The sequence below is a fragment of the Phyllobates terribilis genome, unplaced genomic scaffold (assembly GCF_046119375.1).
Source record: "Phyllobates terribilis strain yellow unplaced genomic scaffold, ASM4611937v1 Scaffold_9__5_contigs__length_417890890, whole genome shotgun sequence".
Taxonomy (NCBI): Eukaryota; Metazoa; Chordata; class Amphibia; order Anura; family Dendrobatidae; genus Phyllobates; species Phyllobates terribilis.
The window spans coordinates 387,640,254-387,700,025 of record NW_027362769.1 but is presented as its reverse complement, the minus strand read 5'-3'; the positions used below and the strand labels follow the sequence as shown (position 1 = coordinate 387,700,025).

At 44.2% G+C, this 59,772-nt stretch overlaps 1 protein-coding gene across 1 annotated transcript; it reads left to right on the top strand.

Annotated features, from left to right (window-relative positions):
* The first annotated feature begins 5,129 nt into the window (after positions 1-5,129).
* On the top strand, positions 5,130-57,090 carry LOC141162492 (uncharacterized). Its single transcript, XM_073648660.1, has 5 exons — positions 5,130-5,370; positions 5,947-6,306; positions 7,797-8,108; positions 18,592-18,896; positions 53,440-57,090. The coding sequence occupies exons 1-3, from the start codon at positions 5,364-5,366 to the stop codon at positions 8,084-8,086; spliced, it is 657 nt and encodes a 218-aa protein (XP_073504761.1). The 5' UTR covers positions 5,130-5,363; the 3' UTR covers positions 8,087-8,108; positions 18,592-18,896; positions 53,440-57,090.
* Positions 57,091-59,772: the final 2,682 nt, after the last annotated feature.

The window sequence follows — 59,772 nt, the reverse complement described above, 5'->3', positions numbered from 1 at the left end:
AAGGTGTAACCACAAAGTGTATTGTGCACTTCATGTGATTGTAACTATCAAACGTTGATAAAATAAGCAAAATCACCTGTTAACCGGTTACGTTCTATGTTCCAACTTTTACAAGAGAACCCACAATCACCCCTCACAAGCAGTACTTTGACAGGAGAGATGTTTGGTCACTGGATATAAATAGGGATGATCTCATTTACTAAAAGCAAAGAGAGATCCTCAACATGACGAGAAATTAAAACTATATAGATTATTAAACTTTATTTACATAACACTAGAAGTAAGTCTATAAAAGCAAGAATGTTAAATATACGAGGTGTGAGAGTAGCGACAATACAATTAGTATTGACCAAATCTTACAGTCCGGGCCTGATCCTATATATGAACACTCTCCGGTGTCTGTCATTCTTCGCAGCTGTCGTGTTCTATCAGTTCTAATTTTACAGATGCATCACGGTCTGATCATGAGGCCGAAGAGAAAACCAAAGTCTTTATCTTGGATCATTTGTACTTGGTGGATCAAAGACATTGGAAAAACCTGACTAACGAGGGATCAGAAAATATCAAAGTGTGACATCGAGTTCTGCAAGACGTTACAGACCCCCGAGAAGGGAACTAAAAGTATCTCCAATGCAAAATGCGTGCCGTAGAGGAATTCCTCTGCTTCCTTCTCCTCTATCACTCAGGTCAGTGATATTCCTTCTCTTTATAAAAGGCTACAAGAACAAAACATCATGATTTTCCCCCAGGTGGATCATATTTCTTTGCTGATGGTGGCATTTTTTTGTCTTACTCACCCAATACAATGAAGACACCAAGATTAGATAAGTGTAATCATTTGCATTTTTTCTGCCCCATCAGCTCTCAAAGATGCGCTAAATCTTCATGTTTTGGTTTTGATCTTACTTTGCGTTCTGATTCCATCCATATTTGTAGTTGTGATAAACTCAGGAGCGACTGATGACGAGACCTAAACCTCCGCCATGGAGAACAATTCTGGGTCATCATTTCTTATTTCTCCGTCTTGTGCCGTTCATCTCTTCTTTCTCATAGAGACTCATAAATGAACATCTGGGTGTTTCCAGTTGGGGGCGTGTTTCTGCACTCTCAAATATTGTCCAATCAGTGAAGACAGTATCAGACCGCCTCTTATATAAAAGAAACGGTAACACCCAGTTGTTCATTTCTTCATAATTTTTGAGGAAGAATAAGATCACTGTGGAGCTCTAAAAAAGCTGATGCCGCAGAGGAATTTATATTTTTTACGGCAAAACAAGTATTGACTAAAACTGAAATGTTAAGAAAGAAGAAAGGTTCCCTTTAACGACACCCTTGCTATAGACATGACTCCAAGGAGTTTGAAAAATGTAATGCATTTTGCATGGATAGAGTGTAGGTTCGAAGAGGAATCCAAACCATCTGCAGCAAGTGTGAGCTGTATATTACATTGCTGCAATCACCATGATTTGACAAATCAGATTTCGGACCTCATCCTACATCGGTGTTAGTCATGGTTATGCTCCACTGTTCCTGCCCTCCAGTGTGATGTGACCACTTACACTTATTCTAAACTATATCACACTATGAAAACACCACTGTCTTTGTTCTCGCTAAGTAAGGGAAGGCTTGCCGAAAGGTTGGTCCAACTATGGTGGATTCTGCTCACTTTTTAACATTCTGTGCATCATTACATATTATTAATACAGATGATTATATGATTGTACATGTGATTGTCCACAGTGTCGTCGGTAGAGCTGACCCGACCATCCACACACGCCGCCGGGCTGGGATCTGACGCTCGGGTTCCTTGCCCATTTACAGTGGACAAAGCTCCTGTAGATCCAAATGATCTCACAATACTTTGGTATTTTCAAGATAAGGAAATCCTGAGCTATGATAAAACTGTGAGGACAACTTCTCCTAGAATTTCTCTGAGCACAGCACTATTAGTAATGGGAATTGCTAATCTAACTATTTCTAATATACAAATACCCGATGGTGGGATGTACAAGTGCTCAGTGGTCTACAGATCGGAGAAGAAGGAGAAGAAGGTCAGGTTAGACATTGGAGGTGAGCATTGTATGGCCTTTAAGTCTCCTTACATTGGCATGGCAGACATGTCACTCTCCACTAGGTGAGATGTTACCCCTTGGACTACATTTCTACAGTTTCACTCCTGTCAGGCAACAGTGACTTCTTCTTGAGTCTGCATGGAGGTCACTGATATCAGAGCCTTATAAGCGCGTTCTCTCACTAGACATACAAACAGCTTGGAAGTCCTTATTTATGTGAGATTAGACATCACTATAGTTCTCTCTTTCACTAATAATATTTATGTTACATTTTTTTCTGTATCTCACATACGCCATTACATAGAGTGACCACGAGGTCTCCAGCGCTCTTTTCCCCAATATATACTATAGGTTACAAAGTTTCTTAATATTAGTTATGGTACACAGGTACAGATGAAATTACATACGTAGTTTAAAAGGGTTTTACCAAATTAATAAATTATCTGATTCCTGGGACCCCACTGATCCCGAGCCTGAGGCCCTGAAGAACTATTTCTCACAATGGAGAATGAATGGAGTGAAGGTGTGCATGCTCCAGTGCCCCATTCTGAAGAGCAGTGGTGGTCACAGTGGTCGAACCCTCAGCGATCAGTTATAGATTAAGAATAACTTCAAAATTGGTACAATGCAACCCCTTCAAAGTTCAAAGGTCTACTTGTAGGTTATTTTATATTTTCTTTTTTGTTGTTTTACACGTAAACTTTTAGCTCCTCCGCAGGTGACAGTCACAGATAAGATGGCTGTAGTGAATGTAGAGAGTGCCCTGCGCTGCTCCGTCACTGGATTCTACCCGGTGGACATTGATATTAAATGGTTCAAAGATGGGGAAAAACTGAACAATATTTCTACTGAGGATCCTCAGAGAAACTCCGACAGAACTTACAGTGTGAACAGCGCTGTGACCATCACACCCTCTGAGGAGGACAGAAAGCGGATCTTCTCATGTAGAGTCTATCATGATTTCCTACAGATTCCTCTCCAGAGAGACTTCCGTCTGGTGTTCAAAGGTAAATTTATTACTAATATTTCTTACACTGCTGTCCCCGTTGCTCACCAGTTAAATTATCAGGGCCTATTACTGGTCCCAGGTTGATACCAAAGCCAATGTTTTACATGGTACACATGTATATCACGGGAGCTGATATGACTTTGCACTTGATCTCTACATTGAGGTTTGTTCTGTTTCTGTACATTCAGTACCAGTCAAAAGTTCAGACACAACTCTTCATGTAATGGTTTTCCTTGTTCTTTTTAGACTGTGCACATTGCAGCTTCAGACTGAAGGCAGAAAAACCGCACAGATATGGAACACATATGGAAATACGGAGTATGTGTAAAATGAACCAGAATACATGTTAAACCTTGGATTCATCATAGTACCCCCCATCCCTTTTACTTGGGTGACTGATTTATTGGGTGACATTATCTCAAGCAGCTTCATTAGACAGTCACTTGGAATGGTTTCCAATAAAAAAGTATGCCTCGTCAAGAGTTCATCTGTGGAATCACTGGCCTTCAGAAAGTGTTTGCATACATCAAGTGTGTTTTGCATGGACAGTATTGATACACAGTTCCATACGTGATGAACTATGTTCCACAACTGTTCTAAACCAGAATAAGGCCAGAATCACTCAACTAAGTAAAGAGAAACAACAGTCCATCATTATTCTAAGACATGAAGGCCAGGTAATCTGCAAATTACTAGAACATTGAAGGTATCCTCAAATGCACAAATGAAAACCATCAGTTGCTATATTAAAATTGCCACTCCAGGATTGGAAGCCCAAGAATTACCTCTGCTGCAGAGGATTAGTTCATCAGAGTTACCAGCATTAGAAGCAGCAAATTGACAGGACCTCAGATAACAGCTCTGATAAATGATGCACAGACATCAGGTAGCAGACACATATCAACATCAGCTATCCACAGGAGACTGCGAAAAGCAGGCTTATGAGGTCAAGCTACTGAGGACCGCAAATAAGAGACTTGTTTGGGCCAAGCAAAGCAAGGACTGGACATGAGATCAATGGAAATCTGAACTTTGGTTTGAAGAGTCAAAATTGTAGAGTTTTGAAACCATCTGCCATGTCTTTTGTAGACACAGAAAAAAATGAGGGATGGTGCCCACTGTAAAGCATGGTGGGGGAGGTGTGATGAGGTGGGGATGCTTTGCTGATGACAGTGTTGGTGATTTATTCCAAAATCAAAGCACACTTAAACAGCATGGCTACCAGAGCATTCTGCAGTGACTGTCATCCATTCTAGTTGTGTTTAGTAGAACCATCATTTGGGTTATGGTTGCAAATGGACCATGACCCAAAACACACCTCCAGGCTATGTGTACGGGCTATGAGATCAAGAAGGAGAGGGATAGAGGCTGCGTCAGAAGACATGGCCTCCACAATCACCCAACCTCATTCCAATTGAGATGGTTTAGGATCAGAGTGAAGGCAAAGTAGTCAGGAAGTGCTCAACACCTCTGGGAACTCTTTCACCTTTGAGATTGTTGAAAGACATTCCAGGTGACCTCCTAATGAAGCTGCTTGAGAGAATGCCAAGGGGTGTAAATGGGATACTGTGAGGAATCTAAGCTTTGACGCATATTATGGTTTGTTTCACACATGTGTTTTTACTCCTTGTTTTCACATCTGTGCCTTCATGATTTTGCTGCCTTCAGCCTGAATCTACAATGTCACATTCCAATAATTAAAAGGAAAACCATGAACAGAGGGGTCCACACATTTGACTGTCAACTTATGGCTGTTTGATCAGAACGTGCAAAAAATTGGTAATGCCAGACAATTTCTCCACCTGACTAAGTTTGTTAAAACATTTCAAACCAACTGTACTGTGTTCACCTTCCCAAGTCTCCGTCACTGCTTCTGGTGTCCGAAATTGACAGCGGTGCTGACCTCACATCAACAGCGCTGCAGCCAATCAGTGAGCTCAGTGGCTCTGACAGGGGTGTTCCATCTACAATGGCAGAACTACTGAGCTCACTGATTAACTGCCACACTGTCAACGTGACATCAGCTCCACAGTCAATATCAAATATCGAGAGAGTGACCAGAGGACCAAGGGAAGGTGAGTACAGAGTAGTTCATTTATAATGTTAAACAAAGTTACGCTGGAAGAGAAATCCCTTCGATACTGACTCTGTAGAAGTCTCTGCTCTCTATAGATGTTTCTACAGACAGAAGCTCGGCCGGGATCATCGCTGCCTGTTCTGTCCTTGTGGTTGTACTGATAATTATCATCGCTGCTGTTCTGTGGTGGAAACTAAAAACAAAGATGAAAGGTAATGTAGTCAGGATATGATTACTTTTTATTGACTCTCTGGCCCAAATTCATCATTTGCATTATTTTAAGTCACTTTCCTTTTTTGTCTTCTGGTATTATTTGCCGTTTTTGGGACCAATTTCTCAAAATGGCGCATTCAATTCATGAATTTAGCACAAAGTAAAAATTGGTCTTTTCTCCTGTCTTGAACTATTTTTGCAACTTTTGGCTAAATTATGGCATATTCAAAACTACACCAGGGGTGGGGGACTGGAATGAGGTTGTACCAATTTTAGCAACATTTTAAAATGTCGCAATTGATGAATTTATCGAAAACATCTGAAATCGCTAAACTATGACCAAAAAGCAGAAGACAGAAAAAAAAAATAGGCGAGCACATATAAAGTAGACTTCAAGAAATGCGCAAACAGGATAATGGTTGCAAACAAAAAAAAGGGCAAAACTAGCAAACAACAGGTGCAAAGGAAATGATGAATAAGCCTTATGTGTCCATATTAAATACATGGATCCATGCTGCAATGTTATGTTATTTCCCTTTTTGATGTAGTTTTATCATTTTATACTGTTCATATAGTTATGGGACCATTCATAGTACGTGACATTGCGTGTCCTCCTAAGCTGATTGATGGAGAGGAGGCCGTCCTGTGCTGTTCAGTGGATAACGCCCCCGAGGATCTGTGTGTGACTTGGCTGATAAGAAGAGATGGACAGGACAAGGAGATCCAGACGTCTCAGACAAGAGGACATTCAGAAGAAGAGGAGAGTTTACTGGATAAATCCTGTATGATCAAATCACAAGTGGTGGGACGTCAGTATTCATCATCCCTGAGCTTCATACCCCATATGGAGAGACATAAAGATGTGACCTTCATCTGTAGAGGGGTCTCCGGTCAACATAAGGACGAGAAGATGCTTCATTGCTGGATGATTTATGGTGAGCATCACATACACACTTATGAGCATATGACGTGAGGTGACACTACAAGGGGTTAACTTATCACCTCTTACTCAATCTTGCACTCACCCTACATTATAAACTGCAAAATGAACATTTATCAATTCCCAACACAGTCCACACACCCCAGATACACAACACACTGCCGGCACTCATCAAGCAAGAGAGGTGATCAGTTGCCAAAATGCACACTGGTGTCCGACAGTTAGAAGGTCACACACTCCCCGAAAAGGTTATGGATTCTTTAATTTTAGTTTTAAGCTTTAATTTAAAAAATACAGTGCTTCCAAACAAATGAATAAAAAGAGAAAAATAAGACGACACACAGATGTCTATGTAAAACAAATATAAAAAAGAGAAATAACAGAAAAAAATACCTAAACGTTTCCATCTATAGTTATTCTTCTGTTTCTTTGAGAGTAGGGAAGATTTATGGTTCCCACTCTTCTCGGCCCCCCAGCACGTGAACACCTATTCATTGTTTAAACCATCTTTTTATAACCCTAGTCAGGGACTCAATTTTCCAAGACAGCCTATCATTTTAATAAGGAAATGGGAAATTATAACTATAATAAGGAAATTAATATATTAAAATATTATACATTTAATAAGGAAATTAATATGGTAAATGGGGGACGTCCAGCATGCCTACAAAGGACCAAGTTCCTTCAGAAGTAAATTAAAATGTTCACTAGTTTTCTTTCCATTATCTACATCAATTAGGAGTGTTGTCATTATTTATTATTATATCTACGGCATTTAATTTTTGGGATATTATTGATCCATTGATTTCTATGTCAATGGTTTTTATTTAATACAAAAATTTAGGAGGCTTTGGATTATTGGGCTCCCAAAGTCTCCGGTTATTTGTCAATCTCTAATTTAATCAGATTTTTTTCTTACATAAAATACCAGCGGAGATCTACCGAAAGAAAGTGAGACTGTGGTCAGTGCCGTGTAGTAATTGCCCATCCATTATGATAGGTGGTGTACAGAGAGGCTCAGGAGCAGAATATTGGGAGCTCCGTGACCTTTCCTATTATCACTATGAACTTCTCATGATGAACAAAATTCACCAAAACTACAGAATCTGACCTAGGATGGATTCATACATTTGTGAAACTTAGGGCTGTTTAGATTGGAATTTTTCGAGGACAATCCCAAGAGATGGACCTCAAAAGTGGAGACGTTTAGAAAGATTACACCCAAAAGTCATTATTTTAGAGCAATATCTGGGTGTTTTTGGATGTGAAGTTGAAATTTCCAGAATTTGCAGCTTGTTCTTAGATATGTTTATTGCACATAATTGATAAAGTGCTGTATGCTGCCAAACAATTTGCTATGAGAACATTTTATAAAATCAGATCATAATAAATCAGTATAAATATTGGAATATTATGTGGGAATGTGTCAGCTGTTTGGCGTAGTTGTTATAGAAGCTGAAGCTCATTCTATGGCTCATTTTACAGTAAAACCAAAACTGTCCAAGTCACTAACAAGAAGACGAGTGAGACCTGGAGAAATAAAGTATTCACTCAACTTGGAGAAATTTAATCCAAAAAGCATCAAGTTTGTCTGGACGTGTGGGGTGGAAATGACAGTAGAAGTCGTATCATCCACGGAATCCATATCAGAGAATCCTGACAGATCCTACAACATTTCCAGTGAGATCATTATTCCTGAGGATCGTCACAAGGATCCAGGATTCAGAGTACGAGTGTCCTGGGAACATGAATCTATGGAGAAACCAGAATCCTAGGAGCTGTCTATAAGAGACTCAGGTGAGAGGAGAGATATATGAGGTTATATAAGAATCCTGGAGCCGTCTATCAGAGACTCAGATGAGAGGAGAGATATATGGGGTTATATAAGAATCCCGGAGATGTCTATCAGAGACTCAGGTGAGAGGAGAGATATATGGGGTTATATAAGAATCCTGGAGCCATCTATCAGAGACTCAGGTGAGAGGAGAGATATATGGGTTATATAAGAATCCTGGAGCCGTCTATCAGAGACTCAGGTGAGAAGAGAGATATATGGGGTTATATAAGAATCCCGGAGCCATCTATCAGAGACTCAGGTGAGTGGGTTATATAAGAATCCTGGAGCTGTCTATCAGAGACTCAGGTGAGAGGAGAGATATATGGGGGTTATATAAGAATCCTGGAGCCATCTATCAGAGACTCAGGTGAGAGGAGAGATATATGGGAGTTATATAAGAATCCTGGAGCCATCTATCAGAGACTCAGGTGAGAGGAGAGATATATGGGGCTTATATAAGAATCCCAGAGCTGTCTATCAGAGACTCAGGTGAGAGGAGAGATTTATTGGGTTATACAAGAATCCCGGAGCCGTCTATCAGAGATCAGGAGAGACATTAACACCTCATTTGTTGGTAACATTAGAGGCACTTTGCGCTTACTATATGTAATATAATACAGTGGCATTCAAAAGTTTGGGCACCTCTGGTCAAAACTGCAGTTATTGTGAACAGTTAAGCAAGTTGAAGATGAAATTTATCTCTAAAAGGCCTAAAGTTAAAAATGACACATTTCCTTTGTATTTTAGGCAAAAAAAAGTATAAACATTGTAATTTTTTACATTTTAAAAATTCCAAAAAAGAAAATGGGCTGGTGCAAAAGATTGGGCACCCTTGGAGATTTGTGTGCTCGGATAAATTTGTCCAAGGTTTCAGACCTTAATTAGCCTGTTACGGTTATGGCTTGTTCACTAACATAGTTAAAAAAGGCCATGTGATGCAAATTTCACAGCTTAATAAAAACGCAGCCTCTTCTAACCTTATGCCAAAAACCAGCAGCCATGAGTTCTTCTAAGCAGCTGCCTGGCACTCTGAAAATGGTGGAGGCCCACAAAGCAGGAGAAGGTTATAGGAAGATAGCAAAGCGTTTTCAAGTTGCCTTTTCCTCAGTTCAAAATGTAATTAAGAAATGGCAGTTACCAGGAACAGTGGAGGTCAAGATAAGGTCTGGAAGACCAAGCAAAATTTTAATGAGAGCTGCTTGTAGGATTGCTAGAGAGGCAAATCAGAACCCCTGCTAGACTGCAAAAGACCTTCAGAAAGATTTAGCAGACTCTAGAGCTGTGGTACATTGTTCTACTGTTCAGAGACACCTGCATAAATATGGCCTTCATGGAAAAGTCATCAGAAGAAAACCTCTCCTGCATCCTCACCATAAATGTCAGCGTCACAAGTATGCAAAAGAACATCTAAACAAGCCTGATGCATTTTGAAAACAAGTCCTGTGGACCAATGAGGTTAAAATAGAAATCTTTGGCCACAATGATCAAACGTATGTGTGGAGAAAAAAAGAGCACAGAATTTCAGTAAAAGAACATCTCACCAACCATTAAGCATGGGGGTGGATCAATCATTCTTTGGGGTTGTGTTGCAGACAATGGCACGGGGAACATTTCATGGGTAGAGGGAAGAATAGATTCAATGAAATTTCAACAAGTTCTTGATGCAAACATAACACCACCTGTAAAAAAGCTGAAGATGAAAAGAGGATGGCTTTAACAAATGGATAATGATTAGTGATGGGCGAACGCGCTCGCCACTGCTCGATACTCGCCCGAGCATGACTGTGCTCGACGAGCTCGGAGCTCGGCAAGTATTTCCGGATTGCTCGGGCGGGAACTCGGGTCCCCTCCCTGCATGTTTGGCGCTCTTTAGAGAGCCAATGAACATGCAGGGATTGCCTGCCACGCACTGTAATGCTGTAGCCATGTTGGTTGTGGGCATTACAGTGATTGGCTGGCCGCACAGCGTCATCAGGTATAATAAGACCTGGCGCCGCTATGCTCGTCACAGTCTACCTCGGATCCAGGCAGAGTAGGGAGAGGTGCTGCTGTGTGAGGTAGAGATTTGCTTGTTTATAGTTAGATAATACATACAGTTCATGGAAGCAGCAGTAGTTTATATCCCATACGGGAGTCATCAATATTATGCTCAATAGGTATTTTCATATCCAGGACTACTAGGATGTGGACATATAATAGGCTAAATCGTAAGCAAAACATATGTTAGAAACAAGGAGAGAAATAAACGATCAAAAAGCCATAAATATATCAAAAGTTTATTTAACACATAATAGCATAAAGGGGTAAAATACAGATACCATGGACAAAAACCAAAAATCCACGTGTTGAGTATATCATTGTATAGTTGCAAAATTGCAAAATAAATAGTCACTACCGTAGCCCCATATTCAAAGGTACAATCAATAGATATCTATCAGAAAGTCATAATGTGCCCTTAGACATAACAATAGTATTCATGTAGCAATCACATATAAAGCCCTGCTCCACGTGTGTAGCTTGTCCTCTGCCCCTGTGCCCTGACTGCCTGCTTATAGATCTCCCTTCTTTATTTTCCATTGGTATGTATAGCGGGACCTCTATGGCTTTATATGTGATTGCTACATGAATACTATTGTTATGTCTAAGGGCACATTATGACTTTCTGATAGATATCTATTGATTGTACCTTTGAATATGGGGCTACGGTAGTGACTATTTATTTTGCAATTTTGCAACTATACAATGATATACTCAACACGTGGATTTTGGTTTCTGTCCATGGTATCTGTATTTTAGCTCTTTATGCTATTATGTGTTAAATAAACTTTTGATATATTTATGGCTTTTTGATTGTTTATAGTTAGTATAGGTATTCCACAAGATATATACAGCTCTGGCAAAAATTAAGAGACCACTGAACAGTTTTCTATTGGAAAGCATGGAAAGACGCATGAAAGCTGTGATTAAAAATCATGGTTAGTCCACCAAATATTGATTTCTGAACTGTTCCTGAGTTAAAACATGAGTAATTTGCAGTCTGAAAGCGCTGTTTCTTTTTTAGTATTTTGACGCTTTATCATTTGCTGCAATTAAATACAAAAATTTTAGCTTTGAATTTCGGAGACATGTTGTCAGTAGTTTATAGACTAAAACAACAATGTACACTTTTCTCAAAAATATACCTACAAAGAGAAAAATCAGAGAAACTGAAAATTTTGCAGTGGTCTCTTAATTTTTGCCAGAGCTGTATATATCCATCTGAACTAACAGTCCGTCTGAGGACTAATCCAGCTGCATATAATCAGTGCTAGGCAGGAGTTAGGCAGGCAGGCAGGATATGTGGCAGACTGCAGAGCATATAGCGCAAAGGGGTCCATTGAACGTTCTGTCTGCTGCTGTAATAATTTCAGATATTTGTAGACATAGCCCCAGATATCAAGGGCCAGGGCAATTTTTTTTTATCTTAATCCTGCTTATTTGCTTAAAAAGCAATCCAGTGTACACCATTTTTCTGCTCCACTTGCTTGTTAGCACTGCAGAAAACAGCCAGACCTGTTCAATATTTGAGGGATAAAAATCCAGAAATTTGAACTGAATGTGGAAAATATCGGCCTCCTTTTTCATTCTGTTGCAGTGTGTCGGTCAAGCTATTCACACTAGGTGTCTGTGTAGAATAATATTAGTAAATTACAGGCCTGCTATTTAAAACCGTGGTTCTCTGTCACACGTATCACATGTAATGCGTTCCAAAATCAGCCATTTCTTGTGAACCGTGGAAATGGGCAAGGTGCGTGGCAAGGGACGGGGGAGTGGACGTGATTGTGATGGTGTATGCAGAAGCAGAGGACGTGGCCGTGGACAAGCTGAAATTGTGCCACACCAAAGATCCACATCTTGTCGCTCGACCTTCCTGTCCCAATTACTAGGGAACCGCAGCACAACACTATTGAACCCAGAGCAATGTCAAAAGGTTATTGGCTGGATAGCAGATAATGCTTCCAGTCCCTTTGACACCACCACCAGCACCCTGTCTTTTGGCACTACCACCAACCTATCTTCCACACGGTCAAGTGTCAGTAGCCGTGAGTCCGGACCGCATATTCCTCACCCTGATCCTCCTTCCTCCCACCACGCCGAGTGCCCGGAGACAACTGATCCCACACTTGAACACTCAGAAGAGCTGTTCACTTTTCCATTTGTAGATTCGGGCCTCTTGCCTGGCCAGCTTCAAGCGAGACAAGAGGAGAACGCGTGCAGCAATGCCAAATGTTGGAGCAGCCAGGGTCACACGAAGGCAACGGTGGGAAAGTGCAATTGCTGTCGCAAGAGGTGGATGATGATGATGAGACACAATTGCCAAAAAGTCAGGAGGAGGACCAGGGTGTGGAAGTGGAAGACGAGGTGGTGGATGATATATTAACTGATCCAACCTGCCAGGGGGACATACAGAGTGAGGACAGCAGCACATAGGGGGAGGGAGGCAGAGCACCACAACAGGCAGAAAGAAGCAGTGTGGTGGCCACAGACACAAGGTGGGAAAACGTTCCTCGTAACGCCAACACAACGGAAGTTGCAAGGACTACTGTTAGGTCTTCCCGAGTCTGGTTATTTTTTAAAGACTCCGCAGATAACCCCAAAAAGGTCATTTGCACCACCTGCCAGGCCACCATCAGCAGGGGTAGCAAAACTAACAACCTGACCAACACCAGCATGATCAGGCACATGGCAGTAAAGAACCTGACTAAGTGGGCCAAACCCAAGGGTCTAGCAACAGTGTCTGCGGGTGACACCCCTGCTTCTTCTGCTCTTGTGCATGCACGCCAATCCCCTGTTCATGGCGCATGCCAAGATGCCTCCTGCCCTGCACCAGTCGTCGCACACTCTCAACTAGACCCATCAGCAAGCACATCCATGTCCTTGTCCCAGTGCAGCGTTCAGTTGTCCCTACCCCAGTCCTTGGAACGCAAGCGCAAATATACAGCCAACGCCCCAGAGTCCATACTACTAAATTCACACATTTCGCGAATGCTTGCACTCGAAATGTTGCCTTTTAGGCTCGAGGAGACAGAAGCTTTCCGCAACCTGATGGCGACGGCCGTCCCTCGGTACTCGGTCCCCAGCTGCCACTATTTCTCCCGTTGTGCCGTCCCTGCATTACATGAGCACGTGTCCTAGAACATTAGCCGTGCCCTCAACAAAGCAGTTACTGGGAAAGTCCACCTAACCACGGACACGTGGACAAGTGCTTGTGGGTAGGGACGGTACATATCGCTGATGGCACACTGGGTTAATATAGTGGAAGCTGGGACCCAGACGGACCTTGAGACGGAACACTTCCTCCCGACGCCAAGGATTGCGAGCCCTGGGTCAATCAGGGTTGTCCCCACATTCTACAGCTCCTGCACCTTCTCCTCCTCTTCAGCCTCCATCTCCGAAGTGACCACATCAGTTGCAAGCTGGAAGTACTGCAGCACTGCCTCGGCCAAACAGCAACAGGCTGTTCTGAAGCTAAAATGCTTAGGTGACAAACCGCACAATGCTGAAGAGTTGTGAACAGCTCTGAAAGAGCAGGCAGATCTGTGGCTGACACCGCTGACCCTACAGCCAAGCATGGTCATGTGTGACAATGACCAGAACCTGGTGGCGGCTCTGAGGTGAGGTGAGCTCACATGTACTGTGCCTGGCCCATGTGCTTAACCTCATGGTTCAGCGGTTACTCAAAACCTACCCGGATCTGCTAGATCAGCTTATGAAAGTACGCCGCCTGTGTGCCCATTTTGGAAAGTCAGCTTCCGCCGCCCTTGCTGTGCTTCAGCAGCGTTTGCAGCTTCCAACTCACCGACTGATCTGCGATGTCCCCACGTGTTGAAACTCTATATTGCAGATGTTTGGAAGTATTCCGTCCCCATGGCCTGTGGCTGTAAATATGGCTCTGTGAGACGGGGTCTCTTCTCCTGTACTTACAATGGCGATGGTCGCAGATAGCTTAACTCGGCTGCTAGCATGCACGTTGTGAAGAATTCAGAAGAGACTTTGTTTTCTTTAAGAACTCTTGTTAAATGCATGTAGAAGAAGCAGGTTAAAAACAACTTTTCACAGAACAGGCTGTGAGCACATGAGCTTCAGAAGGTTCAAAGATGATGAATGAAAGCAAGGCAGGGAAGAAGAAGGGAGGGGTTGGCTAAACAAGTCCCATGAGAGGAAGACAGGGCGAGAGAAAAGACAGGCTTCAAGAAAGTAAACACTACAGCAATGCAATAAAACAGCAGTGCATAGCAACTGTAGGAAGGTCCATTATAGTCCGGAAATGTCCCAATCATGGGACAGAACAGTAAGGATTTGTGAGCAGAAGAGGACAGTTGTTGACTACCAGCATCAACAAGGCTGTCCGTATTCAGGTCAGACTCCACACATAAAACCTCAGGAGTGGACATGGATGTCAGACATCTGTACTATCCTCCAAAACTTTAGGACTCCACCAAGACTGTGAGCGGCGATGACACCATAATTAGTGTCACCGTCCCGCTTCTCTGTCTTCTGAAACGCTCTCTGCTCACAATTAAAGAGGATGCATTGCAGGCGGAGTACGATGAGATGGAGCAAGGAACCATACAGGGTGATTCCACACAGCCCAGCCTCATCTCATCCCAACGTGGATTGGGTGACAATGAGAACAGGAGCTAGTTTCCTGCGCTATAGACGGTACTACTGTCATACCGTCTGTTCAGCGTGGATGGTCTGAGGACAGGGATGAGGAGGAGGAGGATGAGGAGGAGAGTATGGTAAGTCGTCCTCTTGGTGAGGACACGGAAGTCTTGCCTCTGAGTTTATGTTATGCTGCCTTTCCGGTGACCCTCGCGTTGTCCAAATTTTGGGTGACAGTCATTATTGGTTGGTGACACTTCTAGACCCACACTACAAGTAGAACTTTCTGTCTCTTATTCCCACGCTGGACAGGCCTAATAAAATGGGGCAGTACCAGAATGCCCTTGTTGTGGAATTATTAAAAAAAATTCCCATCTCAAAACGCTGGCTGCAGAGGTTACAGTTCGTTGGGCAACCAAGGAGTACAGGTGAGAGAGACACAGAGGCAGGGGAACACTGTCAAAGTTCTGGGACAGTTTTCTCAGACCCTCAAATCGCACAGGCCCTGAAGAGTGGCATACTCTCCCAAGGAGGGAAACATTTCGGAAGATGGTGAGGGAGTACCTTGCCGACCATACCAACGTCCTCCGTGATTCCTCTGTGCCTTGTAATTATTGGGTATCCAAGCTGGACATGTGGCATGAACTGGCTCTCTATGCCTTGGAGGTCCTGGCCTACCCTGCCGCTAGCTTTTTATCAGAGCGGGTTTTTAGTGCCGTCGGTGGAATTATAACCGATAGGCACATCTGGCTATCAACTGAAAATGCTGACAAGCTGACTCTTATAAAAGTGAACAAGGGCTGGATTAGGCCAGACTTCTCAACACCACCGAATTATAGTAGCCTAACATAAACTCAAATATAGTGTCTTTTTTTGGGAGGTCTAACTCTATTCCCATGCACCTCTGTCTTCACACCCAGACATGGGTATACACTTCCTGAATTTGTCTATTTGCTCTTGTCCTCCTCCTTCTCCTCATCCTCATCCTCCAACACCATATCTACCATATCACCATATCTACGTCTCTTGCAATGGGCATTGGAGTTCCTTAAAATTTGTGGCAGCCGTTGCATTCACTGCATAGGCAAATAGTATGGGAGACCCACTTCCTAATAATGGGAACATTGTTTTCAGGAGGCCCTCCAACCTCTATGTCTCTTGCAAGGGGCATTGGAGTTCCTCAAAATTTTTGGCAGCCGTTGTACTCACTGCATACCCTGTAACTGGATAGCAGACTTGCTCCTTCCTAATGGGAACATGCCGTTACTGTGGCCCAGCTCTATGTGTCTTTAAATTGTTAGTGGGGTTTTTGCCAAATTTTGTCAGCCGTTGGACTCACTGCATACCCTATAACTGTATAACAGACCCTCTCCTCTCTAATGGGAACATGCTGTAGGTGTCTTTAAATTGCTAGTGGGGTTTTTCTCAATTTTTGGAAGCCCTTGCAGTCACAGCATGGGCATTACCACTATAGGAGACCCGCTCCTTTATAATGGGAACATTTTTTGTTACTGAGACCCTCCTCTATGTCTCTTAAAAGGGGTATTGGGTTGCGTCCAAATTGTTGGCAGCCCTTGCAGTCACTACATACGCAATAACAGTATAGGAGACCCACTCGTTAATAATGGAAACAACAAAGCATAGCCGGCTGATGGCTCTCTAACAATAGCGAGGGCTGACTGCTGGCCCTTTAAGAATAGTAAGGGCTGCATGATGGCCCTATAAAAATAGGCTTTGTGACTTTCAGTGTCCCTCCATCATAAATGAAACAGGATGTGCCTGATGATGTGTCACACACCACATGGCCAGATAAGGTTGTAAAATGTTAAAATGGCATTTACCGGTAAATGCATTTGTCACTGTTGAAAGCAATGCAAAAGTGCAAAAACGCATCAAAAACGCTACATGTGAACATAGCCCAAGGTGTGGAGGAACATTTTTGTTTTTGGTTATTTATTTTGCCTTATATAAGGATGTTCCTTAACATATTTCCCGGGAAAATCCATTTTGGTTTCGTTTTGGTATGTTTTATTGTGAGTCTGTAAAAGTGGCGTAATACGTCTGACAAAATTGTTCTCAGCAGTGACCTGGGAGTCAGAAATGCTTCCAAGGGTCTTCCCCCATGCTGTTTCCATGTCATTTCAGCACTGTTCCCATCGATTTGGGCAATTTTTAGGCCCTCTGCAGACCTCCGGGGGGAGGGCCACCAGGAAAAAACTTGAGTTTCCCATAGACTTACATTGGGCTCGTTACTCGGGCCAAGCACTCGAGAATTCCAATTTGCTCGACTCGTACAACGAGTACCCGAGCATTTTAGTGCTCGCTCATCACTAATAATGATCCTAAACACATGTCAAAATCCACAATAGACGACCTCAAAAGGCGCAAGTTGAAGGTTTTACAATCGACCGCACAGTCCTGTGAGCTGAACATCATTGAAAATCTGTGGCTAGACCTTAAAATGGCAGTGCATGCAAGACGACCCAGGAATCTCACAGAACTGGAAGAATTTTCCAAGGAAGATTGGATGAAAATCCCTCAAACAAGAATTGAAAGACTCTTGTCAAGCTGTGATAATTGCAAAACGGGGTGCTACTAGATACTAATCATGCATGGTGCCCAAACTTTTGCATCGGCAAATTTCCATTTTTGTAATTTTTAAAATGTAAAAAATTACACTACATTTTTTCCTCTAAAATACAAAGGAAATGTGTCATCTGTAACTTTAGCCCTTTTACAGATCATTTCATCATCAACTTGCTAACTGTTCACAATAACAGTCATTTTGATTGTTTTTACATGCCACTGTAATTATCAAATAATAAATAACAATATATTAAAAGGCAAATTTTTTGAGAATAAATTGCTAAAAATGGAGATGGGTAAATCTATTACCAGCACCTCACAGCTTTGTGCCAGAATTGAATATCTTCTGATCTGTAGTTCATGGGTTATGGCCACTGGGGCTGGACCTGCTCTGTTTCTGCTATCGCTGCAGATTAAAAGAGTTGATTGAGGGGGTGCCCGGAGATGGACTCCCACTAATCTGATATTGATGAATTATTCTAGAATTAGACCATTAATTTCATAAACCTGGTCAACCCTATTATACAGTGTCAGAGGGCATCCTCGTAGGGAGAACTTGCAGTACGACGGACACACCATCATTGGGGACCACATAGAGACTTTCTGCAGGTTTTCTTGATCTACAACTGCAGTCAGTAGATCCTTTTTGCCGCCTGCTCTTCTGCGCTCTTCATTGTACGGCAGCCGTCACCTGAAATTAAACCTTACATTATGAGTCTCTACATAACTGCAGCCTGAGGGAAATATACAATCCTTTTAGGTTTCATCTCGGTATCGTCACACGCTTCCTACCATATCATATATGCTGCACAATCACTTGTTAAGAGGAATAAAAATCCCATGAACAATTTCACTCTACAAAACATGACGATATTTTCCTGCACGTATTTTGGCCGGTCATGTGACCCTATATCAAATGCTGAGCAACAGTGAAAGTGATTGACTGCAGCGGTCACACAAGCCAATAGGGATCTCCTGAGCAGCGGCAGTGGTGTGGCGGGGGATGTCATACACAAGTAATGCTGTTATTTTATAGTAAATTTATTGGCCTGTTTTTTCTTGATCCTGGACAACCCCTTTGAGACCTACCTATGAAAGAGTACACGAAGAAAGCTAAGAATCTAATTAAGAAATGTCCAATATTTATGTTTAGTTTTTAGGACTATTTTTACAACTTTTATACAATCTGATCATTTTTAATTCTATTTCCAGGTAAACCCCAGATGTCGGCCCCTATAGAGATCACTAAGGCAGATTCATCTCGTGTTCGGTTCTCTCTGAATCTACAGAAGTTTTACCCTAAAGATATAAACATCTCCTGGTATAGAGAAGATCAGTCTGGTAAATGGGGATTATCAGCTGTGGAAACAGTGCACAGGACGATGATATCACATATGAGGTCACCAGTGTCGTCCAGGTCCCTGGTTATCGATTCAGAGATCCAGAGATGAAAATCATTGTAGAATGGGAATACGAGAGTACGGAGACGTCAGAGACAACATCACTGAGTGTCAGCGGTAAAGATGATATCTGTCTATTATCTGCCTAGCAGTCTATCTATCATCTATCTATTATCTGTCTATTTATTATCCATCTATTGTCTATTATCTATTAGAGATGAGCGAACATTTCAATGTTCGATTTGGAAATGTTCACCTAATATTTAGATGTTTGCCGATTTTGTTCGTCGAACATTCGACGAACATTTTCAAAAACAATAGGATTCAATGGGGGGACAAAAAAAAAGCATATACAACACCTTCAAAAGCTGCCAAAACACATCAAATTAGTGGTAGACACCAGGAAAGTGCCATCAATTGACCCAGAGTATAAGTACTATAATTATTATTACTATTACAGCGACATTTTTTCCATGGCGCGTTACATGTGAAAAGGGGTCACCGACTGGTATAACAGGAGAGAGGACCCTGCTCGCGAGAGCTCACAAACAATGTACAAGGGATGGGTGAGGGTACAGTAGGTCAGTATACAGCTAGTCATGCAGCGGTATGCGGAAGCGATAGTTACCGCAGAGTGTCACAAAAAGTGGGTCTTCAGCTTCCTTTTCAAGGTTTCCATGGTAGACGACAGTCTGATGTGTTGGGGTACAGAGTTACACAGTAGGGGGGATGCACGGAACAAATCTTGTATGCAATTGTGACAAGAAGAGGGAAGTAGAGAAGGAGATCTTGGGAGGATGGGAGGTTGCGTGCAGGGAGACTAGGTCACACATGTATGGAGGAGACAGGTTTTCGATGGCTTGGTATGCCAAAGCTAGGCTTTTCAACTGGAGTCTCTGGGCAACAGGGAGCAAGCGCAGGGATTGACAGAAGGGAGAAGCCTGGGAATAGCGGCATAACAGGTTGAATATTCAGCCAGCAAAGTTTAGGATGGATTGGAGGAGTGCGAGAGTGGTAGAAGGGAGGCCACAGAGCAGAAACTTGTAGTAGTCGAGGCAGGAGATGATGAGGGCGTGCACTGGTGTTTTTCTAAATTCATGGTTGAGGAATGTGCGGATCCCCGAGATACTTTGGAGTTGGAGTCAGCAGCAAATGGAAAGGACTTGGATCTGACATTTGAAGGACAGATTAGAGTCAAGCTTGCGGGACTAGGGAGAGTGGGCAGCCATTCACTTTGATGGATAGGTGAGTTGTGGGGGGATGAATGAGATGGTAGAAAGCTGATGCATTCTGTTTTATCCATGTTAATTTTTAAAAATCTAGCAGAGAAGAAAGAAGAAATAGAGGACACACATTGTGGGATTCTGCTTAGTAAGGAGTTGATATCAGGTCCAGAGAGGTAGATCTGTGTGTCATCAGCATAGAGGTGATACCGAAAGCCATCCCAGGCCAAAAGTGTAGATGGAGAAGATCCTGGGTCCTAGAACTGAACCTTGGGGGATACCGACACATAGGGGGTGAGATGAGGAGGTGGTGTGTGAGTGGGAGACACTGAATGTCCTGTCAGTTAGGTATGAAAAGATCCAAGACAGGGCCAAGTCTGTGAAGCCCGAGAGATGAGAGTCTGTCGTAAGAGGGTATGGTCTATTGTGTTAAAGGCAGATGACAGGTCTAGAAGGAGGAGGACAGAGTAGTCTAGCTTGGATGTGGCAGTTAGTAGGTCATTGGTGACCTTAGTCAGGGCAGTTTCAGTGGAGTGATGCGGTCAGAAGCCAGATTGTAAGTGGTCAAAGAGGGAGCAGGAGGACATGTGGGAGGACAGTTCAAAATAGACTTGTCAATCCAGTAGTTTGGAGGCATAGGTGAGAAGTGAGATGGGGCAATAGCTAAACATAGGATGGGTCAAGAAAGGGCTTTTGGAGGATGGGTGTGATTGAGGTATGTTTGAATCATGAGGGGAAGACACCAGTTGTTAGTGAGAGGTTGAAGAGGAGGGTTAGGCTTGGGATGAAGACTGTGGCACGGTTTGAAATGATTTGGGACAGTATTGGGTCAAGTTCACAGGTGGCGAGATGTGATTTGAACAGTAAAGATAATCTTCCGAGATGGCGGAGAAGCTGGTTTTGGAGGAGGAGAGTTGAGTCTTTATGAGAAAGGGCTGTTGGGACTTTAAGCAAAAGCTTTGCCCTACGTTGTCAATCTTCTGCTTGAAGAATGAGGCTAAGTCTTCAGCTGAGAGGAAAGGAGAGGAGAGGGAGGGGGAGCTGGTGGACAGAGGAGGGACTTGAAAGTACTGAATAGCTGTTTAGGGTTGTGAGGCACGTATGATATGAGAGATGAGAAGTAGATTTGTTTTGCTGCAGTGAGCAACTGTGCAGCATTTTGAAAACTTCTGTTACTGGACTCCACTCCCTTTCTTTGGCAGTCGCACAGTGGTATGCCTTGTAGATGAGGGCCAGGAAGAACCTGTGCTCCAGTAGATGACAAGCGCTGCATCAAGTGGCCTCTGCTCCTCTTCTTCCAATTTAACATCACACACAGTACAGTCCTCAGAGGTGGCACCCCAATTACCCTTGTTTTCACCCACGTCACAACTATCCAATCGGCCAACTGACAGTGCGGAAGCACAGATGGGCGAGTTTGCAGAGCTGTTCACACATTCTATTCCGGGCATTAGAGGTCTGATCCAAAGCTTCACAGACTCAAGAGGGGGAAAGCATGTGTAGCGATGCCCAAAATTTTTTTCAGTTGATCTGGGCCCCGACCAAGTAGGGTCCGAGAAGTATCCAAACCCTCGTCACCAGACGTTAACCCCTGGGGGTGGGCATGGATGGGTTGGAGAAAGAAATAAATACACACCAGAACATGGAGAACTAAAGTAATATACAACAGGGGTTGGAAAACTAAACTACTAAACAGCTAAGGTTGGAAAAAGAAACAAATACACACCAGAACATGGAGAACTAAACTAATAGAAAAGAGGGGTTGGAGAACTAAACTAATAAGACAACCGGGGTTGGAAAACTAACCTACTAAACAGCTAGGGTTGGAGAACTAAACCACTACACATCAGGGGATGGAGAACTAAACCACTGGACACCAAGGTGTTACTAGACAGCAAGTGTTGGAATCCCCAAGGCTTGCGGGACAAACCTCTGTATCTAACACTTCCTCCAGTGCTTCTGCATCCTCCACCTCCTCTAAGGCCTCCATCTGCGCCCTCAACCTGTGCCTTAATTAGACACACGTTCCAACAGTGCAGAGAGAATCCCCCTATCTCCATACTGGGGAGCCAGGGCTCACCGCAATCAGGCAGTGTTAAAATTAATATGCCTTGGAGATTGCAATCATACAGCTGAAGAGTTGTGGACAGTTCTCCGGGCCGAGTTTGAGCAATGGCTGTCTCCAATGAACCTGAAGCAAGGGAAGGCCGTGTGCGATAACAGTGCAAACCCAGTGGCAGCCCTATGCTAGGGCAACCTCAGACACGTGCCTTGCATGGCTCGCATCCTCAACCTGATGGTACAGCAATTTCTCTGCCACTATCCCGGCCTGGAAGCTCTGCTGCAGAAGCCACGATCTCTGCGTGCTCACTTAAAACTATAAAAATGAGCAGGATTTTTAGTATAAAAGCCAGACTACTAGACAGACAACGAGCAAACTCCTTTATGATGATAGAGGCCACCATCTCCTTAGCTTGCTGGTACTTTTTCTTTGGGAATGAGCTTGTCTCCAACCTGCCAGGAATATTCTGTGAATGGCACGCCACGGTTTGGTATTAGCACCCAGTACCGGAAGCAAAGCCATCCACAATTTCCGTACCTCAGGAATTTTAGTTATTAGACTGGCGGAAGCTATAGCTGACTTTCTGAAATAGGCACACACGCGTTGTACTTTCACAAGCAGCTCTGGCAGATCTGGGTAGGTTTTGAGAAACCGCTGAACCACTAAGTTGAGCACATTTAGTGCTCTCTCATTACTAATGTGTACCCCTGTATGGAGAACAAGATCAGCACCAAAGAATTAAAAGATGAAATATAGCCTGCTTTATATACCACAATACTAAGGAAACCAATTTAGATTATATGTTGTGTACCCCTGTGACAAAAATATCTGCACCAAAGAATTAATTTCACTAGAGTAGAAATAGTATAATGGTGGCCGACAACTCTTTTCCACTACAGCCAAACCCAGCAGATGGAGACCCAATCAGGATTTTCCACATTTCCAAAAATTAGTGGCAGACACCAGCAAAGTGACATCAATTTCACTACAGTAGAAATAGTTTAATTAGGACCGACACCTCTTCCACTACAGCCAACCCAGTAGATGTAGACTCAATCAGAAGAGTTTTCATTTCCCCAAATTAGGGCCTAACACCACAAAAGTGGCATCAATTTCACCAGAGTAGAAGTAGTTTAATGGAGACAGAAACCTCTTCCACTACAGCCAAACCCAATAGATGGAGACCCAATCAGGATTCCCCACAATTCCACAAATTATTGGCAGACACCAGCAAAGTGGCATTAATTTCACTACAGTAGAAATTGTAGAATTAGGAACCAAAACCTCCTCCACTACAGCCAACCCAGCAGATAGAGACTCAATCAGGAGTGCACCATCCTCTCAAGTCGTTCACCATGTGTCAGACTTGTACTCTGTTGTGCTGGTGCACAAGCTGGTCTAAAAAATGTGTGAAAGGACTCACAGAAATTGCTTCTGCCACTTACACTACTGCTGCTGCTAATATTTTCGCGTTGACGAATTGACGTGCCGGAGGTTGGAAGTGTAGAGCTGCGATGAACTCTGTGTGCCTCACTGCTGTCTTGGGGAAAACCTGTGTTAAGGTTGTGTAAAAGCGTGTTTCGATATTCCAGTATTTGCGAGTCCCTTTCCAGGGCGGGAAGCATCTGGCAGAATTTTATCTTATAACGTGGATCTAACAGTGGCAACCCAGTAGTCAGCACTATTTCGAATCCTTACTATACAGGGATCATGTTGCAGATAGTGCAGCAAGAACGCACTCATATGTCGGGCTCTTTCATGAGGTTCAAGCTCATGCTGTGTTGGTGGCTGGGTAATTCTGATGCTTGTTTCCTCCGTCCCCTCCCGCCAGACACGAACAGAGAGGGGATGATGATCTTCTTCATGTTCTGACTGTTGCTCGCAAGCCTAACAGTTTTTCTTGTATCGCCAACCCCCCTTGATCACAGTGAACCACCCTCCCTTGGCACCTTGAGATGTCCCCTAGTGTATAACGTTAGTAACCGAAGAAAGTACTTTTTTTAGTGTTGATGAGGCCTGTATAACATAGGAGATATGCTACGAACAATTTAAAACTGAGATGTCCCCTACTGTATCACTTTTGTAACAGAAGAAAGTTTTTTTTTTAGTGTGGATGAGGCCTGTATAATATAGAAGATATGCTACTAACAATTTCAAACTGAGATGTCCCCTACTGTATCACATTAGTAACAGAAGAAAGTATTTTTTTATTGTGGATGAGGCCTGTATATCATATACAAAATATACTCCAAACTAATTCAAACTGAGATATCCCCTGCTGTATAACGTTAGGAATAGTGTTGAGTGATACCTTCCGATATCGGGAAATATTGGATCGGATTGGATCGGACAGATACCCAAAAAATATCGGATATCGCCGATTCCGATACCGGAAACCAATGCAAGTCAATGGGACACAAATATCGGAATGAAAATAAACCCTTTCTTTCCTTGTAGGTTAATTCTACATGAAGGAAAACAACTAAGAATAATGTAGAATGTATTGGGGGAGGTGGGGGAGACAATAAAGGCATAGAGGTTTAGCCCAATCAAATGGAATAGCAGGAATTAATATTTTTTTTAAGACGTTTGGAGTTACAAAGATATTGACTATGTTAAGCTTTTTTATATTTGGTCAGATATTTATGTTTCACTACTTCCATGCTCTTCACCTTCTTTTTTACTTCTCCCACACTTTCTCCTTCATCATCCTCAGCAGCAGCATCTTTTTCATCAACTTCTTCTTCACCTTATTCATCTTCTTCTTCTTCACCTTCTTCCTATTAATCTTTTTTTTTACATTCTTCATATTCTTCTTATTCAACTATTATTCTTCTTCATATTCTACTTCTTCATCTTCTTCATCTTCTTCTTCTTCATCATATTCTTATTTGTGACAGGCATTCCTGTAGTTGTTATCTATAAAAGTTTGAGGATTACACCTTCCGTTCTGCCTGTCACAAAAGATTTACAACAGGATTTGTCCGCATTCAGTTTGGCCTGCAGCAGCAGGTATTTTCCAGGGGCACCACGAGGAGGAACGAACTCACCCCCATACACTGCTTAGTCTTCTTCTGCTTATTATTTAGATAATATCTTTTGCTCTGATTTTTAGTCTTATGCTTAATGTTCTTCTGCTTTTTGTTCTGTAGCTTCTTGTTCTTCTGCTTCTTGGTCTTCTGTCTCTTGTTCTTCTGTATCTAGGTGGTTGTCTTCTTGTTCTTTGTCCTCTTGTCATCTTCTTCAGGGTCATCTTCTTGGTCTTCTTTGAGGTGGTCTTCAGGGTCGTCGTCTTCAGAGTCGTCGTCTTCGGGGTCCTCGTCTTCTTTGGGGTGGTCTTCAGGGTCGTCGTCTTCGGGGTCCTCGTCTTCTTCGGGGTCGTCTTCAGGGTCGTCGTCTTCAGGGTCGTCGTCTTCGGGGTCCTCGTCTTCTTCAGGGTGGTCTTCAGGGTCGTCGTCTTCAGGGTCCCCATCTTCGGGGTCCTCGTCTTCTTCGGGGAGGTCTTCAGGGTCGTCGTCTTCAGGGTCGTCGTCAGGGAGATCCAGAGTGATTACCAAAACCATTTCAAAAAGCTTGAACTTGGAAATGTAGCAGAAGGTACAAGAAGGCTGAGGAACTGCCGAGAACCAGCTGACGGTACTGGAACCCGGATGGGTAGCAGAAGGTACAAGAGCCAATGGAACTACCGAGGACCAGCTGATGGTACTGGAACCCGGTTACTAAGCAGGAGGTACCTGTGCTAGAAAGCACTACCATGGACCAGCAGACGTTGGTGGAACTCGGATACCGAGAAGGAGGCACCTAAGCCAAAGGCACTGCCGATAACCAGCTGACGGTACTGGAACCCAGATGGGTGGCAGAAGGTACAAGAGCCAATGGAACCACCGAGGACCAGCTGATGGCACTGGAACCCGGATGGGTAGCAGAAGGTACACATGAAAAAAAAAGTTGCAAGGCCGCGAGCCGGCCGGAGTTACCGAAACCCACAGTCCTACAGGGGGTGCTTGTCCTATTGGCACTATGGAACCAGCCTTCATTGCCAGATCCCGCAGCCTACATAGAAGTCACCTAAACTGCAGACACCATAGAGTCGGCTAACGCGACCACAACACGACAGGACAACGTATTGGAGGCAGTGACGTTGACACTACCCGGAAACAGCTGGCGTGCTGGAAAAAGGCTGGGCAGGAGGGAGTACCCGTGCCAAAGACACTGCCAGGAAACAGCTGGCCGTGCTGGAACCCGGATGGGTAGCAGAAGGTACAAGAGCCAATGGAACTACCGAGGACCAGCTGATGGTACTGGAACCCGGTTATTAAGGTGGAGGTACCTGTGCCAGAAAGCACTACCAAGGACCAGCAGATGTTGGTGGAACTCGGATGCCGAGAAGGAGGCACCTAAGCCAAAGGCACTGCCGAGAACCAGCTGACGGTACTGGAACCCGGATGGGTAGTAGAAGGTACAAGAGACAATGGAACTACCGAGGACCAGCTGATGGTACTGGAACCCGGTTACTAAGCAGGAGGTACCTGTGCCAGAAAGCACTACCAAGGACCAGCAGACGTTAGTGGAACTCGGATACCGAGAAGGAGGCACCTAAGCCAAAGGCACTGCCGAGAGCCAGCTGATGGTACTGGAACCCGGATGGGTAGCAGAAGGCACACATGAAAAAAAAAAGTTGCAAGGCCGCGAGCCGGCCGGAGTTACCGAAACCCACAGTCCTACAGGGGGTGCTTGTCCTATTGGCACTATGGAACCAGCCTTCATTGCCAGATCCCGCAGCCCACATAGGAGTCACCTAAACTGCAGGCACCATAGAGTCGGCTAACCCGACCACAACACGACAGGACAACGTATTGGAGGCAAAGTGACGTTGACACTACCCGGAAACAGCTGGCGTGCTGGAAAAAGGCTGGGCAGGAGGGAGTACCCGTGCCAAAGACACTGCCGGGAAACAGCTGGCGGTGCTGGAACCCGGATGGGTAGCAGAAGGTACAAGAGCCAATGGAACTACCGAGGACCAGCTGATGGTACTGGAACCCGGTTACTAAGGCGAAGGTACCTGTGCCAGAAAGCACTACCAAGGACCAGCAGATGTTGGTGGAACTCGGATGCCGAGAAGGAGGCACCTAAGCCAAAGGCACTGCCGAGAGCCAGCTGACGGTACTGGAACCCGGATGGGTAGTAGAAGGTACAAGAGACAATGGAACTACCGAGGACCAGCTGATGGTACTGGAACCCGGTTACTAAGCAGGAGGTACCTGTGCCAGAAAGCACTACCAAGGACCAGCAGACGTTAGTGGAACTCGGATACCGAGAAGGAGGCACCTAAGCCAAAAGCACTGCCGAGAACCAGCTGACGGTACTGGAACCCGGATGGGTAGCAGAAGGTACACATGAAAAAAAAAAGTTGCAAGGCCGTGAGCCGGCCGGAGTTACCGAAACCCACAGTCCTACAGGGGGTTCTTGTCCTATTGGCACTATGGAACCAGCCTTCATTGCCAGATCCCGCAGCCCACATAGGAGTCACCTAAACTGCAGGCACCATAGAGTCGGCTAACCCGACCACAACACGACAGGACAACGTATTGGAGGCAAAGTGACGTTGACACTACCTGGAAACAGCTGGCGTGCTGGAAAAAGGCTTGGCAGGAGGGAGTACCCGTGCCAAAGACACTGCTGGGAAACAACTGGCGGTGCTGGAACCCAGGGTTAATACTAAAAACAGAGTGGAGCCAGAGGCCTAATTGGAGCAAGTTTAAAATCAGTAGTAGTGTGAATGTGGACAGAGCAGGAGAAATTGCCGGGCACACAGCAGGGGATCAGCTGACGTTACTGAACCCCAATAACACTGGAGCAAGTGTTGACTGTGCAGACGGCACTTCTGAGCAGCAACTGGCGGTGTTGGAGCCCAGGGTAAATAGTGAAAACAGAGAGGAGCCAGAGGCCTAATTGGAGCAAGTTTAAAATCAGTATTAGTGTGAATGTGGACAGAGCAGGAGAAATTGCCGGACACACAGCAGGGGAACAGCTGACGTTACTGAACCCCAATAACACTGGAGCAAGTGTTGACTGTGCAGACAGCACTTCTGAGCAGCAACTGGTGGTGCTGGAACCCAGGGTTAATACTAAAAACAGAGTGGAGCCAGAGGCCTAATTGGAGCAAGTTTAAAATCAGTAGTAGTGTGAATGTGGACAGAGCAGGAGAAATTGCCGGGCACACAGCAGGGGATCAGCTGACGTTACTGAACCCCAATAACACTGGAGTAAGTGTTGACTGTGCAGACGGCACTTCTGAACAGCAACTGGCGGTGTTGGAGCCCAGGGTAAATACTAAAAACAGAGTGGAGCCAGAGGCCTAATTGGAGCACGTTTAAAATCAGTAGTAGTGTGAATGTGGACAGAGCAGGAGAAATTGCCGGGCACACAGCAGGGGATCAGCTGACGTTACTGAACCCCAATAACACTGGAGCAAGTGTTGACTGTGCAGACGGCACTTCTGAGCAGCAACTGGCGGTGTTGGAGCCCAGGGTAAATAGTGAAAACAGAGAGGAGCCAGAGGCCTAATTGGAGCAAGTTTAAAATCAGTAGTAGTGTGAATGTGGACAGAGCAGGAGAAATTGCCGGACACACAGCAGGGGAACAGCTGACGTTACTGAACCCCAATAACACTGGAGCAAGTGTTGACTGTGCAGACGGCACTTCTGAGCAGCAACTGGCGGTGTTGGAGCCCAGGGATTACAGTTCAGGTGGCAGAAACATGAACACAACAGGAGACCTGGATACTGTTGCCAACCAATTATTTAATCTGGAAGAGGACTGGCAAATTCATGCGAGATCCAGGCCTTGTTCATTTTCAGAAAAGTAAGCCGGTCAACATTATCGGAGGATAGTCGGATGCGACGGTCTGTTAGTACACCACCTGCGGCACTAACGGCGCGTTCCGATAATACACTAGCAGCAGGGCAAACCAGCACCTCCAATGCATACTAGCTAAGCTCTGGCCATGTATGCAGCTTAGAGACCCAAAACTTGAAGAGGGAAGAGCTGTCTGGGAGTACACTGACAGGGCAAGACATGTAGTCTGTCACCATCTGACGGAAACGTTGCCTCCTGCTGACTGGAGCCGTCTGTGATGGTGTAGACATTTTTGGCGGGGACACAAAACTTTGCCACATTTGGGCCATACTGGTCTTGCCTTGTGCTGAGGCGCTGCTTCTGCTCCCTCTTTGTGCAGAGCTTCCTCCACTACCTCGACGCACTGAGCTGCTTTGTAAAGCACTAGCAGCACTGCTCTCAGGTGGAATGGAGAACATGATGGAATGCACCAGTGTGTCTTGGTACTCCCGCATTTTATGCTGCCGATTCAACGGTGTTATGAGGCTTTGTAAGTTGTCGCGAGGATCTAGGAGGGTGGACACCCAATAGTCAGCCGTGTTGAGAATGTGGGCGATGCGGCGGTCATTTCTCAGGCACTACAGCATGAAATCAACCATGTGCTGCAGACTGCCAACTGGCCAAGAAACACTGCCCCTGCTTGAGGCGTGATCTCTGCCTGCTCTGCATCACCGCACCCTCGCTCTAGATACTGACTACTAGAGCATTGTGTACCTCCCTCCTCTGGACAGATGTCTTCCTCCTCCATTGACTCCTCCTCATCCTCCTCACAAAGTGTCCCCTGCCTAGGCCTTTATGAGGAACCACGTTGCGCAGACTGTACAGAAGCCGATGGCATTTGTGACTCCTCACCCTCCTCCTATTCCAAAACCTCCTCCCTTAGTGCTTGCAGTGTTTTTTCAAGCAGGCAGATAAGGGGGATAGTCATGCTGACTAATGCATCATCTGCACTCGCCATCCGCGAGGAATAATCGAAGGCACGCAAAACGTGGCAGATGTCCTTCATAGTGGCCCACTCAGTGGTGGTGAAGTGTGAACGGCGCGCAGTGCGACTTGTTTGCGCCTGCTGCAGCTGGTACTCCATTACTGCTGCCTGCTGCTCACACAACCTCTCCAACATACAGTACAGACCAAAAGTTTGGACACACCTTCTCATTTAAAGATTTTTCTGTATTTTCATGACTATGAAAATTGTGCATTCACACTGAAGGCATCAAAAGTATGACTTAACACATGTGGAATTATATACTTAACAAAAAAGTGTGAAACAACTGAAAATATGTCTTATATTCTAGGTTCTTCAAAGTAGCCACCTTTTGCTTTGATGACTGCTTTGCACACTCTTGGTATTCTCTTGATGAGCTTCAAGAGGTAGTCACCGGAAATGGTTTTCACTTCACAGGTGTGCCCTGTCAGGTTTAATAAGTGGGATTTCTTCCCTTATAAATGGGGTTGGGACCATTAGTTGTGTTGTGCAGAAGTCTGGTGGATATACAGCTGATAGTCCTACTGAATAGACTGTTAGAATTTGTATTATGGCAAGAAAAAAGCAGCTGAGTAAAGAAAAATGAGTGGCCATCATTACTTTAAGATGGCCCCCAAGTGCACTTGCAAAAACCATCAAGCGCTACAAAGAAACTGGCTCACATGAGGACCGCCCCAGGAAAGGAAGACCAAGAGTCACCCCTGCTTCTGAGGATAAGTTTATCCAAGTCACCAGCCTCAGAAATGGCAGGTTAACAGAAGCTCAGATTAGAGACCAGGTCAATGCCACACAGAGTTCTAGCAGCAGACACATCTCTTCAACAACTGTTAAGAGGAGACTTTGTGCAGCAGGACTTCATGGTAAAATAGCTGCTAAGAAACCACTGCTAAGGACAGGCAACAAGCAGAAGAGACTTGTTTGGGCTAAAGAACACAAGGAATGGTCATTAGACCAGTGGAAATCTGTGCTTTGGTCTGATGAATCCAAATTTGAGATCTTTGGTCCCAACCACCGTGTCTTTGTGCGACGCAGAAAAGGTGAACGGATGGACTCTACATGCCTGGTTCCCACCATGAAGCATGGAGGAGGAGGTGTGATGGTGTGGGGGCGCTTTGCTGGTGACACTATTGGGGATTTATTCAAAATTGAAGGCATACTGAACCAGCATGGCTACCACAGCATCTTGAAGCGGCATGCTATTCCATCCGGTTTGCGTTTAGTTGGACCATCATTTATTTTTCAACAGGACAATGACCCCAAACACACCTCCAGGTTGTGTAAGGGCTATTTGACCAAGCAGGAGAGTGATGGGGTGCTACGCCAGATGACCTGGCCTCCACAGTCACCAGACCTGAACCCAATCGAGATGGTTTGGGGTGAGCTGGACCGCAGAGTGAAGGCAAAAGGGCCAACAAGTGCTAAGCCTCTCTGGGAACTCCTTCAAGATTGTTGGAAGACCATTTCCGGTGACTACCTCTTGAAGCTCATCAAGAGAATGCCAAGAGTGTGCAAAGCAGTCATCAAAGCAAAAGGTGGCTACTTTGAAGAACCTAGTAGATAAGACATATTTTCAGTTGTTTCACACTTTTTTGTTAAGTATATAATTCCACATGTGTTAATTCATAGTTTTGATGCCTTCAGTGTGAATGTACAATTTTCAAAGTCATGAAAATACAGAAAAATCTTTAAATGAGAAGGTGTGTCCAAACTTTTGGTCTGTACTGTATGTAACGTTGAATTCCACCTGGTGGGTAGGTCACATATGATGCGATGTTCCGGAAGGCGTAATCGGCGCTGCAAAGCTGCAATGCGCGATCTTGCGATGCTGGAACGCCGCAAGTGAGCGCACTCTATGCGGACCTTGTGCAGCAGTGCATCAAGATCCAGATAGTCCCTCAAAAAACTCTGCACGACCAAGTTGAGCACATGTGCCAGACATGGGATGTGAGTGAGGTTGCCTAGGCCCAGAGTTGCCACCAGATTTCAGCCATTGTCACACACTACCATGCCTGGCTGGAGATTCGCTGGCACAAACCACACGTCGCTCTGCTGCTTGATGGCATTCCTGCGCTGTGTGGCTTCGATTCCCCAAATAAATTAATTTCAATCCGGCCTGTTGACGTTTGGCCACGGCTATGCTCATATCGGTCGTAACAGGTAACCGTTCACGAGTCGATGTTGAGGTAGACCGTGACGTCTCCTGCAGCGCTGATTCAGAGGAACTGGAGTATGAAGAGGAGTCAATGTGTACAGACTGGATTCCTGCAATCCTTGGAGTTGGCAGAACATGTACAGCGCCACTCTCAAGATCTGTACCCGGCTCCACAACATTTACCCAATGGGCAGTGAGGGAAAGGTATCGTCCCTGTCCATGCTTACTGGTCCACGCATCAGTGGTCAGGTGGACCTTGCTACTGATGGCGTTTTGTAGCGCATGTTTAATTTTTCCCTCCACATGCTATTGCAGGGCTGGGATGGTTTGCCTGCTGAAATAAAAGCGGCTGGGCATGTTGTATTGTGGAACTGCCAATGCCATCAAGTTACGGAAGGTGTCAGTCTCCACCAGCCTGAATGATAGCATTTCAAGGGCCAGTAGTTTTGCAATGTCAGCATTCAGAGCCTGTGCTCGGGGGTGGTTTGCCGAGTATGGGCGCCTTTTCTCCCATGCCTGTGCTAACGATGGCTGTAGACTGGCCTGGGAGTGTGAGGATGACAGGAAACGTGGTGCTGTGGGTGGAATGACACTGTGTCACTGTACAACAGTGTCAGAGGTTCTTCCATGGCGATCCTCTGAGGAAGTCGAACCAGCTGTGTGTGAGCTGGAGGAAGAGGCTACAACACGAGCTGAAGAGGTGGTAGGTGGCTCTGTAGGTTGGCCTAGGTCTTCAGTGTGTCTTTATAACGCCAACACGTGCTTGGTCCGCACATGTTTCCACATGTTTGTGGTATTGAGGTTGCTGACACTTTTCCCTCTTTTCACTTTCTGATTACACAGCTTGCATTTGACAAAGCAAATGTCATCTGCAACTGTGTCAAAAAAGGACCAGGTCCTGGGAGCGCCCGTTTTGGGTTTTGGAAGAGGCATGCTCCTAATGGGTGCTGAAGTGGGGGCTACAGGCAACCAAGTCTGCCCCCTCCCTCTCCCTCCTTTTTGGGCCATTCGGGGAATCTCTTCCTCAGAGCTGCTCCCATAACCTTCCTGTACCTCATGCCATGATGGGTCAAGGACCTCATCATCTACACTACCCTCTTCAAACAACTGCTTCTCCTGGGTAGTCTCGAGAGCACAGTGCGCACCAGAAAGTGGCACCTGAGTCTCATCATCAGATGCGTACTGAGGTGTGCTGACCATAGGCACTGGCCCACCCGCCTCTTCAGATTCAGAGAGACAAAGCGGTTGCGCATCACTGCATAATACCTCTTCTTCAAATTCTAGAATTCTGCTTGGCTGGCCCCCTCTTTCCAAGCCAAGAAATTCAGAGAACAGAAGTAGAGATGGCTCCTGTCCAGGGCTCTCTGACTGCCTGGGCAATTTGGCAGGTGGTGAAGAGACAGATGGGTGCTCTTCAGTGCTCAGGACCTGAGAGGATCTGGAACTAATTGAAGTTGATGCGTTAGCTGCCATCCATCCGACAACGGCTTCAATTTGGTCCTCCCTCAACAGTGGGGTACGGCTAGCTCCTACAAAGCTGCGCATAAAGGACTGTTCCCTGGTAAAACTGGGGGATGCTGAGTCACTGGTGCCCGCAGAAGGCACAGAATCCCCACGTCCTCTCCCTGCAGGCACAGAATCCCCATGTCCTCTCCCTGCAGAAACTCCACACCCACGACCACGTGCCTTACTCCCTACCTTCTTCATCTTGGTAGACTGATAAAGAGAGGCAGAAAAGTACTAAGAGCTTAGTGTGCTTATTCCTGAACAGCTGCTAACAGGTATAAGAAACACTAATTTTCTAAAGTGTGGACTAGACTTTAATATGAGCTAATGTGGCCTACACAACTGTAAAGTGGAGTGTTTGGTGAACTTTATTTACGTTTTTTTTTTCACAAAAAGACACTGGATGTGCCCAAAGATGTAAAACCGATAGTATCACAAACTTTTTGTAGCTATTACAATGCAGGAAGGTAACCTACAATGCAATAGATGAGGCTTCAAAAAATAGGCTAATACTAATCTGGCTGGGGCTGCAGGGCCCAATGCTGCAGAAAGGCTCCTCTAACTACTCCTATATAGTGTGTTTGGAAGCAATGTAGCTGGATACAGATGGAACCACACTAATAGCAGAAATCAGGAAAAATGAGCAGCACTAATGCAAAAAAGCACAATGTATGAGGCAGTGACACACGCTGAACGCACTACAACCAGACGTGGCTGCAGCACACACTACAGTGTGAGCTGCACTCACACACACAGACCTCGCAGACAGCCGTCAACAGTGCAGAGAAGTGTGCACTAGCGCTGCAAGGCACAGCGGTTTATAAAGTAGCCTGGGTAAAGCAGAATAAAGCAAATCGGTAGCTAAAACTGTCCCTCAGAACAGCAGCGTCCTATCCCTAACAGAATTCACAGCAGAGTGATCCCAAAATGGCGGCGGCAGCTTTTATAGTGCATCATGACATCATGTCAGCAGCCAATCACAGCCATGCCATTAGTTAACATGCCTAACATGCCTAACAGGATGTGCCCACACTTCTTAGGATCCTCATTGGCTGAATAAAATCAAACTGGCTCATTGCATTATGGGAACTTCCGATTCCGGTATTCGATATTTTAAAGTATCGGAACTCAGTATCGGAACTCCGATACAGCGAATATCGGCCGATACCCGATATTTCAGTATCGGAATGCTCAACACTAGTTAGGAATCGAAGAAAGTATTTTTTGACTGTGGATGAGGCCTGTATAACACAGAATATATGCTCCAAGATATTTCAAACTCAGATCTAGTTTGCTGTATTAGTCACAGTAAAAAATAGATTTTTTTACTCTGCATGAGCTCTGAAAACAGCTGAAGTTCACCGCCACTAAAATAGTAGGTGGCTTTTAGCAGACTGTATTACGTTTGCGACACAAAAAAAATCTTTTGTGGACTCCGCCTGCCAACAGAAAAAATATATTTGTTTTACTGTGCATACAGCTGAAGTTCACCCACCAAAAAAATGACAAACTGGGCTACCACAGCTTTCACTATCACATTAACAAATGAAAAAAAAGTTTTTTCGGCTCTGCACTCAGAAGCTATGCATTGACAATCATCAACATTAACAGAAATAAACACATGAAATAGATCCCTCTGTGTGTAATGACTCTATAATAGATCCCTCTGTGTGTAATGACTCTATATAATAGATCACTCTGTGTGTAATGACTCTATATAATAGATCCCTCTGTGTGCAATGACTCTATATAATAGATCCCTCTGTGTGTAATGACTCTATATAATAGATCCCTCTGTGTGTAATGACTCTATATAATAGATCCCTCTGTGTGTAATGACTCTATATAATAGATCCCTCTGTGTGTAATGACTCTATATAATAGATCCCTCTGTGTGTAACGACTCTATATAATAGATCCCTCTGTGTGTAATGACTCTATATAATAGATCCCTCTGTGTGTAATGACTCTATATAATAGATCCCTCTGTGTGTAATGACTCAATATAATAGATTCCTCTGTGTGTAATGACTCTATATAATAGATCCCTCTGTGTGTAATGACTCTATATAATAGATCCCTCTGTGTGTAATGACTCTATATAATAGATCCCTCTGTGTGTAATAACTCTATATAATAGATCCCTCTGTGTAATGACTCTATATAATAGATCCCTCTGTGTGTAATGACTCTATATAATAGATCCCTCTGTGTGTAATGACTCTATATAATAGATGCCTCTGTGTGTAATGACTCTATATAATAGATCCCTCTGTGTAATGACTCTATATAATAGATCCCTCTGTGTGTAATGACCCTATATAATAGATCCCTCAGTGTGTAATGACTCTATATAATAGATCCCTCTGTGTGTAATGACTCAATATAATAGATCCCTCAGTGTGTAATGACTCTATATGATAGATCCCTCTGTGTGTAATGACTCTATATAATAGATCCCTCAGTGTGTAATGACTCTATATTATAGATCCCTCTGTGTGTAATGACTCTATATTATAGATCCCTCTGTGTGTAATCACTCTATATAATAGATCACTCTGTGTGTAATGACTCTGTATAATAAATCCCTCTGTGTGTAATGACTCTATATAATAGATCCCTCTGTGTGTAATGACTCTATATAATAGATCCCTCTGCGTGTAATGACTCTATATAATAGATCCCTCTGTGTGTAATGACTCTATATAATAGATCCCTGTGTGTAATGACTCTATATAATAGATCCCTCTGTGTGTAATGACTCTATATTATAGATCCCTCTGTGTGTAATGACTCTATATAATAGATCCCTCTGTGTGTAATGACTCAATATAATAGATCCCTGTGTGTAATGACTCTATATAATAGATCCCTCTGCATGTAATGACTCTATATAATAGATCCCGCTGTGTGTAATGACTCTATATAATAGATCCCTGTGTGTAATGACTCTATATAATAGATCCCTCTGTGTGTAATGACTCTATATTATAGATCCCTCTGTGTGTAATGACTCTATATAATAGATCCCTCTGTGTGTAATGACTCTATATAATACATCCCTCTGTGTGTAATGACTCTATATAATAGATCCCTGTGTGTAATGACTCTATAATAGATCCCTCTGTGTGTAATGACTCTATATAATAGATACCTCTGTGTGTAATGACTCTATATAATAGATCCCTCTGTGTGTAATGACTCTATATAATAGATCCCTCTGTGTGTAATGACTCTATATAATAGATCACTCTGTGTGTAATGACTCTATATAATAGATCCCTCTGTGTGTAATGACTCTATATAATAGATCCCTGTGTGTGTAATGACTCTATATAATAGATCCCTCTGTGTGTAATGACTCTATATTATAGATCCCTCTGTGTGTAATGACTCTATATAATAGATCCCTCTGTGTGTAATGACTCTATATAATAGATCCCTGTGTGTAATGACTCTATATAATAGATCCCTCTGCGTGTAATGACTCTATATAATAGATTACTCTGTGTGTAATGACTCAATATAATAGATCCCTCTGTGTGTAATAACTCTATATAATAGATCCCTCTGTGTAATGACTCTATATAATAGATCCCTCTGTGTGTAATGACTCTATATAATAGATCCCTCTGTGTGTAATGACTCTATATAATAGATGCCTCTGTGTGTAATGACTCTATATAATAGATCCCTCTGTGTAATGACTCTATATAATAGATCCCTCTGTGTGTAATGACCCTATATAATAGATCCCTCAGTGTGTAATGACTCTATATAATAGATCCCTCTGTGTGTAATGACTCAATATAATAGATCCCTCAGTGTGTAATGACTCTATATGATAGATCCCTCTGTGTGTAATGACTCTATATAATAGATCCCTCAGTGTGTAATGACTCTATATTATAGATCCCTCTGTGTGTAATGACTCTATATTATAGATCCCTCTGTGTGTAATCACTCTATATAATAGATCACTCTGTGTGTAATGACTCTGTATAATAAATCCCTCTGTGTGTAATGACTCTATATAATAGATCCCTCTGTGTGTAATGACTCTATATAATAGATCCCTCTGCGTGTAATGACTCTATATAATAGATCCCTCTGTGTGTAATGACTCTATATAATAGATCCCTGTGTGTAATGACTCTATATAATAGATCCCTCTGTGTGTAATGACTCTATATTATAGATCCCTCTGTGTGTAATGACTCTATATAATAGATCCCTCTGTGTGTAATGACTCAATATAATAGATCCCTGTGTGTAATGACTCTATATAATAGATCCCTCTGCATGTAATGACTCTATATAATAGATCCCGCTGTGTGTAATGACTCTATATAATAGATCCCTGTGTGTAATGACTCTATATAATAGATCCCTCTGTGTGTAATGACTCTATATTATAGATCCCTCTGTGTGTAATGACTCTATATAATAGATCCCTCTGTGTGTAATGACTCTATATAATACATCCCTCTGTGTGTAATGACTCTATATAATAGATCCCTGTGTGTAATGACTCTATAATAGATCCCTCTGTGTGTAATGACTCTATATAATAGATACCTCTGTGTGTAATGACTCTATATAATAGATCCCTCTGTGTGTAATGACTCTATATAATAGATCCCTCTGTGTGTAATGACTCTATATAATAGATCACTCTGTGTGTAATGACTCTATATAATAGATCCCTCTGTGTGTAATGACTCTATATAATAGATCCCTGTGTGTGTAATGACTCTATATAATAGATCCCTCTGTGTGTAATGACTCTATATTATAGATCCCTCTGTGTGTAATGACTCTATATAATAGATCCCTCTGTGTGTAATGACTCTATATAATAGATCCCTGTGTGTAATGACTCTATATAATAGATCCCTCTGCGTGTAATGACTCTATATAATAGATTACTCTGTGTGTAATGACTCAATATAATAGATCCCTCTGTGTGTAATGACTCTATATAATAGATCCCTCTGTGTGTAATGACTCTATATAATAGATTCCTCTGTGTGTAATGACTCTATATAACAGACCCCTCTGTGTGTAATGACTCTATATAATAGATCCCTCTGTGTGTAATGACTCCATATAATAGATCACTCTGTGTGTAATGACTCTATATAATAGATCCCTCTGCGTGTAATGACTCTATATAATAGATCCCTCTGTGTGTAATGACTCTATATAATAGATCCCTGTGTGTAATGACTCTATAATAGATTCCTCTGTGTGTAATGACTCTATATAATAGATCCCTCTGTGTGTAATGACTCTATATAATAGATCCCTCTGTGTGTAATAACTCTATATAATAGATCCCTCTGTGTAATGACTCTATATAATAGATCCCTCTGTGTGTAATGACTCTATATAATAGATCCCTCTGTGTGTAATGACTCTATATAATAGATGCCTCTGTGTGTAATGACTCTATATAATAGATCCCTCTGTGTAATGACTCTATATAATAGATCCCTCTGTGTGTAATGACCCTATATAATAGATCCCTCAGTGTGTAATGACTCTATATAATAGATCCCTCTGTGTGTAATGACTCAATATAATAGATCCCTCAGTGTGTAATGACTCTATATGATAGATCCCTCTGTGTGTAATGACTCTATATAATAGATCCCTCAGTGTGTAATGACTCTATATTATAGATCCCTCTGTGTGTAATGACTCTATATTATAGATCCCTCTGTGTGTAATCACTCTATATAATAGATCACTCTGTGTGTAATGACTCTGTATAATAAATCCCTCTGTGTGTAATGACTCTATATAATAGATCCCTCTGTGTGTAATGACTCTATATAATAGATCCCTCTGCGTGTAATGACTCTATATAATAGATCCCTCTGTGTGTAATGACTCTATATAATAGATCCCTGTGTGTAATGACTCTATATAATAGATCCCTCTGTGTGTAATGACTCTATATTATAGATCCCTCTGTGTGTAATGACTCTATATAATAGATCCCTCTGTGTGTAATGACTCAATATAATAGATCCCTGTGTGTAATGACTCTATATAATAGATCCCTCTGCATGTAATGACTCTATATAATAGATCCCGCTGTGTGTAATGACTCTATATAATAGATCCCTGTGTGTAATGACTCTATATAATAGATCCCTCTGTGTGTAATGACTCTATATTATAGATCCCTCTGTGTGTAATGACTCTATATAATAGATCCCTCTGTGTGTAATGACTCTATATAATACATCCCTCTGTGTGTAATGACTCTATATAATAGATCCCTGTGTGTAATGACTCTATAATAGATCCCTCTGTGTGTAATGACTCTATATAATAGATACCTCTGTGTGTAATGACTCTATATAATAGATCCCTCTGTGTGTAATGACTCTATATAATAGATCCCTCTGTGTGTAATGACTCTATATAATAGATCACTCTGTGTGTAATGACTCTATATAATAGATCCCTCTGTGTGTAATGACTCTATATAATAGATCCCTGTGTGTGTAATGACTCTATATAATAGATCCCTCTGTGTGTAATGACTCTATATTATAGATCCCTCTGTGTGTAATGACTCTATATAATAGATCCCTCTGTGTGTAATGACTCTATATAATAGATCCCTGTGTGTAATGACTCTATATAATAGATCCCTCTGCGTGTAATGACTCTATATAATAGATTACTCTGTGTGTAATGACTCAATATAATAGATCCCTCTGTGTGTAATGACTCTATATAATAGATCCCTCTGTGTGTAATGACTCTATATAATAGATTCCTCTGTGTGTAATGACTCTATATAACAGACCCCTCTGTGTGTAATGACTCTATATAATAGATCCCTCTGTGTGTAATGACTCCATATAATAGATCACTCTGTGTGTAATGACTCTATATAATAGATCCCTCTGCGTGTAATGACTCTATATAATAGATCCCTCTGTGTGTAATGACTCTATATAATAGATCCCTGTGTGTAATGACTCTATAATAGATTCCTCTGTGTGTAATGACTCTATATAATAGATCCCTCTGTGTGTAATGACTCTATATAATAGATCCCTGTGTGTAATGACGCTATATAATAGATCCCTCTGTGTGTAATGACTCTATATAATAGATCACTCTGTGTGTAATGACTCTATATAGTAGATCCCTCTGTGTGTAATGACTCTATATAATAGATCCCTCTGTGTGTAATGACTCTATATAATAGATGCCTCTGTGTGTAATGACTCTATATAATAGATCCCTCTGTGTGTAATGACTCTATATAATAGATCACTCTGTGTGTAATGACCCTATATAATAGATCCATCAGTGTGTAATGACTCTATATAATAGATCCCTCTGTGTGTAATGACTCTATATAATAGATCCCTCAGTGTGTAATGACTCTATATGATAGATCCCTCTGTGTGTAATGACTCTATATTATAGATCCCTCTGTGTGTAATGACTCTATATTATAGATCCCTCTGTGTGTAATGACTCTATATAATAGATCACTCTGTGTGTAATGACTCTATATAATAGATCCCTCTGTGTATAATGACTATTTATAATAGATCACTCTGTGTGTAATGACTCTATACACAGTGGTGGCCAAAAGTATTGGCACCCCTGCAATTCTGTCAGATTATACTCAGTTTCTTCCTGAAAATGATTGCAATCACAAATTCTTTGGTATTATCATCTTCATTTAATTTGTCTTCACTGAAAAAACACAAAAAGAATTGTCCTAAAGCCAAATTGGATATAATTCCACACCAAACCTAAAAAAGGGGGTGGACAAAAGTATTGGCACTGTTTGAAAAACCATGTGATGCTTCTCTAATTTGTGTAATTAACAGCACCTGTGACTTACCTGTGGCACCTAACAGGTGTTGGCAATAACTAAATCACATTTGCAGCCAGTTAACATGGATTAAAGTTGACTCAACCTCTGTCCTGTGTCCTTGTGTGTACCACATTGAGCATGGAGAAAAGAAAGAAGACCAAAGAACTGTCTGAGGACTTGAGAAACCAAATTGTGAGGAAGCATGAGCAATCTCAAGGCTACCAGTCCATCTCGAAAGACCTGAATGTTCCTGTGTCTTCCGTGCTCAGTGTCATCAAAAAAGTTTAAAGCCCATGGCACTGTGGCTAACCTCCCTAGATGTGGACGGAAAAGAAAAATTGATGAGAGATTTCAACGCAAGATTGTACGGATGGTGGATAAACAACCTCGACTAACATCCAAACAAGTTCAAGCTGCTCTGCAGTCCGAGGGCACAACAGTGTCAACCCGTACTATCCGTCGGCGTCTGAATGAAAAGGGACTGTATGGTAGGATACCCAGGAAGACCCCACTTCTTACCCCGAGACATAAAAAAGCCAGGCTGGAGTTTGCCAAAACTTACCTGAGAAAGCCTAAAACGTTTTGAAGAATGTTCTCTGGTCAGATGAGACAAAAGTAGAGCTTTTTGGGAAAAAGCATCAACATAGAGTGTACAGGACAAAAAAGAGGCATTCAAAGAAAAGAACACGGTCCCTACAGTCAAACATGGCGGAGGTTTCCAGATGTTTTGGGGTTGCTTTGCTGCCTCTGGCACTGGACTGCTTGACCGTGTGCATGGCATTATGAAGTCTGAAGACTACCAACAAATTTAGCAGCACAATGTAGGGCCCAGTGTGAGAAAGCTGGGTCTCCCTCAGAGGTCATGGGTCTTCCAGCAGGACAATGACCCAAAACACACTTCCAAAAGCACTATAGAATGGTTTGAGAGAAAGCACTGGAGACTTCTAAGGTGGCCAGCAATGAGTCCAGACCTGAATCCCATAGAACACCTGTGGAGAGATCTCAAAATGGCAGTTTGGAGAAGGCACCCTTCAAATATCAGGTTCGTGGAGCAGTTTGCCAAAGAAGAATGGTCTACAATTCCAGCAGAGCATTGTATGAAACTCATTCATGGTTACCGGAAACGGTTGTTCGCAATTATTTTGGCTAAAGGTTGTGCAACCAAGTATTAGGCTGAGGGTGCCAATACTTTTGTCTGGCCCATTTTTGGAGTTTTGTGTGAAATGATCAATGATTTGATTTTTGCTTCATTCTCTTTTGTGTTTTTTCCTTGCAACCGAATTAAATTAAGATAGTAATACCAAAGAATTTGTGATTGCAATTATTTTCAGGAAGAAACTGAGTATTATCTGACAGAATTGCAGGGGTGCCAATACTTTTGGCCACCACTGTAATAGATCTCTCTGTGTGTAATGACTCTATATAATAGATCCCTCTGTGTGTAATGACTCTATATAATAGATCCCTCTGTGTGTAATGACTCTGTATAATAGATCCCTCTGTGTGTAATGACTCTATATAATAGATCCCTCTGTGTGTAATGACTCTATATAATAGATCCCTCTGCGTGTAATAACTCTATATAATAGATCCCTCTGTGTGTAATGACTCTATATAATAGATCCCTGTGTGTAAAGACTCTATATAATAGATCCCTCTGTGTGTAATGACTCTATATAATAGATCCCTCTGTGTGTAATGACTCAATATAATAGATCCCTGTGTGTAATGACTCTATATAATAGATCCCTCTGCGTGTAATGACTCTATATAATAGATCACTCTGTGTGTAATGACTCAATATAATAGATCCCTCTGTGTGTAATGACCTTATATAATAGATCCCTCTGTGTGTAATGACTCTATATAATAGATCCCTCTGTGTGTAATTGACGCGCCCCCTGGGCCTGTGCTGCTGCTGCTGTGCAGGGGGAATACCCAGAGCCGGATCGCTGGGGGTTGTAGTTCTCCGTGGCGGTGACCCGGTCCGTGCCCAGGGTGGTCAAACCAGTGGCAGTCTATTTGTATGGTAATATGTGTCCGACTACGCCACCCGTGGATTGCGGTCAGTGGGGACCGCCGCTGCGCTGCCGACCGCTGAGGCTGATGTTGGTTGCGCAGCCGAGTATGGGATAACTCCCCACGGGGGGAGTATTGCCTCAGGGCAGCTAATGTGAGAGATGATGGGAGTGATGGTGTGAGGGTCCCAGTGCTAATGGTGCTGGTGTGGCAAGGAATCACAGAGACGTGAGGTGCAGTTCAGGGTCTTTACTGATGGTACAAGGCAGACCCTCCCGGGAGTACTGGCTAGTATAAGGGGCCTGGTCAGTAGTCTGCGAGCAAGCAGGAGTTCCCCTGGCCAGGTGGAGTTGTAGGCCTCCCCGTTTATCTGCACTCTTCCTGGCTACCTTGCTGTCAGCGGTTACAAGTAGCCCACGTCCCTGAGTATACCGTGTGGTGCTCACCCGTATGGCTGGTGACTTGGGGCCTTCTGTTAGCCTCCGCTCCTGGATGGCGGCGCTGGTCCCTTCTTTGTGACTGAGCCTCCGGGCTTCTATGGCCAGAGGACCTGGAATCCCCTGCCGGCTGGTTTCTGCTGCTGGGTATAGATCAGTCCCCACAGCCTCGGACTCCTGTGTCCGGCTTTAGTATCTTCGTCCAGGGCGAACTCTGCTCAGCTCCAGCCCCTGGACTTCTGCTACTGCTCCTCCAGAGCTCCTGTTCTTGCTTTCCCTCTCCAGGCTCTGACTGACTCTAATCCCGCCCCAGACCCAGTTTAAAAGGGCAGATTCCTCCCCTCCCAGGTCTGGGCGGACCGTGTTGCATGTTTAGGGATCCTGACCAGAGAAACCTCCCACTTGCTCTCAGACATAATATCTCTATTACTGCGGCAACCAGACCCCTGGGGTATCGCATTCCCCCCTAGTAAATTTTAGTACTCCGGGACTAAACACATTTTTGAAGAAACATAAATACAAGGTATAAAAATAACAAGACAACATATTTACAAGAAGCTTTAGTCTGTAGAGGTCACGGCGTTTCCGTGACCGGGTGTCCATATCACCCAACAAGGCGAAGTCTTGGCACAGAATAGGGGACCTGTCCAAAGCAAACCCCTTGCGTTGTCCTTGGGCGTGGCTGCAAGGTTATACTAACTACTTTGGGCCGCAAGGAGGCCACGCCAGACAGGTTTTCTCTTCTGCGACCGTCTTCGCAAGAGGCACCAAGGTGCAACTATCTACAAAACTGTTCCGGTTATCCAGTGTCCATAACCTGTTAGTCCAAATAAATCTGCAGGGTAACTGAGAAACATAATTAGTAACAGGCAACAAACATAAACCATAAACATTTTTCAATAAACAGTCAACTTTACAGTGCATTGGTTTAGATTCTCCAGCGAGCGGGCATCTGACCTCTAGTGACTCTAGTGGACCTACGGAGCTCACTAACTGGTTCTGCACTACAGGGTGTAGGAGGTGTTATGGGCAAGCTGGGCAGCTTTCTGCGCACTCTTTGGCTCACTAGGGGCACGGCAGGCTCACTACTAGCAGAGGGTTGATCCTCCTGGACTGCTGGTGTGGATTCTTTTGCCTCCTGGGCCGGCTGCTCTTCCAGCTCTACTGGTTCCTCTGTAGGCACTTGCGGGGCTGGCTGGAGAAAGGTGAGGACGTGTACCACGACAGCGCCGTTTACGTGTGTCCAAGACCGGGGGAAGTCTCCGAGTACGGTACTGATCATTTCTTCCCTTTCCTCTGCGGGTTGAGGGTTTTCTTGATCTTCTTCAGGGCTTTGCAGCTGCTCGGGACACTTCTTCAGGTGGTCTCTGGAGACAATGGCTGTGGTTTCTCCTCCATCCTTACTGATTACGCAGATTTTTGGGTTCTCATGGCTTGATGGCAGTACGGTGTACGGGTCCTTCTCCCACTGGTCGTCCAACTTGTGGAGCCGCCTCTTCCTCTTCAAGACCTGCTCTCCAGGTACCAGGGGAACAGCGGGAGCATACTGGTTATAAGCCTTCTCTTGCCTTTCTCTAGCTTGAGACAGACTTCGCTCGACGCTCTCCTGTACTTTCCGATACTGCTGCTGCCGTTCTGTATCCCAGTCTGCCTCTGGCGAGGTGTCCTCAGGTGTCAGGACTCCCATATCCAGGTCAATAGGCAGCTTACCAGGTCTTGCTCTCATTAGGTAAGCTGGGGTACAGTTGGTGGAACCTACAGGGATGTGGTTATACAGGTCCACCAGATCGGGCAGTTTCTCAGGCCACAGACTGCGTTCTTCCAGGGGCAATGTTTTTAGCAGATCTATCACCACCTGGTTCATCTTCTCGCAGAGTCCATTGGTTTGAGGGTGATAGGGCGTTGTTCTTATCTTCTTGCAGCCATACAGGTTGCAGAACTCCTGGAAGACCTCCGCTTCGAAGGCTGGTCCTTGGTTTGTCAACACTTGGTCCGGGTACCCGTGTGGACGGCAGAAGTGCTGCTGGAAGGCTCTAGCTGCTGTTTGAGCCGTTAAGTCCTTGACCGGGACCACCACCAGGAACCGGGAGTAATGATCTACGATTGTGAGGGCGTAGACATACCCAGATCTGCTTGGAGCCAGTTTCACATGGTCCAGGGCTACCAGTTCCAGTGGCTGTCTGGTGATGATGGGCTGCAGGGGAGTCTTCTGGCTGGCTCGGTCTTTTCTTCTCAGGTGGCACGGGCCACAGTCTCTGCACCACCTCTCGATGGCTCCTCTCATGCCTACCCAGTAGAACCGTTCACGCAACTAGAACTCCAGCTTCTTCCATCCGAAATGCCCTGCTCCGTTGTGGTATGCCTCCAGAACCATAGCCGCGTCTCGTCTTGGGACCACTACCTGCCAGGTCAACTCATGTGTTCGAGAGTTAACCATTCTCCGGCACAGCTTCTCCCTGTAGAGGAACAGCTTACTTTTCTCCTTCCACAGTTGCTTGGTCTCCTCCGGAGCATCTGGGTCAAGACGGGCATCGGCCTGGGTCAGCATTTCCTTCACCAAATGGACTGCGGGATCACTGTCTTGCGTCTCCGCCCAGTTGTAGTGGGGCAAGGGATTGAACGTCACGGAGCGCCTGTCCTTCACACGGTGGGAATACAGGGTAATCCCATGACGGTGGAACACAGGGAGCTCAACTTCTTCTAGATCTTCTGGATCTTCTCCTACATCCGGTAAGTTCGGCATTCTAGACAGGGCATCCGCGTTGGCATTTGAGCGTCCTGCCCGGTATTTGATGGTGAACTCAAAGTTGGACAGGCGGGCCATCCATCTCTGTTCCAGGGCACCGAGCCTTGCAGTGTCCAGGTGTGTCAACGGGTTGTTATCCGTGTACACGGTAAATTTGGAGGAGGCAAGGTAATGCTTGAAACGTTCGGTCACTGCCCACACTACTGCCAGGAACTCCAGCTTGAATGAGCTATAATTCTCAGGGTTCCTCTCAGTGGGCCGTAGCTTAAGGCTGGCGTAAGCGATTACCCGTTCTTTCCCTTGCTGGATCTGGGACAGTACGGCTCCTAGCCCGATGTTGCTTGCGTCCGTGTGGAGGATAAAGGGCTGGCTGTAGTCTGGATATGCCAGGATTTCATCCCCCGTGAGGGCCATCTTCAGCTGGCAGAAGGACTCCTCTTCCAGCTTTTCCCACCTAAAGGGCGGCTTCTGGTTTTTGGCTTTCCGAGATTGGCCTATCAGGAGGTCCTGCATAGGGGCTGCCATTTTGGTGAAACCGGGAATGAATCTTCGGTAGTAGCCTACCAACCCGAGGAACTGCCGCACTTCCTTTATGCTGGAGGGTCTTGGCCAGTCCTTAATCACGGTGATCTTATCAGGGTCAGGAGCCACTCCGTCAGCACTCACCACGTGTCCCAGGTATTGCACCTTTGGTTTCAGGAGGTGACACTTGGAGGGTTTCACCTTTAGGCCGTAGTTTGCCAGAGCTTCGAACACTTCTGCCAGGTGTTTCAGGTGGTCCTCGTAGGTCTTGGAATAGACGATGACATCGTCCAGGTATAACAGGACCGTCTCGAAGTTCCGGTGTCCCAGACAGCATTCCATCAACCGTTGGAAGGTTCCTGGTGCGTTGCAGAGCCCGAACGGCATGCAGTTAAATTCACTGAGACCCATCGGGGTGGTGAATGCGGTCTTCTCCCGGTCCGCCTCTGCTACAGGAACCTGCCAGTACCCGCTAGTGAGATCCAAAGTAGAGAAGAAGTTAGCAGATTTTAATGCAGCTAAGGACTCTTCTATCCTTGGTAACGGGTACGCATCTTTGTGTGTGATACGGTTGACCTTCCTGTAGTCTACACACATTCTCATGGTGTTGTCTTTCTTTTTCACTAAGACTAGTGGAGCTGCCCAGGGGCTACAGCTGTCCCTGATTACCCCAGCCTCCTTCATGTCTCTAAGCATCCCCTTGGCGTGTTGGTAGTGTGCCGGGGGTATGGGTCGGTATCTCTCCTTTATGGGAGGATGGTCTCCCGTGGGGATGTGGTGTTCTACCCCCTTTACTCGCCCGAAGTCTAGCGGGTGTTTACTAAACACTCTCTCGTACTCTCGAACCACCCGATAGACTCCCTGTTTCTGGTGTGAGGGAGTGGAGTCAGTACCCAAATGCAGTTGCTGACACCAGTCCTCCATTGGTTTCTTAGAGCCGTTACCTCCCTCTGGTTGAGATGGAGGCAAGGGTTCCACGGCCTGTACAGAGTTCTGGTTGATGGTGAACAATTTGGCTAGCGTGGCATACCAGGGCAGGTGTACTTCTCTCTCCCCGATATTTATGATGCGAACGGGCACCCTCCCATGGCGTACATCGACCACCCCCCGTGCTGTCAAAATGGTGGGCCTACTGTCTGAGTAGATGGGTTCTACCATTGCTTGGTAGTCTCTACCTCTTAGACCAATAGCTGCCCGGCACCAAATCATCATCTCACTTTTTGGGGGCATGGCAATAGGGAACGGGTCACACATTCTCACGCTACCTATCTCACCACCAGATAGTTCCACCTGTTGCCGCTTCATCAGTGCCCGGATCTCTTTTTGGAGCACACGCTGCTGGCCGGAACTGGCGTTCTTGGCAACCTGCTGTAAAATGAGAATCACCTCTGCAAGACAATTTTCAATCACATTAGTTCCCAAGGTTATTCTAGGGTGACTCTCATGACGGTCTATGTCCACTATTATCAGTCCTTGTGCCGCCAGTTCGACTTTACCGATCTTAATGGTCACCTCTTTGAATCCCACCTGCGGCACGGGCTGACCATTGCTGGCGATGATACTCAGGTCGTCATCTGGGTAGCGGGTTATGTCCGAGTCATTCCAGTACTGCTTGAAGAGCACGTACGGGATGGTGGTGACCTGTGACCCGGTGTCTAGTAGGGCACTCATAGGAATGCCATCCAGTACCACAGGCAAGATTGGACGTCCCCCTACGTATTTATCACGCCAGTTTGATGGGCCTGATGGTCTTATGCCTGGGGGTTGGCCCTCTACCCCAGGTTGTGCCCGTTTAAATGACAGTACCTTGCCACATGTCCGGGTTGATTGCAGCGGCGCCAGATGGGTCGTCCGTCCTCGTTGTATCTGTCGCTGGGTCTTCCTCTGGCCGGTGGGGTCCTCCTCAGTTGGCACCACGGGACGTCCTCCGGTCCGGATGCCAGCTGGATCTTTCCTGGAGAAGAGACCTGTAAAGACTGCACAGTTCTGGTTAGCGCGGCAACGCTCTTAGTCAGCTCTTGGACCTGATGGTGCAGGTCTGTAGCCGGGTCACTGTTTAAAGCCTGCGCATCAGCTCCCACAGGCCCTGCAGACAAGGGCGCCGTCTCCTGGTGGTAAGTGATAGCAGGGCGCCTGTGGGTCACAGCGCCACCTAGTGCCGGTTCTCGGAGCACCCGGATGGCTCTGTCCTTGAACTGTGCAAAGTCCAGGTCAGGGTCTTGTAAGGCCATTGCCCGCAACTGGGTTCAATGAGCATTGCACAGTAGACCCTCAATAAATTGTTCAGTCAACAGCTTATCTTCATTTCCCACGCTGTCAGGGTCTGCCTGCTTAATGGCTCTCAGGGCCTCTTGTAGGTTTAGAGCATAGTTTCTTCTACTCTCATGTGCCCGTTGTTTGCACCCATAAAATCTTAGTTTTATTTCGGCTGAGGTGCGGGTGTCAAATGTGTCTTTCAGCCGGGTTAGTATGTCTCTGACAGTCCTCTTCCTCCCAGGTGGCCAGGACTTTACCTCCCTTTGGGCTGCCCCGATTAATTGGGCCACCAGGATGCTCACTTTTTGCTCTTCTGTGAGGGGGTACACCTGGAAGAGGCTATCCAGTCTTTCTCTAAAGTCATTTAGAGTATGTGACTCCCCTGAGTACTGGGGTAGCCAGGTTGCCCCCGGGATATAGAGCATGGTGAATGGCATGACTGCTGCAGCGGTTGCGCTGGCGGTGGCTGTGGCAGTGGAGCTCCCCTCGGTATCCGGCATCCTCCTCCCCCCTAGTGGACCGTGGCCTACCTTGCGATGCTCTTCTTCCGTAGGCCGCGGCTCCGCAGTCGATCGTCGGGGTTGAGGACCTGGCGTCGCGCTCCGATGACGTCAGCGTCGCTCTTTCTCCCTTCCAGGACCTTGCGCAGCGTCAGAGCGTGGGGCGGAGCGTGGGGCGGAGCTTCGGATCTAGGGCGCTTTCGGCGTCCACGCCCCTCTTCTTCCCGTGCGGCGTCCCGAAGATGGCGTCCGAAGGCGGGAAGCAGCTGCGGATGGCGGGAAGAAGGCAGAAGAAGGCGGGAAACGGTCCAAGATGGCGTCTGATGGCGGGAATCGGCTCCGGATGGCGGGAAACGACTCCGGACGGCGGGAAACTTCACCACAGGTAAGTATAAAAGTCTCTTTTTCAGGCACGCAGTACCCGGTGGTTGCGGGCACGAAATCCTGCCGACTACGCCAAAGTTGACGCGCCCCCTGGGCCTGTGCTGCTGCTGCTGTGCAGGGGGAATACCCGGAGCCGGATCGCTGGGGGTTGTAGTTCTCCATGGCGGTGACCGGGTCCGTGCCCAGGGTGGTCAAACCAGTGGCAGTCTATTTGTATGGTAATAAGTGTCCGACTACGCCACCCGTGGATTGCGGTCAGTGGGGACTGCCGCTGCGCTGCCGACCGCTGAGGCTGATGTTGGTTGCGCAGCCGAGTATGGGATAACTCCCCACGGGAGGAGTATTGCCTCAGGGCAGCTAATGTGAGAGATGATGGGAGTGATGGTGTGAGGGTCCCAGTGCTAATGGTGCTGGTGTGGCAAGGAATCACAGAGACGTGAGGTGCAGTTCAGGGTCTTTACTGATCGTACAAGGCAGACCCTCCCGGGAGTACTGGCTAGTATAAGGGGCCTGGTCAGTCTGCGAGCAAGCAGGAGTTCCCCTGGCCAGGTGGAGTTGTAGGCCTCCCCGTTTATCTGCACTCTTCCTGGCTACCTTGCTGTCAGCGGTTACAAGTAGCCCACGTCCCTAAGTATACCGTGTGGTGCTCACCCGTATGGCTGGTGACTTGGGGCCTTCTGTTAGCCTCCGCTCCTGGATGGCGGCGCTGGTCCCTTCTTTGTGACTGAGCCTCCGGGCTTCTATGGCCAGAGGACCTGGAATCCCCTGCCGGCTGGTTTCTGCTGCTGGGTATAGATCAGTCCCAACAGCCTCGGACTCCTGTGTCCGGCTTTAGTATCTTCGTCCAGGGCGAACTCTGCTCAGCTCCAGCCCCTGGACTTCTGCTACTGCTCCTCCAGAGCTCCTGTTCTTGCTTTCCCTCTCCAGGCTCTGACTGACTCTAATCCCGCCCCAGACCCAGTTTAAAAGGGCAGATTCCTCCCCTCCCAGGTCTGGGCGGACCGTGTTGCATGTTTAGGGATCCTGACCAGAGAAACCTCCCACTTGCTCTCAGACATAATATCTCTATTACTGCGGCAACCAGACCCCTGGGGTGTCGCATAATGACTCTATATAACAGACCCCTCTGTGTGTAATGACTCTATATAATAGATCCCTCTGTGTGTAATGACTCCATATAATAGATCACTCAGTGTGTAATGACTCTATATAATAGATCCCTCTGCGTGTAATGACTCTATATAATAGATCCCTCTGTGTGTAATGACTCTATATAATAGATCCCTGTGTGTAATGACTATAATAGATCCCTCTGTGTGTAATGACTCTATATAATAGATCCCTCTGTGTGTAATGACTCTATATAATAGATCCCTCTGTGTGTAATGACTCTATATAATAGATCCCTCTGTGTGTAATGACTTTATATAATAGATCACTCTGTGTCTAATGACTCTATATAATAGATCCCTCTGTGTGTAATGACTCTATATAATAGATCCCTGTGTGTGTAATGACTCTATATAATAGATCCCTCTGTGTGTAATGACTCTATATTATAGATCCCTCTGTGTGTAATGACTCTATATAATAGATCCCTCTGTGTGTAATGACTCTATATAATAGATCCCTGTGTGTAATGACTCTATATAATAGATCCCTCTGCGTGTAATGACTCTATATAATAGATCACTCTGTGTGTAATGACTCAATATAATAGATCCCTCTGTGTGTAATGACTCTATATAATAGATCCCTCTGTGTGTAATGACTCTATATAATAGATCCCTCTGTGTGTAATGACTCTATATAACAGACCCCTCTGTGTGTAATGACTCTATATAATAGATCCCTCTGTGTGTAATGACTCCATATAATAGATCACTCTGTGTGTAATGACTCTATATAATAGATCCCTCTGCGTGTAATGACTCTATATAATAGATCCCTCTGTGTGTAATGACTCTATATAATAGATCCCTGTGTGTAATGACTCTATAATAGATCCCTCTGTGTGTAATGACTCTATATAATAGATCCCTCTGTGTGTAATGACTCTATATAATAGATCCCTGTGTGTAATGACTCTATATAATAGATCCCTCTGTGTGTAATGACTCTATATAATAGATCACTCTGTGTGTAATGACTCTATATAATAGATCCCTCTGTGTGTAATGACTCTATATAATAGATCCCTCTGTGTGTAATGACTCTATATAATAGATCCCTCTGTGTGTAATGACTCTATATAATAGATCACTCTGTGTGTAATGACTCTATATAATAGATCACTCTGTGTGTAATGACTCTATATAATAGATCCCTCTGTGTGTAATTACTCTATATAATAGATCCCTCTGTGTGTAGTGTCTCTATATAATAGATCCCTCTGTGTGTAATGACTCTATATAATAGATCCCTCTGTGTGTAATGACTCTATATAATAGATCCCTCTGTGTGTAATGACTCTATATAATAGATCCCTCTGTGTGTAATGACTCTATATAATAGATCCCTCTGTGTTTAATGACTCTATATAATAGATCCCTCTGTGTGTAGTGTCTCTATATAATAGATCCCTCTGTGTGTAATGACTCTATATAATATAGGAGTTTCACTTTTTGTATTGAAGAACTGAAATAAATTAACTTTTTGATGATATTCTAATTTTGTGAGAAGTACCTGTAGATCATATATATCAATCTCATATCATCTATCTACTTTTAATGGGTATGTACCAAGATTAGAAGTTTCACCCTTTCCATAAAAAAGGGGATACTAAGGGGATACTTCCGTTTTCAGGGATCCTACTGCTGAGACCTCCACAGATTTCAAGAATGCGGTTCTGAAGAGCCCATTCTGAATGGAGCCAATCATGCCAGCATCTGCCTTATTCATTCTCAATGTGACCTCTGGAGATAGGCAGCTTCTGATCTTATAGGGCAGACTAAGAGGTGCTCGCATGTGGGGTTTTTGCTTTCTGAAAATTGCAAAAAAGTCTCAGTAGTTAATAATTTCTGCGGTATAGGAAATCTCTGGTAATTTGAAATGTTAAATTGCTTAACAATTCCACTTTTCCTAAGTGATTATAATTCTGACATACGTTACAGATTTTCCCTGGCATCCAGACGTCGGATCTATCAATGTCCCCGATCTGGAAGATGGTAAATCAGCCACACTGACCTGTGATATCTCCGGATATTTCCCTGATCTTCTATCTATTATCTGGTTCATAAAGAAGGACGGAAATGTGACCGATCTGCCCAGAGAACCATCAAAGAAGGACAGAAATTACAAGATCTCACATAAGGGGAAGAGACAGACAGTTAACACTTATTCCTGTCAAGCGTCAGTGACTTTTACCCCAATAATAAGTTCAGACGAAGGATCAGAAATCATCTGCAGAGTGGAGCATCCCAGCGAGGAGGGTCCCATAGAGCGGAGCACCGGACCCCTACACATCGGAGAGAGAGTTATATGGTTATAAACTATAATGCAATGACAAGTTACACCATGACACAAACTCGCCAGTACACGGTATACGTGCCGCACCAGCACCACTATGGCATCTTGCAGTCACTGGCGTTGTGATTATGTGAAATATGGGGCAAGTTCTGTAGGCACCAACATGGGGAACTGTATTTTCACCAAAGTTTAGAACCAAAAGGGGAAACTGAAAAACAGGTAAAAAAAAATTATGTAGTGCACAAATATATAACGCCAAAACTCGCAACGAAGGCAACACAGTAACACGCTTTGGGGTGGGCGTATCTCTATGAAGTCCCTGCTGCCATCCACACAGGTATATACTTACATTACCTTTGTGATCATTGCATATGTAGCACCCTGAGGATTCGGCTGCTACAGGGGTGTTGCACCTCAACCCAGAGGTGTGATATTCCACTCCCGGGTAAGGATGGAGTGTGGAACTGAGCTCAGATAGCTGCATGCACTACACACATCCCATTTACGAGGAACAGACCGATGGTACTCCCACTAGAGAAATGTGCAGGTACGACAGTGTCTGTTCCTGGCTGGAGTGGGAGGGGGGGTGGAACATCCCAGTAGTGTAGGGGCAGATAGGGGGAGCAGTCTGGGTAATGCTAGGAGCTCATTGGGTGCTGGTCACCTGAGCTCACACATAGAGGGAGTATATAAGGTGGGAACCATCTTAGATCAGAGTCAGTCTGTCAGAGTGTAACCTGAGGAGCAGAGCAGAGAAGCTCAGCCAGAAGGGCTGACAGGGAGTTGTGGTTCCGGCTGGGCCCAGCTCCAAGGCCAAGAGAGAGAGAGGAGTCTGAAGGACCCAGAGAAAACAAGAGGGAACTCCAAGAACCCAAAATTAGATCAGAGGGTGAAGAGTTGGCACCTAGGGTACCGGATCCCAAGCTGGCAGAGAGAAAAGCACACCTTAGCCAGAGACCGGAGGTCGTGGGCAGGATCTGCCACGACCCTCACCAAATCCACCAGGAAGGCAGACCAAGTATAGGGTCAGGGAACCCAGAGGAGGTGTACCCACCAAGAGACCCGAGGGAGCCGGACATAGGTGGATCCCTGGTGAGAACGGCCAGAAGAGAGGGAAAGTCAGACAGGAGCTCAGGACCACGCTCCAGAACTGCCTGGGGGTTAGCCGAGTCCAGGACCTGGTGGACGCAGCACGGCTCGGGTGGTCGCTTCAGGCCAGAGTGACCATAAGAACACCCGTAAGTAAAAACCCCTGAACTGCACAGCCCGACTCTGAGTCTTCTTGCTGATTCATCCTGCACCTTCACAACCACCATCCTCTACATCTGACCCCCTGAGGCTATACCCCTCCCGTTGGGGGTTATACTACCAAAGCTGCACACATACCAACAGCCTCAGCGGACCCTGCTGCAGCGGCGGCCTTTTGACCGCAAATCAACGGGTGGCGTAGTCGACACAAAGAACTCTAATAACATCATAAGGACTGCCACACACTGAGCTTGACACCCTGGGCACGGACCGGGTCACCGCCACTCGGAGACTACAACCCCCATCTGATCCGGCTCCGGGTAATCCCCTAACAGCACTGGCCCAGGGGGCGCGTCACATATATTTACCTCCACCCTCACCGACCTTGTGTGGCTACATCATCTTTTCATGTAGACTTTTGCCCATTGGTACCCCGGATTACTATATATTACATATTTATATGTATTTATTTATTGCTATCGGTCAGCATTATAGCATTCAGCAAATATATCCACAACTGTAAGGTTACCCTATTATATCTGCTACATCTAAGCTGGCCATTTACTTTTACAGTTGTGCTCAAAAGTTTACACACCCCGGCAGAATTTTTCCTTTCTTGGCCTTGTTTCAGAGAATATGAATAACAAAAAAACCTTTTTCTCCACTCATGGTTATTGGTTGGGTGAAGCCATTTATTGTCAATCTACTGTGTTTTCTCTTTTTAAATCTTAATGACAACCAAAAACATCCAAATGACCCTGATCAAAAGTTCACATACCCCAGTTCTTAATACCGTGTATTGCCCCCTCTAACATCAATGACAGCTTGAAGTCTTTTGTGGTAGTTGTGGATGAGGTTCTTTATTTTCTCAGATGGTAAAGCTGCCTATTCTTCTTGGCAAAAAGCCTCCAGTTCCTGTAAATTCCTGGGCTGTCTAGCATGAACTGCGCGCTTGAGATCTGCCCAGAGTGGCTCAATGATATTGAGGTCAGGAGACTGAGATGACCACTCCAGAACCTTCACTTTGTTCTGCTGTAGCCAATGACAGGTCGACTTGGCCTTGTGTTTTGGATCGTTGTCATGTTGGAACGTCCAAGTACATCCCATGCGCAGCTTCTGGTCTGATGAGTGCAAATTTGCCTCCAGTATTTGCTGATAACGTGCTGCATTCATCTTTCCTTCAACTTTTACCAAGTTTCCTGTGCCTTTGTATCGCCAAAACATCAGCGATCCACCTTCGTGCTTTACTGTAGGAATGGTGTTCCTTTCATCATAGGCCTTGCTGACCTCTCTCCAAATGTAACGTTTATGGTTGTGGCCAAAAAGTTCAATTTTGGTCTCATCACTCTAAATTACCTTGTTCCAGAAGTTTTGAGGCTTGCCTCTGTGCTGTTTGGCATATTGTAGGCGAGATACTTTGTGGCATTTGCACAGTAATGGCTTTCTTCTGGCGACTCGACCATGCAGCCCATTTTTCTTCAAGTGCCTCCATATTGTGCATCTTGATACAGCCACACCACTAGTTTTTAGAGAGTTCTGAATTTCAGCTGATGTTATTCGTGGGGTTTTCTTTGCATCCCGATCAATTTTCCTGGCAGTTGTGGCAGAAATTTTTGTTAGTCTACCTGACCATGGCTTGGTTTTTACAGAGCCCCTGATTTTCCATTTGTTAATCAGTTTGAATGCTACTGACTGGCATTATCAATTCATTGGATATCTTTTTGTATCCCTTTCCTGTGTTATACAATTCAACTACCTTTTCCCATAGATCCGTTGACAATTCTTTTGCTTTCCCCATGACTCACAATCCAGAAACGTCAGTGGCTGGATGAAAGATGCAAGAGTCTGTCTGGATCCCAGAAACTCACTCAGCTTTTATGCACACACACTGATTACAAGCAAACAGGTCACAGGTGAGGATGTTACCTTTAGTAGCCATTCAAACCATTTGTGTCAAATTCTGTGCATGTTATCAGGCCAAAATCACCAGGATACGTGAACTTTTGATCAGGGTCATTTGGATGTCATTATGATTTAAAAAGAGAAAACACAGTAGTTTGACAATAAATGGCTTCACCCAACCAATAACCATGAGTGGAGAAAAATTTTTATTTTGTTATCATTCATATTCTCTGAAACAAGGCCAAGAAAGCAAAAATTCTGCCGGGGTATGTAAACTTTTGAACACAACTCTATATATTCAGTGGTTTCATTGATACAACTTTTTTGGTGTCATCATTAAATATTTTTGGCCGATTTACATGTGTATTGTATATACTCAGCTGCTTCTTTCTTACGTTCATTGTTACATAACATCATGTTTTACAGACTGTTTGCATCACTGTTCTATCTGGACGTGCGCCTCCTTTTTATCTTGTTGCATCACTTCTGCACACCAATTGTTTGATTAATAAAGTTTATATATTTTTTTCACTGCATCATTTTTTGACCTGTTTTTTTGTTTCCTCTTTTGGTTCTATTGTCTTCTTGCTGATTGGTGATAAAAATATCACAGTACAATAAATTTATGTACACTTATATTATTATACGTATAACATGTCTCATTGACATCTACTTTCATATACACGTACACAAGGGCTAGTGTGCGCATACATTCATTTTACCTTGCCTTTGACTCTTCTAATATTTCACCAAACTTTCATAAAGCAATAATCCAAGTGAATCTAAAAAACTTTGTAACATATTTAAATCAGAGAATTCTGAGCAAAGAGAGGAAACAAGCAGATGGAGACACAGAAAGATTGTGCTGAGCTTTCTAGCAAGTCTTCTACCTCACTTCAGTGCTGAATTCACATCTACACTGATCACTGCTGCTGTGTAATGTCCTCGATGCTGCTGTTACTTGTCCCTGTGTGCTAATAACGGAATGAAGAGCAGGAATCCCTCCCTGTGTGCTGCGCTGTAAATGGCAGAGAATTGGAGCCCTGCTCACAATTATTATTAGCACAGAACATTGGAGCCTAATACAAAGTTCTGAAACTTTTTTATCATTTTTGTTTCAACTACTCTGATATCAGCGTTATTAATTTGTGCTGCATTACAGACCTACATGACGGCGGGAGCAAGTAAAGTAGAAGACATCGGTCAGACAATCGGGAGCCTCGAGAAATATTTATTTAAAGACAAATCATTTTAAGCACCTCGTGCTCCTTTTCTGTGGTTAATAAAATTCAAGTAAAAAATGGCAAACATTTACACTTTTTTTTAATAATTTATTTTTGTTCGGCTTTGAAAAAGATAAAGCATAAAAAAAAACGCTTTGCAATGTACAATAGGAAACAATTTGCGGAACTGATTACGGACAAAGGATGTCGTGTATCGGGATCACAGAGTAGAAAATACGAACTGAAAGCCTCAAGAGTGTTTTCTTTTAAAGGAGTGCATCATCAGAAAATTACCTATTTTTTAAATCAGGTTTTTATGTATTTTTTTAAAATTTGCTTGCGATATTTATTAAAAAACTAAATTAGTAATATTACAATGTTTACACTGGAAACTGGGTCTTTCTTTACATTCATACTTCCTGCACTTTCAGGAATCGTTTTCAGCAGGCTCATTATCAACAGAGGCAGGGCTAAAATGACTGATAACATTTATACGCATCTGAAAACACAAGATACACCAATCACAATAAGTGATATCACAGCACTCCCTACCTTCACAATGACATTTGCACACGCTTATTAGATGCTTCAATTAAAAATATAAGGTCAGAGTCTCTTCATTGCTGCTAATGTACATGTGGATTTACTAAAACAGGAAGTTAGAGAAGAAAGTCCCAGTGGCCAGTGTGAAAATTACAAGATCTCCATTTTAAATACAAATTTTGAAAAGGAAAAATATAAAAAATTGACAAAAATGAAAGAACAAAAACAAAAAAACTCTGATTTAAACAATAGGTCATTTTCTTTTCTTTTTAAATTCTTTTTTAATTTTTCAAATTAGAATACAAACATATTACATTGTTACTCTTTAGAATAGTAATATTGGCTGTAAACGTAATGTAGAAGTCCAATATAGATTTTATTGCTTGTAGAATTATTCTAAGGAAATAATTAGCTCAGTTAATGGCTACAATATATCTAGTTAACAATTGTAATGTGAAAAAGAGCAAGGTCGTTTAGGGTTAAGAGGTAGTAGAGTAGGGTGTGGGGGGGATTGGGGTAAATTAAAGTATATGACAGATTTACAAAGAGTCCTGAGTACATTAATTAATCAATCTAATATTGATTCTTCATAAATAACTTGTTCAAATGGATTTGTGTGAAATAAAAAGTTTTCTTGAGAGGCGGAGATATCAAGTGTTAGTTTGTTCCTATGGGGGTAGAGAAGGAGTCGCTTTTGAAGAGTCTTAAGAGTAACCAGATTTCTTTGAACCACCTACGGTATGTGCTTTGTGTTCCCAGTTTGTAAACTTCTTAAGTCGACATATCTGCTCTAGTTTGAGTTCCCATTAAGAAATAGAGGGAATCTGAATTCAACATTGTCGGTTTCAGGATTCCAGCTGACGCTAACAAGTGTCTGAGAAGAGAACGTTTGTTTCGGGAGGTATTCTCTCGGAAGAGATGTAGTAAACAGATATCTCGGGTTAAGGGCAGAGGAGTTTTAAGAATTTGCGATATGGATCTAAGAACCATTGACCAATAATTTTTAATCTTGGGACAGAGTCACCACGTATGATACTAGGTTCCAGGTTCTGATTGCATCTC

Coding starts and splice junctions, on each gene's coding strand:
- LOC141162492 (XM_073648660.1), top strand. Junction 6,307..7,796: donor TCATTGCTGGATGATTTATG/GTGAGCATCACA, acceptor CTCATTTTACAG/TAAAACCAAAACTGTCCAAG.